The sequence below is a fragment of the Ursus maritimus genome, unplaced genomic scaffold, assembly GCF_017311325.1.
Source record: "Ursus maritimus isolate PB19 unplaced genomic scaffold, ASM1731132v1 scaffold_20, whole genome shotgun sequence".
Classification (NCBI taxonomy): domain Eukaryota; kingdom Metazoa; phylum Chordata; class Mammalia; order Carnivora; family Ursidae; genus Ursus; species Ursus maritimus.
In genome coordinates, this window is record NW_024424453.1 from 13,627,382 (window position 1) to 13,680,166 (window position 52,785).

General features: G+C 44.2%; 1 protein-coding gene across 1 annotated transcript; it reads left to right on the plus strand.

The window, feature by feature from the left end:
* Window positions 1-10,035: 10,035 nt before the first annotated feature.
* CLRN1 (clarin 1) lies at window positions 10,036-43,587 on the plus strand. Its single transcript, XM_008707135.2, has 3 exons — window positions 10,036-10,288; window positions 30,748-30,927; window positions 43,108-43,587. The coding sequence occupies exons 1-3, from the start codon at window positions 10,036-10,038 to the stop codon at window positions 43,371-43,373; spliced, it is 699 nt and encodes a 232-aa protein (XP_008705357.1). The 3' UTR covers window positions 43,374-43,587.
* The last annotated feature ends 9,198 nt before the right edge of the window (window positions 43,588-52,785 follow it).

A 52,785-nucleotide genomic window follows, 5' to 3' on the forward strand; every position in this document is an offset into this window, starting at 1 on the left:
CTTTCCCAAAGCAGCTGTGCCATTTTGCAATCCCACCAACATACATAAGAGTTATAGTTGTTTTGCATTCTTGCCAGGACTTGGTATTGTTAGCTTGTTGTTGTTTTTTAATTTAAATCATCTTAATAAGTAGGTTGTGATATTCTATTGTGGTTTTATTTTGATTAATGATATTGAGCATCTTTTCATGGGATTATTTGTCACCCATATGTCTTCTTTGATAAAGTGTCTCTTAAAATATTTTGTCCACTTTTTAAAAATTGGGGTGTTTGTTTTCTGAGTTTTGAGGTTTTTTGGTATATATTCTGCACACAAGTCCTTTATCAGATATGAATTTTTAATGTATTTTATCCCAGTCTGCGGCTTACTTTTTCATTTTTTATAGTGCCTTTCAAAGAGCAGAAAATTTTATCAATTTGTTAACTTTATTGTTCATACTCTTTTTGTCTAAGAACTCTTACCTAACCCAAGGTCACAAGGATTTTCTCCTATGTTTTCATCTACAGGTTTTATATTTTAGGCTTTATATTTAGATCTATAATAAATTTCTAGGTTTTCAATATACTGTGGTTGTACTTTAATTCTTTTAGATTTATTTATTTATTTTTTTTTGAGAGAGAGAGTGAGTGAATGAGAGCTGGGGGAGGGGGAGAGGGAGAGGAAGAGAGAAAATCCTTAAGCAGACTCCCTGCTGAGCATGGAGTCTGACCCAGGGTTTGATCCGAGGACCCCGAGATCATGACCTGAGCCAAAATCGAGAGCCAGCGGTTTAACAGACTAAGCCACCCAAGCTCCCCTATAGTGTGGTTTTTCTTTTTAAATATCTTTGTTAAAGTAGTCTTTTACATAACGATAAAACATCTCTGTGTCGTTAATAAGAAAAAGTCACTGGCTAGCCTAGGTTTCATTCCAATAGAAGTGAAGGTGCAGAGAGCAGCTTGGTTTTTCTTCTTAAAGAGCCCAGATTCATTTATGAACATCTATTCTCAGCAGTGCCCAAGGCTCAGCGTCCAGGCATTTCCCATCATTTAAAGACACAGTACCACATCTGATCTGGCTTGCTGGTGATTTTCAGCGCACGACAAGTCAAAGAGTTTTGGCTCCCAAGTATGGTAAATTCCTCAGGCTATTCTCAGTCCACCTTGGGTTTCCCAGTGCTCACCACCTCCTGACTCACCTGTGGCTGCCCATCTTGGAAAGACTCTTTCTTCCTCCCTCTCTCCCTCCCTCCCTTCTTTCCTCTCTCTCTCTCTCTCTCTCTTTCTTTTCTTGCAAGAAGGGAGGAGCAGAGGGACAGAGGGAGGGAGAGAGAATGGTAAGCAGCTTCCATGCTCAGTGCAGAGCCTGTTGTGGGGCTTGATCTCACAACCCTGAGATCATGACCTGAGCTGAAATCAAGAGTCAGACACTTAACCGAAAAGCCACCCAGAAGCCCCTGGAAAGAGACTTTAAAGATAAGGCATTCATAGCCCTCTAGGTCGCTTTCTCTACAGTTTGCCTTTGTTATTTTTTCAAATAAGGACCATGCACAGAGAATATACACAGAAGAGTCAGAAAATTAATAAAGATCTTATATTCATTTCAATCTGAATTTCCTGGAAAGGAAATTTTAGTATTGAAAATTTGCCTTGCCTTATAAGCACTTAATGAAATGTCTTGGCCACCAGGCTTAAAATGTTTAGTTTTAACACTTCATGCCCTAGCGACTAGCCTGTATTTTACCATCCAAGGGAACAGTATTGTTTTTCTAAGGTGCATAAATATGCACTTCATTCAGGATCTTCTCATGGATGGACGAAATATTTATCTTAGCTAATTACACTGAGGAGGAAAGAGAGAAAGAGAGAGAGAGAATATGAGTAGCTGTGGTAGAAGAAAAGATATTTGAAGGAATAATTCATGTGTGCTCTACCCTAAGTGGGGGCAGAAAGAGCCAGATCTGAGTAGGGCACGCATCCACACTGCTTGCAGATTTGCTGAGGGACACTGTAGTCTGGGCAAGCGAAGACGGGGGGACACAATACTCAGGAGAGGCTGTCCTGGGACATCCGCTGGAACTAGGGCCCAGAATGGAAGTCAAGTCCCATAATCCCACTGTTACGCAGTCCTTCTCATGGCGGCTAATGAGGCCCCCACAGGACAGCAGCCAGCACGTTGCCATCAGCAGAGACACGGGATCTTGCCTGTCTGTGCTCCAGAACTCTGTTCAGCCACCCTCCCCCCCACTCCTGTTCCTCTCCTTGAGGTCAATCCCAGGAAGTTCAGTGATCCAGATTCTTGGGACTGCTCTAGGATTGGAGGGTGAGGCCTCGGGCACCTGTGAGGCAGTGACCACAAGAAAGGGGAGTGCCCATCCCTGACGGATGGAGTGGAGTGACGGACGGAGTGAAGGCTCCCCGGGGAGCTAGTGCAGTGGTGGACACAGAGGCCCCAAGCCTGGGCACAAGTGGCACTAACACACGTGCTCGCACACCACACGTGGGGTCTGAGGCAGCCACCACACGTCGGGTGACTGGCCAGCCGGTTTCACCTGGGGCACTGCACCCACTACCAGCTGGCAGGAAGCACAGAAGTCAGTGCTTCCCAGGAGCTTTCTCCAGAAAGCAGACAGGTAAGAGAGTAAGAACGCTTTGAAAGCAGAGCCCTACGTTTGACTTCTAGGAAGGAGAAGGGTGACGGCTGATAGCAAAAGCGAGCAGGCAGCGTGGGAAGAGAGGACAATTCTAGGCCCTCTTTCTGGGAAGAGACGCTGCTTCCTTCCCTCTGCAGACTGGCCCCCGTGCTTTGACTTCGCGTCTCTCAGCACCACTTCTCAGCCTTCAGGAGCTGGATTCTGACTGGCCCAGACATCTATTCCTAACCAGAGCAGGCCCAAAAACCTGAGTTACAGTGCGCAGGCGGCTGCCACAGAGTTTGTATCTGAGGGTATTAAAGGAATTTCACCAAGAAAGGACCCAGGGCTGGGCAATCACCCCAAAGGCAGATGTCTCCCCCTAGTAACACTTGGCAATTGTCACTTCACACTGCTGGCTCCTGTCGAGCTCATTGTCTAGCTAATTGTCTTCTCACAGGAAGGCCTGCCAACCCAGATTCCCCCAGGCAATTGCATTTTTAAACCTGAAGACATCTTGTTGCTTTGATCCTTGGGAACATTAAGATCATCTTGAATATCCTTTTGGTCATCAATTATTTTTAGCTGTCTCTGCCCATGGTCAGGGCTCAAATAAAGATTTGATAGGAAGCTAAATTTATGGATGAGATACAGTCTCTGTTTTTATGCGAGTCACTGATAATAATGTATGCATGAATCAGTCTAAAGATCTCTCTAGCTAGCATGGCTCCATAAGTCAACACTCCTCGTTTTCAGAGATTTGATAAGATACAAATCTGCCTAATGTGCTATTATTCAGTTCTTCATCAGAAGAATATTTTAAGAGATTTTGTAATCTGTCTGACGAAAAATTAAGCTATCCTACTGCCTGGCACATCTTAACGGAGAAGGGGCAGGAAACCTAATAATTGCCCCACTGTGTCTGAAAAGAAATGAGTTGATACATGGAAAGCACACAGGATAGAGTAAATCCTGATAGGTATTATGTTTTTGTTAATATTGCTACTATTATTTTGATGTAAGTCATCGAGGAAATTATCAGTATTTTAAGCGTCACACACCCACACAAAAGAAAACATTTATATAATGATAGTAACGACAGAATCAAACTGCTCCAAAGTTAACCATTGCGACGCATCTCCCCCACGTGATACCAATAAGGAAAATTATTGTCAATTTCCCTGTTCTAGGAAGCTGGTCCGTCTATTATTGTTAAAGGAGGCGTCTCAAATTGTGCCCTCCTTCTCTACTTCTTCAGGTAACTTTCCCCTCCTTCCTGTAATACAGGATTCTGGTAAATTGAGGTTTAGGCATCAGCATAGCCTCCGTCTGAGAAATCAACTAGAAACCTAGAAAAATCAGAGTGTGTCACACGTCTTCTTTGACAGGGATGACAACTTTCTTCCACCTCGGCTCTCTCTGTGGCTGTTCTGTCATGGAAGCCCAGCTCTTGCACTTACTTTAAATGTCCTCACAATCATCACCAACCCTGAAAACCCTGCACTGAATTCACCCTCTCAGTCCAAATCCACTGTGGCTTCATCTGTATTCCAAAAGAACTTTGTTTTCTTTTTCTTCCCTTCCCTCAACCCTTTTAATCCTCTAGTTCAAGCAATTAGCTCTACAAATATTAGCTGCAATCAAGGTCTAGCACATGTGGTAATTTTCCCCCTAATAAATCAATCAATTCTTTCTGTGGAGTGTTTTTTTTTTTTTTTTTTTTTTTTTTTTTTTTTTTACCCCTTACAGTCATTAGAGAATTACAATGCTACTTGAGGATCACCAGCAACTTGAATTAGTCAAGAAACGTCAATCAAATTTGCCAGATTTTGCTTTAAAGATGAGAAAAATGGGATAGATTCACAAAGGCCTCTTGTCTTAGAATAGGAAGCCTGATAAACCCTTGTTGAATCCCTCTTAGAGAGGCCTTGGAGTATAATGATCCATTTGGAAGAAAATCAAAATCAGTATTACCAGTGACAAATTGGACAAAACCCCAGAAACTCTCATTAAAAAATCTAAAAATTGATAATTGGAATAATCAACCATCTAGTGTCTCTAAGCAATACAATATTCTATAATAGTTCACAGGTTAGTATAGCAAAGAAAAAGAAATAATCTAGCAAATGGACGAATTTGAATCCTATAACTTGCAAAAAGATTTTTAGTTAAAGGATCACGTCCTTTAACTGAGACTGTGCATCTCAGAGCTGACTTTAGGGTCGCAAGTGGGGGCTTTTCAGGAAAAAGGAGTGAGGGGAGCCCACGGCAGAGTTCCTCAATCCCCACTCCTTCCACTACAGAGCTCAATTTTTATCTCTTATTCCACCCAAAAGTTCAGTTGAGGAAATGTTTTCTCTGGTTAAAAATAATTTAAGAATCACCTAGGAAGCCAGGACCTCTCTTTTCATAAATGAGTGAAATGAATGCCAGAGAAATTAGGGAATTCTTAATTTAGCGTTGGATCTGAAACCAGACCCTGGATCACATCTTTCTCCCCAGTGCTCTTTCCTCATGGCACCATGCTCTTACTATTAGGGAGCAAATCAGGTGAGAATTCCCACAACTCTGGATTTGGACTGTTATTTTGTATTTTTGTTTTTGTTTTTTCTTTTGTTTTTGAACAACCATAAGGGAAAAAACCAAGGAAGCCAAATTAGTATGAGAAGAGGCATAAATGCTATGTTGAGAGTAAAAGCATAGTCTGCAATTGTATTCCTTTGTCTATATTGTTTCCAGTCACACTGAAGAATTATATCATCAGCCAGCACCTGAAAGGGGTCATGAGGGAGGGTAGAAAGGCCTAGTTCCATTTTCTTATGTCACCAAATGTATTCCTATTAAGATTGAGAGAAGTAAAGATTTCAGTAGGATACTTGGTGAAAACTTGCTGACATTAATGACTCAAATTCTCAGAGTGACTGCAAGGAAAATGGTGTCATCACTGTCATTCAAGACATTTAAGATGAAATTTCAAAAGGAGGCTGTCAAGCATAATGACTGCCAGTTCTATTATACCATTCTCAGAGGGTGGGTCACACACACTACTATGCAGCCTGCGGGTGGCTGATATTGAAGTTTGAAAGGAAGCTGCAGAGAGGAGGTGGGGTGGGCGTAGGACCCAAGAGGCGCTGCTTCACAAGCAGGACACGTCACCGTTGACATTCCCATGGTGACTTGGGGTAAATCTATGATCCAGGGCCTAGTCTTTAGTCTTAGATATGCTGAAACCTGACCCATCAGGACATTTTGATAAGATCGTGCTCTTGGTGCTGAACAAAATTCAGGAAAGTTGAGCTATAAATGGTAGCACCCGTTTATTAATTTACAATAAGAATATTCTTCTCTAGTGACTGCGTGTTCATGGTTGCACGCACTCCAGCACCGAGCTACCTACAAAGCCTAGTCATTAGAAGGCAGCTGTGTGAGAAGAGCCCCAGTTTTCAACCTTGACTGTCCACTGCAATCACCTAACGTGCTTTAACACGAAGGCCGTACTCCAAAATCAAATAAATCTGAATCTCGAGGATTATGATGCAGACAGTAGTATTTTTAAAATCTCCTCAAGTGATTCCGATGAACACCCAAGGCTGGGAGCTACTGGGTTAGAGTAGAAGCCATCCACCCAGTTGCCATGAGCCTGAGGACTCATCCTTTCCACACAGGGGTCCATGCTTTTGTGTATCCTAGACCAGTGGGTTGGTTGGTCGTTCAAACTTGGAACAGATAGAGGTTTGCCAATTTTTTAATTTGCCAAGTAAGGATATTAAAAATTCAACCATCATCATTTCATTAAAGAAAGAAAATTTTAAGAACAAAAATTAAGGCCACAATTTTACAACAAAAGAACACACTACGTTGTATTTCTTTTTCTCATGTTTCTCCAGACCAGGGAAAACTTCACTGTAGACGGACGCACATGTAAGAACTGGTGTGATCTAACCGCTCTCTATGTCCAGAGTCAGGACTTTTCCTCTTGGACCACTTTCCATACACATGGCTGGGTTTGGTTCATTAAACCACTGTCCAATGCCAACTACTCCTCCTTACCATAGCCTTTCTGTAGATGTATTAATAGTATTGATTAAGGTAGGTAATTTCTGCTCTCAGGCTTGAAAATGTTCTGTCTCTTCCAATTACAGAATATGTTGATTTAATTAGCATAGCTCTTCTTAGACATCTTTTTTTTTTTAATGCAAAAAGGTGGTTTTAATAAAAGCATGGGGACAGGACCTGTGGGCAGAAAGAGCTGCCAGCTCTTCTTAGACATCATAAACTAGGGTTTCTGGAGTGGGTGCAGCATGTGTACCCCCAGATAACCACTTACTGGGGCCATTGCTGCTGCCTTGTTTTGCTAGTGGACGATGATGGCGATTATTCTAAATCCAGTGGAGACTTCATTGGGAGGGCAAATAACCTATGGTGAGTTGCTTATTGTATGTGTCAAGTTACATGAAATAAAAAAAAACTTACCTATTTGTAAACCTAATTTTGAGTTCCTCTGGGGAATCTAGGGTGTGTCCTGTTCTTCTGTGGTCATGGTTTATGTTGCCCCCTTCCTCCCTTGAAGGGACATAGGCATTTTGGGATCAGTTCTATACTTAGTTATCAATCTTTAACAAGACAGCCTCTGGCAGCTACTAAGAGAGCACAGCTGTGCCAGGAAGTCCAAGACTGTAACTCAAAGTCCCCCTCAAAGTGCATATAACCTAGCAACTCATTTATGCTGACAAAGGCATAAAATACATCTTCCTTTATTAATTTCTCTTAAGCTGACATGCTTAAAGGGAGATCAAGAGAATAGAAACTAGCATAAATATGGGCTTTTGACCAGCTGGGAAAGTATTGTTTGCAGATGTCTGTGTTCTCCAAGCACCCAAGATATGCAATGAATAATGAGCTCCTCTGCCCTTATTGCTTCCAGCCCAACACAACCCAAAATGAAGAGCTTGTCTTCTCTTCAAGGACAAGCGCTTTGCTTAGGATAGCATATAAACCTCAAAATTAGAAGACCCAGATTTGAGGGGCTCCTGGGTTTCTCAGTCAGCTAAGCCTCACCTCTTGGTTTCAGCTCAGGTCATGATCTCAGGGTTGTGAGAGTGAGCCCTGCATCAGGCTTCCTGCTCAGCTCAGCACACAGTCTGAGATTCTTCCCCTCCCTCTTTCTCCTCCTCTGTCCTCGTGCTATCTCTCTCACTCTCTCAAATAAATAAAATCTTAAAAAAAAAAAAAAAAAGACCTGGATTTGAATCCCAGCTCCACTACTCTCTTGGGCAAATTGCTTGATCTCCCTGAGCCTCAGTTTTCTCATCTATAAAATGGAAAGATCATTTCCGTCACCTTCTTCATCATCACTAAATAAAATAATTTAGGTAAAATACTTAACAATGTACCATACATACTAAGTTCTCGCTAAAAGTTAACTTTGTAGGTCAGAACCTAGCATAATAATGTGGCATACGATAGATATTCAGCAAAACTTAACACACACACAGACACACACACACACACTCACAACATGTATCTGTTTGCAGAAGGAAAAATCTCTTTGGGAGTGCGGAGTTAAAAAGCTGTTACGGGGGGAGGGGGTGCGCCTGGGTGGCTCGGTCAGTTAGGCATCTGCCTTTGGCTCAGGTTGTAATCTCGGGATCCTGGGATAGAGCCCCACATCTGGCTCCCCACTCAGCAGGGAGTCTGCTTCTTCCTCTCCCTCTGCCTCTCCTCCCACCCCGCTTGTGCTCTCACTCACTCTCTCTGTTTCTCTCAAATAAATAAAATTCAGAGGAAAAAAAAATGCTGTTACGGGCACCTGGGTGGCTCAGTTGGTTGAGCATTGACTCCTGATTTCACTCAGGTCATGATCTGAGAGTCGGGAGACTGAGCCACGTGTAGGGCTCCATGCTCAGTGGGGAGTCTACTTGAGACCCTCCCGCCACCTCTAAGTAAGTAAATAAAATCTTTTAAAAAAAAAAAAAAGTTGTAGGGGTACCTGGGTGGTTCAGTCGGTTAATCGGCTGCCTTTGGCTCAGGTCATGATCTCAGGGTCCTGGGATCAAGCCCCACATTGGGCTCCTTGCTCAGCAGGAGCCTGCTTCTCCTTCTCCCTCTGCCTGCCATTCCCCCTGCCTGCTCTCTCTCTCTCTCTCTCTGTCAAATAAATTAAAAAAAAAAAAAAAACTTAAAAAAAAAGCTGTTACCAAATTCTGAACTTTAGTTTTTCAGATCTTGACAATGTAACTGGACTCATTTTGCTATTTAATCTTGCTCATGACTTTGTCTCTTGTTTCCCTAACTGACGACTTCTGCTGCACCCTTGCTTTTCTGTGGTGAGTTCATAGAGCTGGCTATCTGAGCACAATCTCTTCTTTCCACGACAATGCTCTTGTCTTCTTTATAGATTCTGATACTTCTCAGACCCAAACCTCATTTCCTTGCTATAGTCCTGAAGCAGCCAAGCATTTTGAAGGAAAGCTTTTAGAAATCTCGATATTTGCATCTGTGTGCCAGTAAAAACTGGAATCCACTTCTCAATTGACACACTGATTCTAAATCATGGATCTGGGAAAAAAGAAGTTAGGATGACAAGCCCTGATGGTTGGTCTAGGGCACCCAACTCAGTTCAATATTTTATGCTGTTACGATTAATATTTTTTTAAAGATTTTAATTAATTAATTAATTTGACCGAGAAAGAGAGTGCGTGAAAGACAGAGAGCATGAGAGAAAGAGAGAGAGCACAAGCAGGGGTTAGCAGTAGAGAGAGAAGCAGACTTCCCGGCGAGCAGGGAGCCCAATATGGGACCCTGGTATCATGACTTGAGCCAAAGGCAGATGCTTAACTGACTGAGCCACCCAGGTGCCCCTGATTAACATTTTTCAAAATCAATTAATTACCAATAAATATACATATGTTCTTCTTCTGTCCAAACTCCTCTTCAACCCCCACCCAAAACAAAAACACAACAATCAATGAGCTTCTCAAGTTGCTGAATATTTACCATAGGAGCCAAGCCTGTTTCTGAAAGTTTCAACTCACCCAATCAGACAAAAGGCTGGGGGAAAGGGGAGGCATTTATCAAGTTACACAGAGGACTCCATCTGTTATCTTAGACCTTTGTTACCAAGGGACACAAGAGGAGATACTCGAAGGCAGTATGAAAGAGTTTCATTTTACAGATTCTTAGTCCAAAGATTTCAAATTTGAGAGGAACAGCAGCAGAAAGGGAGAAAAGTCAGGTAGGTGTGATGAAGAAGGTTCCATCCTGGCATTCTACTGACAGGAACCACCGTCAAGGGTGAAGGTGCCTATCTGGCTGGGAACTGTCCGTTCAGCCACTATAATAAATGCAGCCAAAGGGGCAGTCACTTCTCGTCAGTCGCAAAGGTCTCGTTTTTGAACCTCCCCCTCACAAAGCCATTCCTCATCATGCCAAACCAACAAAAGAAAGTCATTTTTTGCATGGCTGGGGTGTTAAGCTTCGTGTGCGCCCTTGGAGTTGTAACAGCCCTGGGGACACCATTGTGGATCAAAGCCACCTTCCTCTGCAAAACGGGAGCTTTGCTCGTCAATGCCTCTGGGCAGGAGCTGGACAAGTTCATGGGCGAAATGCAGTACGGGCTTTTCCATGGAGAGGGCGTGAGGCAGTGCGGGCTGGGAGCGAGGCCCTTTCGGTTCTCACGTAAGTAACAATTGCATTTGAATTATTTAATACTTTATGCATACACTTGCAACTGTTGGAAGGGATTATTTTTAAGAGCCTTGAACTATTACGGGACTTTTAAAACAAATGTGAACCTTTTGAAATACGTCGGTCTCTTCCGAGCAATTTCCTCTTCCTAGTTTTTATTATTTTGTTTTTATTAATTATTTCATTCTGCTTTTATTATGACAACATATAGTTAATGAGCTACTATGGAATTAAGCTTTGAACGGATAAGCAATTAAATTCTTAAATACTAATATTTATGCTAGAAATTTTGGTATCTTTTTAAAAGGGGAGGGGCGACCTGGAGAAATAGAAAGCTGTAAGAGAGGATCTTCATTTTGTTCTTTAAAAAAAAAAAAAAAAAAAAAGGATCAGTGTCATGGGCTCCTTAACCAACTCTAGCTGCTTTTCCACCTTGCTCATGACCTGTACCCTGTCTACCCCCGTATTATCCCTCTAGGACCTTTCCTGCTGCTAATATTCTTTTTTTTTTCTTTTTTAACCAATTTGAATCACTTGACTATAGAAATTTTAAATGATCTGCGATGCTAACTGGGCGAGAAATAGATGCCTATTTAGTATAGAAAATTTGCAACTGATTGACCTTCAAATCATGTAGAGAATATGAGACAGATTTTCCTGTTCAGTTTTTGTGAAATGGAAGTGTTACCCACAGTATTTATAACCTGTTTATCTTAAGAAGAGAATTTTTAAAAAATTACCATGTGAATAGGCAACTCATTAAATGAAAATTAATAAGAAGTCATTTGTTATATCTCTCACAACACACATTCAGAAATTATTATTATTTCAAAAGGGCTGGTTTGGAACAATCTTATGAAGAAACAGCCAGTAAATTACTGCATAAATCACTCTTCAGGAAAGGAGGTTACCAATTGAGGCATTTAAAATGAATTATTATTTTGCCTGGGTATTTTTTTTTCTCTAGCATAGGTGGAAAGTTAAATTAATTGAATTTATTATTAACCTATGCAGTGTCTAATTAAATTTCAGTGCTGGCCTATTTATGTTTCTGCAACATTCCTTATATCTTCTTAGCAGTCATTGGACACCAACCTTCACTCACATAGGTTATTAGGTGATATGAATTGTCACAGGGCTCCAAAAAATCCCCAAGAATTAGTCTTTAGCTTTTCAAAAAATTATCATCACTAGATTTGATGAAGTGAATACCAACTCTTTTCACTGAATGGCTTTAGTTCATTAAGGTAATGGGGCTGTTAGAGTCGCTTAGCTTTCCTCAGGGGGGAGAGAGAACAAAGCAGCATATCACATGATTTGCAACTGTATTAAAAAATAAAAAAGGAAAAAAGATGAGTGAAATGATTTAACCATGAGTCAGTGGCAGCTAAAGCGTGAGTAAAGCTTCCCACAAACGAATTTAGACAAAAGCCGGGAACATACAGTGAACTTTCTGGAGCCTTTGCATTTTGTAAAGTGAAATAGAGATAAACTTTACTCATACCACAGGACAGGTTTCAAAACAATATGTTCTCTGAACACTTACTAGACGCTAAGCATATTTTGTCTTATTGAATCCTCACACAGCTACATTCCTCGGTGGTTCAATGCATAGTTTTTTTTATGGTTAAGTTCTCTGCTGGCCCCTTCTGTGGTTGTTCTAATCATCTGCCCCACCCTTTGCTTTTGTGAGGACTCAGAGTCCGTGGGGTTTAAACCATACTTTCACCTGTCACAGAACTGCATTTGTCCCCATGATATTCTGAACGTTTCCCCCAGCCTTGTGAAGAAAATCTGATGTTTGTTTGTTCTGGGGTGACCTCTCTATTGAACCTCTCTAGATGCTAGAGCTGTTAAAACCTCATTAATTTCCATGAGACCCAGCAAAGTAGACTTACGGTATCGCTTTTTCTGCCTAAGCATGTAAGTATCTCTTTCAATGGAACATGAGAGAAAGTTGGGGAAACTGAATTCATCCAGTGAATTCCCTAAAAAGCATAGTGCTGTTTAAATAAACAGTTCTTTTGGTGATAAAAGCTTCCTAACCAACGTGCCTTTAGAACACACCGTACCCTCTAAGTTTACATTCCTGTTGCAAGACAGCTTCATGGTCCATATCTTCCCATTTGAAATGCCATCACCCTGCCAGTGATGTTCTGACAGCATATTCTTGAAGGAAGAGAGCCCTCTGATATTCTTCCTAAGAGAAGAGTATAGCCCCATTAATGTAAGAGAATGAGAGGCTTAATTAATCCTGTCTTCTCAATAATGGCAAACTTTGAGCAAAATCCAGAGCCCCCAAAGAGCTCAAGGTAGATGATTTTCCGTTTCTTCCAGAGCCCAACTTATGTTTAGGGTACAACTCCTTTCCCAGAACTTCCTTTCTCATTTCCCTTTAGAAAGTTATTAAGCAAACATTTGGATTTTAAGAAACTTTCCACCGTAGGAGGAATGGAAATGGCAACTTATCACAGTATCTGTCAGTTCTTGACCAGTTTTCTTCACGTTGTCGTGTTACCATCAGTTAATATGAGTTTACATTTCAGTTCTATGGGATTGCTAAATGCTTCTTTGCTTGCCAGACTTTTCATTTAGATCAGTGTTGGTCAACAGAAACACAATGTGGGCCATAAATGCAAGCCACATATGAAACTTTAAATGTTCTAGGAGCCATATTAGAAAAAAAGGGTAAAGGAACCAAGTGAAGTGAACTTTAAGGAGACTTTTCTTTAACCCAAGATATCCTGAATACTGTCATTTTAACATGTAGTCTATATAAGATAGGAGATATTTTACTTTTTCCCTCCCAGTGCTTAATCTTTGAAATCCAGTGTGTATTTCACACTTACAGCCCGTCTCAACCCAAACTAGCCACGTTTCAAACGCTCACTCGCCATTTCAGTGTGGCTAACAGCTATCACAATGGGACAGTGCCGATTTAGCTAGAGATTTACTCTGAGTAAATTGGGCATTGACAGTGTCCCTATCCATATTCTAAATGATTTTTTGCTTGGTTCTGCTGTACAAGTTCATGTGTTATTTTTATGGGCAATACATGTGTCGTTTTTAAAACCCAGACACATAGTATAACATGAGGATAAAGAATGGACCAGAAAAATATTAAGCAGCATTGTCATGTTTGTTCCTATTAAATGTTCCCTGTTGACCACTCTATCTCTTTTAATTATAACAAGAATCTTGCCTGCCAGCATGCATGGTTATGCTGGGAAAACTTCTGCCTCGTTTACTCTGGCTGATTCTCATCCATTTATGGGTCAGTGCTTAATTTTCGAGAGGTCACTAGCATTCATACCTAGCGCACAATTTCATTCATTATAATGAAGGACTGTTTTCCTTTCAAGGAAAAACAACTGGTGGGCTTAATTTTTCCTGATATGTCACCTGTAAAATTTTAATGATGCTGTTTAAACTCTAACTGTAGCCATCAAGAGAAAAACTGCCAGTTTTGAGCTTAGTATGTGTGGGTGGGTTTCCGTGTTGGTGGTTTGAAACACTGCAGAACATCATCAAATATGATACCCAAGAATCATATGGTATCAATCATTCCTAGATATGCTGATCTATTTATTGCCAAGATAGTTCAATGAGCTGGTAAAAACATATGGAGGGGTTTTTTTTGAAATGTGAAAAATAATATCTAACCAATCATGTATCACAGCTTGCAACTTCAGTCATATTTTTAAAGCATTTTAATTGAGACCTTATGATTGAAAATTTGTTAAAAAGCTTAACAGAGATTTAGCCTACTTCATATTTTTAAAAAGCAGACTTTCTCTACCAGATGAGGTACATGACCCAGATTACAGAGGCGATGCTGAGACTACTTGTGTCAGCAAGCAGGTGGCTTCTCAAACGTATTTTGGAGTACAGCAGTTGGGACTTGGTCTCAGCCGCCATTACTGAGAGTGGGCACAGTCCCTCCACGGTCTCCTGCAAGCAGGACTCCCCCACCTGCCCCAGGTGCTCTACTATTCACCACCCTGCACACCCTGCTTCTCTCCTATCACCCCGCCGGCCCGTGGCAGAGCTGCAAAGGTGATTACGTAGCCTTCGGGAACACTGCCTGTCCCTCCTCCCTTCCTTAATGGACTGTGGGAGGGAAACCTAAGGAGTTCACCAGGGAACACTCCCTGGAGGGAGGAAAGGGGGAAGACAGTCGTGCCATTTCACCCTGCTTGTGTGGGCCCTCCTGCCTTTTAGCTCAGGACCCTCTTGTCTGGTCTCACTCACCTATTCGAACAGTCCAGTAAATAGAGATTTTTGTTTTCCACCCATTGGGGGAAAAAAAAGCGTGGGATAGAAGATAGTAATGGTTGAGAAGCACCAGTGTGAAGGGAAAATCTTCAGCTTCTCTTGACTAAATAATTGTTTCCTGCTTTGTCCTTCCCAAACCTTGATGTTCACTCTATCATTTCAAATCATCTTGGATTATAAGTATTTGAGATCCTGAGCCCTCGGAGGGTAGGGGCTGGGTATTCTCCATCCCCGAACTCCCTCAGGCAGGACCTAGAGTGGTACAGGTCACAAAGAGGGGCTTGCTAAATGTTTGGTAACCAGACATGCTTGAGATTAAGTCACCTGGGTTTGAGGCAGGTCTGTGTCACTGGGGATTAGATTTGGAGCAAATCACATTTCATTGGTTTTCAGTTCTTGCATCTGTAAAATGGGAGATGAAACTGGGTGATTTCTAACATCTTTTCTAGTTCAGACGCTTTTTGATCTAAATAATGAGGGGCTGGCTGTCCTAGACAAGGTCCTTCCAGCTTTAAAATTGCTTGACCCTTCTACTCTGCCGCTTGAAGCCTCCACTGACAGTTTCCAGCCACTATCGTCAGAAGTGAGTTTCGTGCGCCTTTACTCTTTGGTCCTCAAAGCTCATGATTTTTAAAGTATTCTGAAATATCTACGGTTTATTAGGACCCAAATGAATTTTGTTATCAAAGTGAATGCTTCTCTTCCTTCCTGTCAAAACCTTTTACTGTTTGTGTGGGAAACCACAGGTTAAAGGAGGAGACAATGAAGAATGGAATGTTTTAGGATTCTGGGGAGGTGGGTGAGCAGGTTGCAGAGAGCAGGAGCAGCCGGAAACACCCACATGGTCTAACGGCATTACCGAGAGAGCCAAAAGGAAGGTCAAAATACAGTGAGAGGCTGACCTCCTACTTCCTCCAATTTTTCCTGGAAACTTCTCTTCCATCCTCACTGGAAAGACGCCTGTTTCCTGCATTTGATTTCACAAACTGGTAATGGCAAGAAATTAGGACTCAGCAGTATGTTTAACACCCTCAGAGTTTTCTTTACCCAAAGGAGGAACTGAGCAGACATCGTCCTCAAATTCTTGAGAAATATTGGGAAAAAGCCATTGAGGAAAGGAACTTCTGGTTCTCCTTGCCTCAACCAGGAAAAGACATTTCTCCTTCCTCCCTAACAACTACTTCCAGTACCCTTACCAGGAAGAATCCCTCAGAGAAGCAGCCTCTCTCGACGATTATAGCTTTGCACATGTGTGTGCTCACACACACATGCACGTGCACACGCACACCTTCCTTGCTTTGAAATCACTCTCCACCCTAGCAGCCAGTAAAGTCACTGACCTGGTCTCACCTAAGGCATGAAGCTTGAGGCTTCTGGAACTTAACCCTGGTGTATGTGAACTTCAGCTGTTGGAGGAGGACTCCAAATCATTCTCACAATTCACTGCTGTGCTTTCTCTTCTAATCTCTGAGGGTAACTTATCTTCCCCAAGGATGTTCAGACACCTCCAAAGAAAATATACTTCAGCTGCCCATTTCCTGGGTGCCTCAGAGGTGCCAGGCATGGTGCAGAGATCATCTCCAGCCCTTACACGGGAGGTGTTGTGCTGCCATTCCTCTTGAACCAAAATGGAAACCATAAACTCAGAGAGGTCACAAATTTCCCAAAGTCACAGATCGAGTAAGCAGCCGACCGGAGACTGAAATTCAGAAGCGTAGGATATTTGCCACCTCTGTCTCCTCACCATATGCAACAAGGACACAAAGAAATGAAGAAAATATAAGAGTACACTTCAGTTTCACCAGCCAGTTAAACGATGTCAGTGCTTCACAACAGCTGGGTCTCGTCTATCCATGTGATAGGCACTTGGCCTTACGACTTACATTCATTCACTGCCTCTTTATCTCATATTTTGGTGGCCCTCATGTCTAAGCCCTAATCTTTGACCTTTGGGAGGTAAAATTGTCAAGTCAAGGCTGTTTAATAATCTAGGCTGAAAAAAAAAATCTAGGTTGAGCAGGTCACATGCTTAGGGCTAACCTTTGGGTTATGTCATCATATAACCTTGATGTTGATAATTTATGTTGAAAGAGGAGATACCTGCTTGCACATGTGGCTAGCTGATGGGAGCTCACTGCCAATGAAAATCTCCATGGTACGATCTTCAAAGTTAGCGACTTGCACTGCAACCATTATTCCGCCGCACCAATGACCAAAAAATGGCAGCCTCTTTCCTGTGGTGTCATGAACGGTTTCAAAACAGGCAAGGACAAAAAGAAAAGCAAGTACACAGCATTTGCTTCACGTCAAAGTCTGGTGTTTTATGAGGAGCCAATGGGTTAGAATTAGAGCGTAAATTAAAATCTCATTTAAAAAAATGAAAGATAAAGCTCATTTTTATCTCTGATCTAGATCAGAGGTTTCATCAAGACTTTTAAAACAAAACAAAACAAAACGTCTATAATTAAACAATGACAAATTAGCCTTTCAATCCAGTCATGCACCTAAACACCCAGACTGGTTGGGAGAAGATCCCCTTTTATTACAGGTATGATAGAGCTGACTAATAGCAAACTGTACCTGGCAGAGTAATTTATGCAGGATTCGTATTTCGCTCCCTCTCAGCATGTTATAACTGTAGCAAAGCCATTCTCGGGAGTTATTACCCCAACATAATCATACCCTGTGGATTTGGAGCAGTTAAATGTGTTCTGTTATCAGAGACACATATGCGCCAAAGCAGCTGTCGTCCCTCAGCCACCATGGGTGATTAAGACTCACTGGTGGGGCTGCCTCTGAATTGGGTTGAGTCAGGTAGATACACTTCAGCTGAGAGAAATTCAGGCAAGGTATTGGAAAATGGCATTTTAAACGGTTCCATCTTACCGTCAGGTCTCCTCCTCTGAACTGCTGGGGTCATGGGTTTCACTCTCCCCGACCATGCAGCCGTCAGAAGGAAGCCTGGCTCAAAACCTGGGTGGGGGAGGATGGGGACTAGTAAGGGAGGCGAATGCACTGAGCTTATGTGAGGGAATGGCTGTCACTGGATTTTCATAATGACTGGCTGCGGACGGGCTGAGGGCAAAGTCAGATCAAGAGCGTTTCTGTAAGAAAAAAGAAATCTTCCCTCTTTTTCCCTTTCAAGAAAAATGAATAGCTGAGCACCAAGGGGCCAAACACAACTTCTCTTTTTACACACCTTTTATGTGGACAAGGACAAGTTGAGAAGGAAAACAGGACCTCGGAAGCTACCCAATGGCTTTAATCTAGGAAGAAGTTGCTGCACCAGGGCTGACATCAGTATGAGAGGCCGCCTTCATTCGGAGAGCTTCGCAGATGCTGTTACCTGCATCTTACATCTGGCCAGATGAAGGCGGAAAGGGCTCATGAAACCTACACCATTAGGGCAGTGGTCCGTCACCCTGGCTGCACTTTAGAATCAATCACCTGGAGAGTCTTTAAAACTACGGATGCCAAGCCTCCATCCCAGGCCAGTCGAACCAGGATCTCTGGAGGTGGGGCCTGAGGACTGGAATGGTGTACAAGCTCCCTGGAAGATTCTAAGGTGTGTCCAAGGCCGAGAACTACTGAGGTGGATGGTGGCCAAGACAGGTGGGAGCAGGTGAGGAGTCCGGAGGCCCCCACGTTAGGGAAGGGCAGACAACCAGAAGGAGGGCAGGGAGGAGCAGCGGTGGGAGGTTTGGGGATCTTTAGCTTTTACTCCTTTATCTGCATCTTTCCATGAAGGGTCTCACACTTTCCCTACACCCTCCTGGCCTCAGAAGGAATGAGAGACCGGATCGAGGAATTTGAGTAAGAAACAGCATACTTGGCTGTCAGCCCTAGAGACTTCCCCTCTTTCCAAGTCTGCCCACCGGGTATAAGAGCCTGCTCTCTACCTGGTCAGGATAAGGGAGCCAGCTCTGCCCCGGACTGGGAGACTGTCAGCTGTCCAGCCCCACCTGTGACCAGCTGGGTGAGGCTGCCTAATCCAACAGAACTTGGTGGAAGATCTAAGCCACGTACTCTAGCATTTTATCAGAAATAAAACATTTTGACCTTCACCTGCCTGTCTCCTGTGGAAGGGTTCTGCTCCTTCCAAAGAGACTATCAGGGGTCCTCTTTAGCAGTGTGCCATCAGCCTAAAAATCATTTCAGATAAGCATTATATAGAGAATGTCCAAGAAATCGCACAAGGGAAATAGAAATGAGAATGAGAACAATATATCAGATGCTGAGGAAAGTGTGTGACAGGTACCAAATAAGTAATTAGCTATAAATCTAAAGTTCCTAGATTATTTACAGGAATGGTCACCCACCTGGTCAGGGTGGGAATAAAGCAAAAACTTGAGCTACAAGAGAGACAGTTTGCCTGAATTCCATGTATCTAGGGACTCCTATGGGGGATCTTTGGTCTCAATGTACAGATCAGTGATCTGACCTCCTGTGAGCCAAACAGCTCCCTCCCACCCTCAATGACTGATCATGAGATTTGAAAATGCAGACACTCTTATGCACTGGGTTCTTCTATCTCCCACTCCTCTTGGTGGAAATACAACTCCCCTGCCATTCTCATCATGTTAAAATAATATTTAAGCAATTACTTACAATTTACATAGCATCCACAGAAATGATTTCGCTTGTGTCTCTTGAAAGTTCAGCGACTTATTTCTGTCACTACTCACATTCTCACATTTACACATAAGAGAGTTGAGGTATACAGAGGCCCACATGAGCAGTAAATGGCAAAACCAGATTAATCCCAAACTTCCCTAATTGCAAAAGCTATGCTTTTTTCAACCTGCCATGCTGCCTTTCAGTTAAGGCCTGGCTATTAGTCTCTCTTCCCACCAGCTCCTCCGTCCTTCTTGTTTTGGTGTTGCATGATATTCTCACGACCTAATACTCTTGGCCGATGCCTCAATACAGGTTTAGGTTGGATTTACTAAATTCCTGCTTAAGAACTGTAGGATAAAAGATAGGACTGTTAGACTGGAATCAGTAATGGCTAAAAAGGAGAACAAAGTTTCAGGATAAAATATAACAGAGGAACCCAGCAGATAGAAATAAATTGAAAGGCAACTGAAATGAAAGTCATACATTTAGAGATATCAAATAAAACATGGATTAATGGCAAGTAATAAAGGAATATACTTAGCAGTTTGTAAAAACAAATGGTTTTTTATCTTATTCTTATTACTCTCCAATGATCTATTGAAAACAGCATGACTTTACATGTAAGACACAAATTCTTTGTAAGTTAGAGTGTATGTGCCCTCACACCCCCAGGGGGGAGAATCGCTGGGGCCTATTATGTGCCTAAGCATTCTAGACTCTGCAGATATGTAGATACGAAAGGAATGAGAGAGAGTGCTTATTCACAAACAATGAGGCATCTGGCAAAAGTGTTTTTAACTAATTGACAACTTGTAAAAGCCACACAGGCACATCAGTCAAGACAGACTGTGTTACGTGGTAATGAAAGTAAATTCAAACCTCACAGGTCAATCAGCGAAGACGGATCTCTTGCTCACAGTAGGTCAGATCAGCTGGAGGTTCATTCCAGGATGCAGCCACCATCTGGAAGGTCGCCAGTTGTTAGAACAGAGGGCAAGAATTGTGGAGGCTCTCACTTTGGCAGCTAAATCCTCTGACCCGGAGCGGACACGTGCCACTTTCACTTATTCGTCACTGGGAAAGGCAGCTGCGCGGCCGCATCTAACTTCAAAGGGGCCAGGACGTGCAATCTTATCACGAGCCCAGAAGGGGGAAGAACCAGAATTGTAGATGGTTGAAGAACACGAATCACTATCACAATTATTATTTTATCCAGAAAGCTCCAACAAGGAGAATTGTTCTTTCTCAGGGCAAGGTACAGGGGAATCGGAAGAAAGTTCTTAAGAATCAGAGTTCGATTTCACTGGATGACATTGAAGAAGCCATTCTGAGCAAAGGAACAGCATGAGCAAAGTTATGAAGAGCCGATTGTGGCCAGAGTACAGAGGATGTCAGAGGAGGGAGCAGAACGGTGAGGCTAGGGAAGAAGACAGGGACCAGAACAGGAGAGACTTTGCTGTCCTGAGACAATGAACTTGATCTTGTAGGCCATGGGGAGCCACCTGAGAGTGGTAAGCGGGTATGTGACAAGGCAGAAGATGGACTGGAAGAAGACCAAAAGAGAGGTGAAGAGGCCAGTCAAGAGGCGCCTCCATCCAGTGTTTGGTGGCCCAAACCAGAGCATTGCCAGAGGGCTGCAAAGGAGGGGAAATATTTCTAAAATAATCAGGTGCAAAAAAATCAACAGAACTTAGTGACGTGAGGTGAACCCCAGGTTTCTCCAGGACAGAGAGCTGCAGCAATTCACTGGGATAAATACAGAAGGAGAAAGTTTAGAGGGAAGATAAAATTCTTTTTGGTCATGTTTAGTGAGGTCTACTTATAGGCCAGCAACAAGTGATGTCTATCAGTCATGCGGATTTGGAGGTCATGGGAGCGGCTTGGAGTAGAGGTAGAGAAGAGGGAGTCAGCACATTAGAGGTGGTAGTGGGAGCTACAATGGAAGGAGAGGTTTCCCAGGAAGGGCGATCAGATGAGAAGGTGAACCAGAGTGGGTTCTAGAAAACACCAATACTTATGTGTTGAGGAGGAGGGACCAGCAAAGCAGGCTGAGCAGGGAGGGTCAGTGAGCTGCAGGGCAACCAGCAGAGAGGAAACCAAGGGAGGAGAAACTTTCAAAAGGAAGTAATGGTCAGCAGTCCCAAACACCACAGAGGTGTCAAATAAGAGAAAGTGAAAATAGTCCCTTGAATTTTAACACCACGAGGTCACAGGGGACCTTTTCTAAAGCAGTCCTGATAGAGTGCTGGGGAAGAGAGGTCCTTGTAGGAGCAGAGGAGGGACTGGAAGGCCAGGACTCAGAACAAGGCTATGGCAGGCCCCTAGAGGAGCCCCATGGCCAGGCATATATGCGTGCATGCCTGTGTGTGGGTGTGGGTGCGCTTGTGCATCCGTGTGCATCCGCGTGTGCGTTCACAATGGGAGGGTCTGGAGTGTGATTCTATACTGAGGGGATAAAGCAGTAGGGAGGAAAATGCTGAAGACAGACCAAAGAGGGAGGTAATGGATTGAGAAGGGACCCTGTGAGGTAGAAAAGGATGAGTCTGACAGCACAGGGAAGAAGGCCAGACCATGGACAGGAAGGAAAAAATTTCACTAAGAATAGAGGGAAGGTTGGACACAAACCAAAGCAAGCATGGCAACGGGAAGTGCAAGGTGAGGGAATTCCCTTGATGGCCTCTGTTCGCTCTTTGAAATCGAAGAGTTCCATTCACTGGGTGTTTTCAGGCTTTCTGTAAACCAGGCACACAAATTGAGGGAAATGCAGGCAGGGGTGTGATAGGTGCTTAAGAATGGGGGAGGACGAGAGTATCTGATAAGGGGCAGAAGAGGGAAAGACTGGAGAAGACTTTGCAGAATGGCTGGGGGTTGCAGTAGACCACAGATCAGACGCCCAAGTTGGAATGGGGGCACAGAGGCAAGGGACACAGCCCCAAAGAATAGAACCCCCCACCAAATGATTGAGACAGGGTAAATTTCCTATGGAGAGCTCCCTGGGACTTCATTCTCACTCCAAGCCATTTGCTCATGTCTTACTCAGCTCGGTTTTGTAATAGCAAACTTTAGTAATGAGGGTATGACGGGCTTTCTCTGTACACTGGGCTAGTTATGCAATGTGAATTTCCTGCCCCCCCCCCACCTCCTGTGACAGGTGCCTTCTATTCTATTAGGAGAGTGACCTCAATGACTAGTTTCTTCTAGTTTTCTGTTTCTGATTAGATATCTTGTCAGAAATCTCTGCTTGCAGACTGCAGGGAAGAGAAATTGAGCTTTGAACCAATAGTTTAATATGTATGTTACAAAATACAACTCGCCTTCTTTAGGTTACATTGTATCAATACATGTACAGCGCTCTTTCAGAAAGCACACTGATCTAAGTAACTCCTTTCCTGGACATGCATCCAGAGAAGTTAGTCCTGCTCATCATCCACCCCCATAATAAGAAAGAAGGAATGTGCTTGAAGATGTCCATTACAGCATTAGCCAGAATACTGAAACAGTGGAAGATAACCGGACAGACAGCCGTGCATCAGTTTGATAAAAAATCCATACTGTTATCTACATGAGTTATGAAGGCAACATGTAGGACATGGAAAATGTTTATATTCTAAATGAGAAGTACAAAATATAATGTCAAAGCTGCATTATTATAATATAGAAAATAAATATTAAGATGGCAAAGATTTGAAAGAAATAAAGGAAAATCTTGCTTTTTATATTGGTAGGATTGTGGGTGAAATTTTTATCTTAATTTCCATTTCATTGTTATAACGTTGTTCATTTATTTTTAAGAATTCCTTTATGAACAGTTGGACATTTGAACAGAAATACAGTGAGGAACAAGTCCATCTTCTCCTAATCCTCCTGCCCTGCTAACAAAAATAAGCTTTGTCATGTTCAGGGTTGAGATGAATTCTTTTACAAATCCCAAACTTTAAACCCTATTATTAAACAGCCATCAGTTTCCATGTAACAGGTTGACAATCCCCCAAATATGTTGGATTAAAATTTTTCTTTTAATAAAGAGATTTGAAATCCTATTCTGGTTACCAACCAGGTCTTTCAGTTTCTTTAAAAAAAAAAAAAAAGGTTCCTATTATCCCTCTGGTGACTATTTTATTTCCATTGCCCCAGATTCTCTCCAAAAACCCCCTCTCAATCCAGTTTCTACTACCATCAGCAGCTTACGTCAAGGTCAACAGGGACTGCTCGATTCTATGGAATTCAGATTCTTAACCCAAAGTTCCCATCACACTTAAAGATGCTAGCACCCTCTCTTCTTCTCCTCTGGTCCTGGGGTCACCAAGTAGACTGTCCACTCCTCTTTCTTCCCTTTTTGCCTTTGTGGCACTACTTCCCCTAGTAAAAACCACTAACTTCTACCAAGAGAGCCTAGACCTGCTGACCACATCAGACTCCATCCCCACATCCTACTCCAAGCAAAATGTATCCATCCAACATTTATGTGTCCCACAGCTACATCATGCATTCTCAATGGCTGCCATAATCCCCCTAAGAGGGGAGGATTGGTTCTTGGGGGAGAAAGAACCCCCTTATTCTTTAAGAAGTGTGTATCTGTCTAAAGCACAGATATAAATACAATACAGAAATCAATACACAATATAAATATAGTATTAAAATTTCATTGGGAAAGGGGGATTAGGAGAAAGGTCTGAAAAGACTCCTGGGGGTGAGGAACAATAATGAAAAAAAAAAGTTGAGAAATACTGATCTACACTGTGCCAGGCATTCTTAGGTGCTAGTAATATAGCAGTGAATAAAACTGACCAACAAACGAGTCATGAGAGAAACAAGTAAAAATACAGACTTGGTCAGGTTGCAATAATTGCTAAGGAGAAAAGTAAAAGCAAGGAAAGGGGTTGGAGAGTCGGAAGGGGAGGTGACTGTGTAGGGGGTGACAACTTTAAATAAGGTGGTTAAAGAAGCCCCCCCCCCCGCCCCCGACAAAGTGGTATTTAAGTCAAGCCATGGAGGTGAGGGAGCAACCTGTGAGGATATCAGGGGAATATCCAGGGGAGGGAACAGTATGTGCAAAGGCCCTGAGGTAGAAATGCTCCAGGCATGATTGAACTACAATAAGGAGGCCAATGGCTAGAGCACATTGCTCAAGGAAATGGGTAGCAGATGAAATCAGAGGACTGGCAAGGAGTCCAACCATGTAGGTCCATTGCAATGAGTTGGTTTATAAGCTGAGTGAGCATAGAAGCCACTGGAAGAGTTTAAGCAGGGGATTGACATAAACCAGTTCATTTATTAAAGATCCCTCTGGCTGCTGGGCTGAAAGTAGATTGTAAGAAGGAAGGGTGGAAACCCTTGCTATCATCCGAGTGAGAGATGGTGGTGGCTTAGACTGGGATAGAGCAGTGGAGACAGAGAGAAGTGGTCAGATTCTGAAGGTAGTGCCAACAGGTTTTCCTGATGGAGTAACATGAAATATAAGACTAAGAATCAAGGATGATGCCAAGGAAGAATGGAGCTGTGAGCAACTGAGGCAAAGAAGGCTGAAGGAAGCAAATGTGAGGAAGGGAAGACTATGGGGGCGGTTTGGGACACAACGAGATGCCTATTTAATATCCCGGTCAAGATGTTCAGTAGGAAGTTGAGGACTTACAAGTGTGCGATTCAAGGGGAAATCCAGGCTGGAGATATTGCTTTGTAAGTGTTTCTAGTAAAAAGCCGTGCTACTGGCTAGAGCACCAAGGAAGCGAGTGAAGAGGGAGAAGAGAAGAGGTACAAGAACAGAGAACTCCAGAGAGGAGGTGAACCAACAAAGCAGATGGAGATAGCAGCCAGTGAGGTAGCGGAACCCGGAGAGTGCCATGTCGGGGAGCTGAGGGAAGCATTTCCAGGAGGAGGCAGTGAGTCATTGTAGCAAATGTAGACCAGGTAAGATGGGGACAAAGATTGACTGTTGGGTTTGGCAGCTTGAAGCTCTTTGGTGCCTTGGGAAATGTAGTTATCGGTGCAAGCGTGTTCAAGAGAGAAAGTGGAGAGAGGGAGGAGACGCTGGGAATACAGCCAGCTCCCCGTAGGGGTTTGCTCTAAGGGAAACAGATAAAAGGAGTAATAGCTGGAGGCCTTAAGGGAGATTTTTTTTTTTAAGATTTTATTTATTTATTTAATGTTTGGGGGGGGGGAGCAGAGGGAGAGGGACAAGCAGACTCTGTGCTGAGCGGGGAGCTGGATGGAGGGCTTGATCTCACACCCTGAGATCATGACCTGAGCCGAAACCAACAGTCGGATACTTAACTGACTGAGCCACCCCAGCTCCCCGATATATACGTATACATATATATATATATATTTTTTTTTTTTTAAGATGAGAAAATGACAGCATGTTACTTGTGTGCTGATGGGACTGAGCCGAAGAGAGGGAAATGGACATGGCAGAGAGAGAACTCCTCAGCAGTGTCTCTGAGGAGGCGAGAAGGGACAGCCATGAACGTGGTGGAGCTGGCCGTGGAAGGGGCACCCCCTAGACTTCTACTGAGCACCTACCCTGTGCTAAGTAGTCCATACGCTGAGGTCACAGAGTCCTCACACATTTGAGAGAAAGGCAGAATTTCCTTTTCAGGCAAGGAAATCAAGGTTCAGGGAGTTCACCAACTTAAAAAAGGAGCTGAAGTCTGAATTTCCTCTGATTTCAAAAGCCTGGTGCCTTCCGAGGCTGCCCCAAGGAACACCTTCATTTTACAGAAACAGGGACCCTTGGACCTGCTCCAGGTCACACAGTAGACTACAGCCTGGTGCTTGGCTCTTGACCCTGTGCTCCGTTTCCCCTCTCTTACTGAGCTCGTCCTCCTCCATGCCGAATGGTCACCTTGGCTGAAGCTCTTGCTCACGTCTGGAAGAGCCTCCTCAGTCCAGACCTTATCCTCCCACTCTTTTGGTTTTAGTCAGGTTTACTGAGGTATAATTCACACGTAAAATTCACCCTTTTTAGGTGTACAGCTCTATAAATTTTGACTAATACATAAAGGCATGTAAATACCACCACAATCAAGATATAGAACACTTCCATCACCCTCGAAATTTCCCCTATGCCCCTTTTGTGGTCAATCTCCTTCCTCACTGCCAACCTTGGGCAAAAACTGATCTCTTTTCTGTCCTTATTATTTTGTCCTTTCCAGAATGCCATATGTATGGAATCCTACAACATGCAACCTTTTGGGCGTAGTTCATTTCTGTTAGCATAATGCATTTCAGATCCATCCATGTTATGGTATGTACCAGTGGTCTGTTCCTTTTTATTACTGAGAAGTATGTTATCTTATGGACAGACCAAAGCTTGTTTATCCATTCACCAGCTGATGGATATTCAAGATGTCTCCAATTTTTGGCAAATACGAATAAAGCCACTGCAAACATTTGCATACAGATTTTTGTGGACATATGTTTTTAATTCTCTTAGATAAATATCTAGAAATGGAGTTGCTGGGTCATATGTCAAGTCTATGTTCAGTTTTTTAAACACCAAAGCAATTGGATATCCACAAGCAAAACAAAAAATTAGCCTTGGCCATATACAAAAAATAACCCAAAGTGGATCATGGACTTAAATGTGAACCTAAAACTAAAAAATGTCTAGAAGAAAAACATAGGCAAAAATATCTGTGACCTTGCATGAGGCAGAGACTTCTTAGATTTGACATCCATAATACGATCCATAAAAGAAAAATAATTGATAAACTAGAATTCATAAAAAGAGGAACTGCTTTTCAAAAGGCACTGATAAGAAAATGGACAAGCCACATACTTGGAGAAAATATTTGTGAATTACTTATCTGATAAAGGGCTCATATCCAGCATGCATAAAGAATTCTCAGAACTCAATAATAAGAAACAATCCAATAAAAAATGCACAAAAGATATCAATACACTTCACCAAAAAAGATATATAGAAAGCAAATAAAGTGAGCCGGTGAGCCTGCTTCTTCCTCTCCCTCTCCCCTTGCTTGTGTTCCCTCTCTTGCTGGCTGTCTCTTTCTGTCAACTAAATAAATAAATCTTTAAAAAAAAAACCAAACAAATCAACAGCTGATGGAGCGAAGAATAGCAGGTGGGATCGATGGTATGGTCTCAGCAGTTGGAAACTCAGGAGGGCAGGGCATGGAGGAATAAGACTACCTGCTTCACTTTGTGCCCCCAGAACACAGGGGGGGCAGAGGCTTAGCACCCACAAACTCGAACATCCATATTGCCACTCTGCCTTTCCTCCAAGCAGCTGGGGAATTTCCTTATGTTATCTACCAATCTACCCATCCACATCATTTCTAATTGAGAAGGACTTTTAAAAGTACATCCGCAAAAAAGAAATAAGATTACAACCACAATACCATTCACATAACGAACTAAACCAGTAACAGTTATGTAATATCATCTAATACCCAGTCCATGTTCAATTTTCTCTGGTTATCTCAGAAACGACTTTTATAAAGCATTTGTTCAAATCACAAACAGTATCCATACGTTGCATCTAGTAATAAGTCTCCTGAAGCCTCCTTTAATCTAGAAGTCACAGGAGTTTTCGGTCTTCATTTATCCATTTATTATTATTGTTTTTAAGGTATTTATGTATTCATTGAAGAGAGAATACTTCCAAGGTGGTAAAGAAAAAAAAAATTCCAAAAGATACATAATGAAATATCCCTCAGTCTCCTTCTCCAGAAGCACTGTTACAAGTCTTGTGTGTAGGCTTCTAGAAATGGTGTCTGTATGGATGAGTATGCCCATTTCTGAGGCTACTGTAGCATGGTGGTTAAGAGTAAGGACAGGAGTTCAGATCTTCACCACTTACTAAGTACAAATCTTGGGATGTTACCTCACCCCTGAGCCCTAGTTTTTCCTGTAGTAGGTGGGTTGTTGAGAGAATGAAATCAGGTAAGTACTTAAATATTTGTTATTATATACATTCCCCTTTGGTTTTTCCCCAAATGCACATTTCTATTTGTTTGGGTTTCGGTTGTTTTTTTTTTTTTTAACCTAACATATTTTAATGATCATTTCATACCTGGTCTTATAGATTCACATCATTGTTCGGAACATTTTCTTCCCTTGGCTTCTTTGCTATCCCATCCATGGATTTGTTCCTAACTCACAAGCTCTCTTTCGTAGGCTCCTTGGCTGGTTTCTCTTCTCTCCTGTGCAAGTCAACGTGGGGGAGCCACAGGCTCCTTCTCTCCTCTAGCTACAGTTTCTCCACAGGTGATAGCCATTCCTCAGGCTTTACATACCAAGATGAGGTCATGGAGGCCCTTAGGTCATAAAATTTAAGGAGACATTCACTCTTGAGCACGTGCAAGAGGGGGTTGACCCTGGAGAGTGATTGTCCCTTTAAATTGTATGCCTTAGGTATCTTGCTTGCCTCACCCTTGTCCCTAAATACCTCTAAATACCTCCACCTTCTCCCTGGACCTCCAGACACATAAATCCTATTTGGCACCTCTACTTGCATATCTTAGACATAACTCAAACTTCCAATATCTAAAACAGAACTCCTGCCTCACTTCCCACTCCCCACGGAGTGGGGTCCCCAGACCCACACCTTCTACTTGTCTATGTCAGTTAATAGCATTACCATTTATTCGGTTGCTTATCCTTGATTCCTTTCTTTCAACAAGTCCTATCTTCTATCTCCAAGATCGATTCCAAACCTGATAACCGCCCACCATCTCTACTGCTGCACCTTAGGTCAGGCCCCCGTCTCTTGCCACTGTGAATACTCCCTGCCTCTGGGGCTCCCTGCTTCCACGCCTGCCCTCCTCCTTACCCTCACCCCCTTATTCACGCTAATCAGCAGCCAGACTGATTTTTCACAACATGAAGGAGATGATGTCCCTCTCTTACTTAAAACTCCCCAGTGGCTTCCCAGTGAATTTAGAGATAAAAGCCAACTCCTTACTGTGGTCAGTTGACCAGGACCCAGCGGGTGCAACAGTCTGATCCCAGCCTCAGGATCCCACTTCCACCTCCTCTCACTCACCAGGCTCACCGGCTCAGCTCGCTGCTGCCCCAGCTGTGTTCCTTTCCCTGGGACTGCTCTTCCCCAGATATTTATACAGCCACCTCCTTCCCGGCATTCAGGTACCGGCTCAGGTGTAACTCTGCTCACCACCCACATCCACTCACTCACTCAAAATTCCATTACCCTGTTTCGTTTCTCCATAGTAGCAGTGCTCTGTCAAAGTGTCTTACTGTTACCATTGCATAGTCGCCCCCCAAACCTTGGGGACTTACAACAAAAATTTATTAGTTCAACTGCCTAGGTCCTGATTGGGTTGCAGTTAAGCAGCAGCTGGGGTTGGAGTCACCCAGAGGCTTTTCTGGGCTGGACCCCAATACTCTTCCCTCCCATGCCTGGTACTCCTCTGGGTGGCCTTTCTTTCCAGCAGAGTAACTTGGACTTCCTGAATGGCAGCTCAAGCCTCCCAGAGAAAAGTCGTAGGAACGGCTGATCTTCTTAGGGGCTAGCCTAGGATTGGCACGCTCTAGTTCTGCTGCCGTATTCGGGTGGCCAAAGCAGCCACAAACCAGCCCAGGTTCAAGGGGATTGAGAAATAAATTCCTCTAAAAGAGAAGTGCCATGTGTGTAATAGGAGGGAAGGAATTGGTGGTGGCCATCTTTGGGGATTAGCTATGAAATTTATTGGTTGTCTGTTTATTCCCATTAGGTTATAATCTCCACGAAACAACAGGGACCTTATCTATCTTGTTTTATGGCTCTATTTCCAGCACCTAGAACAATGCCTGGCACATACCAGGTGCTCAGTAAATAAGTTAAGAAACATTTGATAAATGTTTGGGAAACGAAATGGACTGAACTTCCCCAGATTGGTCTTGCCAGGTTTGCTGATGTTAAGCATACTGATGCCTCACCAGATATGAGAGACCCTACATTTATAAAGTATTTCATTTCCTCTGCAAACAAGAAAAACTTGCCCTGAACACAAAATCTAGAAATAGATTTGGCATGTTTTCTAAATGGAAAATATTTCTTGTATCACCAGAAATTTTTTCCCACAGCTTGTGCGACATCAAAATATTGAAGTTGACTGAAAATACCCCATTTTTTAATCTTGGTGTGGACTAGAAACCATTTTTTTTCTTTTTTGGAGCAAAGGAAACAGAAATACTTCCTGATGTTTGGACTCCTCCAAATATCCTCAAACTGAAAATGTCCTTTCAAGACAGATTTTTTTTAAAAAAAAGACTACTGAGAAATGTCATTAGAAGTTTGGTCATCAACATGCACAGGGTTTGGTTATAACACCAGCACTTGTTTATTTAAGTGATTACATATGACCAAGGGCAGAAACGATTCCCTCAAATCCCTTCTTTGTTGGTCTTTACTGGTGAGTTCTATAAAATAATCCTGTGTTTAAACCTTCCTCTAAATCCCCCGTAAATTAGTAAGTGAGAATGTATTCATCTGAAGGATTTTAGTGATTTTTGAAGTTACAAAGAAGGATTTAATTTTTGAAATTACATTCACCGACTACCACTAACACAACGTCTTCTAATCTTGGTGTCCTCTTTAGTTTTCCCAGATTTGCTCCAAGTGATCCCCGCGAGTATCCACATCAACGTCATCCTCTTCTGCACAGTCCTGGTCATTCTAACCATGCTGGGAACAGCCCTCTTCACGTACAACGCTTTCGGCAAGCCCTTTGAAACCCTGCATGGTCCACTGGGGTTGTATCTTTCGAGCTTCATTTCAGGTGAGTACAAAATTCTACTTCTACTTCGAAGCACTTCTATCTGACACAAAGACAAACGTGCCTCCCGAGGTGTCAAAAGACAGGTCTACCTGAATGTAAGTGACAGTTCATAGACATGGATGTCCATCGTAGCGTTAGGTATGATTGCCAAAGTGGGGAAAAACGTAATTATCCAACAAGAGGGAATTTGGGATCTACATTGTGATGGTCTATATGGATAAACGCTGGCATTAAATTATATCTTTGAAGATGTAATCAAAAGGATGTATGCTTGGATCAAAAAATTAAGTGAATAAAACTGTGTAACATTTTATAAATATAAGATTTATAATAATAAGATTTTATGAACCGAATTGGAGTATATATAGACAGCATATATATTTATATTGTACATGTATTCTTTCTAGCTTCCCTATAGATACACAGAGAGAGAGAGAGAGAGCTCATCTGTTCTGTTCATAGTAGTTACCTCTGAGCAGTGAAATTATGGGTGATTTTTACTTTTTCTTATACTTTTTAGTATTTCCAAATGTTCAGTAATGTGCATGTATTTATTCACGATCAGGAAAATAAATAAAAATCATCCCAAAAAAGTAAAACACCAGTGTTCTGCCCACATAAGTTGTCATATTCAGGCTTATAGGTACTTTGTGTAGCGTAATGATAGGTGTGTCTGGGAAAGAATAAACTCTAAACTCAGAAATCAGTCCATCAATAAACACGTCCTACTCAATAACTAAGGCTGATGGAAGAGCATAGAAACTCCAGATAGTGCCGCAAGGCGCTTAGGATACATTTACCAGGAGAAGAGAAACATGAGAAAATCAAAACTGTACGCGTAACTTGCATGTAGCCCTTCTTCTATCAGAGGTCTCTGATTTCACCCCACTTCAGACTTGCAAAAGGACTTAGTACTCTGTCAGATTCCCAGGAAGCACCTGCAGTTCTCTTAAGGATTCCACGGGGAAGACAAGAGAGGTCACAACTCACACCAACAAACAGTAGATTGAAAATCTCGATGAGTCCGTTTCCTTCTCCTCTGACGTTACCCTTTGGCTGCCCCTGGGCCCCAGGCCCTTCTCTCTCTGGCCACTGCTCCCTTCCCCTAGCACAATCGAGGCCAGCCACAAGCTTGCAGAGCCCCCTCTCTAGAAAACAGAGCCTTGGGTCAACGGGCTCCCTCACTCGCAGGGCGGTACACTCTTTACCCACTCAGAACTGAGCGCGCATCTTGGAGCCTTACCTCATCCGCTTCTTGCTGATCAAATAATTTGCTTCCCCAAAGCAGTTCTCTCTCCAGTGGGGGTTCTGCTACTATTTCCCCCATGTCTCTCACCAGCAGATAACAGTGTTCAATCGGGCGGAAACGGAGACCCTAGGAGGGCAGAGTCTAAGTCTTTCTCATCTGTGTATCTCCAGCAAGAGCATTCAGCATGAGGCTCTGCACGCAGTAAACAACTCGACACATGTTTGCGGACTTGAGAAAGCAAACCCGGAAGGAGATGTGCGCCTGGGCACTTAGTACAGTTTAGAGAAATCAGAATTCCAGTGGGATGGGATTAGCAGAGCAGGCCCACAGAGGTGGCAGGACAGAAGCCAGAGAGGGGCGGGATGAAACCTGTAAAGGAAGGCTGAGGGCTTCGAGATAAGGGCAGAGGAGCAAAAGCACAGGTACAAGGTGCAGACAGACTGAGACAGTGATTCAATGTCATGGGCAGGTCCAGGTGAGAAGCGGATGTTGGCATTAGCTCCCCTCTCCCCCAATATACCAAACCAAACTGGTAGACCTGGGCGGTGTGCTATGTTAGTGAAGGCCATCAAATCAATCAGAGGCCAACCAGAAAACAGAATACACACTATTTTGACCAAGAGAACACAATGTTCTAAAGTGGTTCTTAATGTGGGGTTCCCAGACCAGCAGCATTTGCCGCACCTGGGAACTTGATAGAAAAGCAAATTCTCCGGCCCCGCCCCAAACCTGCTACTGCTTCAGAAACTGGGGTGGGACGGGGGGTGGGCAGCAATGTGTTCAACAAGCCTTTCAGGTGATTCTGATGCAAGCTCAGGTTTGAGGACCAGGGCTGTCAGGAACTGATGGAACAGGTGTTAGAGGACTGGTGACAGGAAATGGAGACCCCAAGGTGACTCGGAGATGGTAATCTCAGAAAGCATCTGCCATTCCCAGGGCTGAAAGAACCGAGGGAAGAATTTGGAGTTACCAGAACCTAGGTGCTTGAGAGAGGCCGGGGCGCTGGGTGTCAGACCTTTGAGGAGATGACAGTGTCGTGTGACACCAGCGGTGGCGGGGGGGGGGGGGGGGGGGTAGAGAGGGCTTGGGAAGTGCCCCCTCCCCAGCGCTGAGTACTGACAGAGCAGAATGGGAAGCAGCTGAGGAGGCAGACAATGAGTCCAGTCGAGAGAGAGTCGGGGGAGTCTTGACCCAGCATCACAAAGCAGAGCAAAAAAAGCACTGGTTCGAAGCCGAGCTACAACCACTTATTAACTGGCACAACCATCTCGCACTCCAGCTTCTGAATGAAATTCAGAAGAGCAGCCCATTTGGAAGACAAATTATTTGACAGTTCTAACGGATGACCGAACTAACAGTATTTGAAAAGCAAGATGACTCAGAGAATGCAGAATTTAATCCAAGTCCCAGATCTTATCTCGGCCCTCGGCCAAGTCTAATGCAAAGAAAACCTGAGCGCAGAAATATATGCGGGGACACACAGACCCTGGGCTTACATTATATCTTATTTATCTTTGAACTTGCTGCAAAAGCAGGTCCTCAATAAAGGTTTGTGGATGAGAGAAGGAAGGGAAGGGGAGTAGGAAAAGAAGAAGCCAGCTCCAGATCTGTCCTACAGAAGAAAAAGGCCTAGTATTTGCACCTTATCTACTTCTTTAAGCCCCAAATCCTTATTTGTTAAATACGAAAAATTTCAATAACTTTTTAAAAACTGTGCATGAGAAAAAACATGTTTAAGGGTCCAATGGACTGATGGTTGGTGACCTTTGGGGTAAACAGATCACTCTTGAATCACAGACTACCTTCTGCTTCAATCTACATACAGTAACTGGAAACCCCTGGCGTTTTGGAAATGTTTATCTGAAGTTGTAATATTCACGGAGATCCCAGCTCTACACCCTAATTGTGGGAGGATGGGGACTTACAGCCTTATCACAAACACTGTAACTCTGAGCCAACAGAGACACAGAAAGAAGGGAGAGCCTGTATTAGGAAGTCCTTTTGTTCCCGTGTGAGTCATACTCCACTGGAGACCCCCTTATTGGCCCACGGTGGGGATGTGAGCTCTCTTCCACTGAGTCTCCTCCCCTGTTTCTCTACCCAGGTGGCCTTCCTCACCGTCTACAGGGAAAATTCCTTCCTCCTGGGATCTCCTTTCTCTTCTCTCACTCACCCTTGGGTTCCCCAAGATTCCCCCTTTCCTTGTGCTGCTATCATTCGGGCCTACTGTATACCCCCTTGCTGGATGGCGACCCAAGGCTTGGCATCCTGAGGCATGAAGATGGGGGAGAAGGAAAGGGAAGGGGTCTTCCTTCCACACAGCCGGAGTAACAGTGCTCTGAGCATCCCCTTCTGTGTTCCAATGTGCATGCCAGACCCTGGACACAAAGCAGGAAAGGGAATAGACCTGCAGACTAGGCCACCAAATGCTTTATTCACCACAGCTGGCTCATGCTATGGCCTGATAACCTGTTGCCCTCCTGGACCAGATATTGCTTCCACTTCTCCTGGCTTCCGGTTTGGTCCATCACATTCCTCAGCCTTCTTCGTGCTGCATTTCTGTCCACTGTCATTGTTCACGAGACACATGCAACTCAGTCCCTTTGCTCTTTCTCATCTTGTCAATTATAAACTAGATTTGAGAAATCTTTCCCCAAGTTAGGATTTTAGTAATACCTTAATGGTCCCCCTGAATTCATTTTGGGCAGTGATTCTCTTTCTGGACCATGCACTAGAATCCCTTAAAGAATTTCCTAAAAATGTTGACACCAGGCCCCATGCTACACTAATTAAATTGGAGTCTCTGGGGGTGGAGTCTGGGTACAAGCGTGTTTTAAAGCTCCCTCGGTAATGTTAATGTGTGACCAGCATTGAGACCACTGATTGAGGTGCATACATCTCCCTTATTCAACAAACCCTGACTGAGAACCCACTATGTGGCCGCCATTATAATAGGCACTGGTGCTAGATATCACAACCAATCAATCAGGCACACAGGCCTGCCTTCATGGAATCTATAGTCTGGTGAGAGAGTCAAACAAAAGCATACATAAGTAATTAAAGATGACAATCATTCCAATAAGGGTGATAAATGTGCTGTTAGAATAGAGAATGAAGGGAAAGGAGGAATGGGGCTTTGATGCGGTGGTCAGCAACTAGTTCCAAGGACACAAAGGAGCTGAAGACCCCAGAGGCTTTCCTAAGGAGAGGAGAAAGCACACGTGAACACTCTAGAAAAAGAGGTCAGCTTGCCATAGGAACTGCAAGAAGGCCCATGTGCCTGGAGTAGGTAATGAGGGACAAATGGCCCAAAAGAAAAAAAAAATCATCCGCAAGACCTGTTGATGCCAATTAACGTCTGACCTCAAAAGCCATGGTAAATCTTTTACAATTGATTCTCATTGCATTGAGAAGCTTTCAGATTTTAAGAAAATGTCGGATAGCTGATTCACCTTTTAAGAAACGTCTGGTGAAAGACAGGCTATTGCCTTGGACATGGAGAGAGATGAATGGATTCAAAAAAAATTTTGAGACTAAATTCAAAACCTTTTGCAGGTGGCTTAAGCCAAGTAGACAGTGGTGGCATTAACCAAGATGAATAAGACAAGGGGAGGAACAGACTTAGAGTTTCAGGCAAGAAAGAGCTTGAAGGAGGAGCTTAGCACTAGAAATCAATGTTCTATTTGTGGTATGCCGAGTTTAAGACCCTAGGATGTATCCAAGCAGATATGGCAAAAAGCCAGTGGGATATAGGAGTCTGGAGCTCAGAGAAGAGGTCTAGACAAAAGACATAAATTTAGGAGTTGTCAGGATATAGATATTATTTAAAGCAATGGAAATGGATGAGCTCATCTAGAGAGAGAATGTAGATAGAAAAAAACTGGCATGGGACCAATCCCTGAAGAACACGGTCGGTTCGTATTTGCGTTGTGGAGGAAGGAGGGGCCAGCCAAGACACTGACTAGGTGTGTCCAGACAGGAGGAAGGAAAACCAAGAGGCTGTAAGATGGGAATGTTTCAAGAGTATGGCTGAATGGTGAGCGTTTTGAAAGCATAAATGGAAGAGGAAATGGGAGAGGAAGGCAGAATGGGGCAAGCGGTGGAAAACATTTCTCTCAAGGTTTATAATACAGCAGGAGAGACAAAGATGTACACAACTTAACGAAGTAGAGAAAGAGAGAGAGGCAGAGAAGAAGCAGCTGAGCATAGACGTAACTGGATCCATAGTTTCACACTGGAGCACTGATATATGAGTGTCTGCCTTTCTATATTCCATTCTAGAAGTTTCCCAGTTGATGGTGGAGTCCCAGATCTGCAAGGAAAAGAGAGCAGGCTAGGTAGAAGCCTTGCCATGGATCAATCACAGAACATCCTAGATCGTTCGGTGAATACTCTCTGAAAGTAATATGAAAGGTATTGACTCAGGCCTTTTAGAGGTGATGAAAACCTCCAAAATGAGGACTTATTGCAAATTATATTTATTGTGTCTTCTCTTACACAGAGCATCATGTTATGAGTTATACCAAGCAAGGCAAACAAATACGATAACTGCCTTCGTTTAGAAGGGGGATGTTCCTGGGGCTCCTAGGTGGCACAGTCAGTTAAGCATCGACTCTTGATTTTGGCTCAGCTCATGCTCTCAGGGTTGTGAGATTGAGCCCTCCATTAGGCTCCATGCTCAGCGTGAAGTCTGCTTAAGATTCTCTCTCTCCCTTTCCCTCTGCTCCTCCCCCCTGCTCTTTTCTCTCTCTCTCAAATAAATAAATAAATCTTTAAAAAAAATAAATACATAAAAGGGGGATGTTCCTAATACGGGCTTAATTAATTATGATCATTACAACTATGGCATAGAACATAAATAAACACAGTCACGGGGCGCCTGGGTGGCACAGCGGTTGGGCTTCTGCCTTCGGCTCAGGGCGTGATCCCGGCATGGTGGGATCGAGCCCCACATCAGGCTCCTCCACTATGAGCCTGCTTCTTCCTCTCCCAGTCCCCCTGCTTGTGTTCCCTCTCTCGCTGGCTGTCTCTATCTCTGTCAAATAAATAAAAAAAAGACAAAGACAAAAAAACACAGTCACACATGAAACACATAGACAGGAAAATAAAGAGCAGGACAAAAATAGAGGACAGCTTAGATTATATATCAGGATTAGTACTCCTAATATCCCGGCCTCTATACTATGTCTAGGGCATGTTATTCGGCAGCTGGTGGTCACAGACTATCCACTTCCAACCTTATGGAGGAGCTGTCACCCAAAGTCCAAGAAGAAGATACACAGGGATGTCCAGGCATCAGAGCCACCGGACCTGACGGTGGTAGGAAGAGTTGGCAATGAAAACATTCTACTAGTTTCTCGGCATAGACTTTAGAAAGGAGGCCACAGAAGGAGAGAAGTAATATTAGCCAGCCCGTGATGGCAAAGGACCAGGGCTCCTGTTCCGAGGCGCAGGTGGCAGCAGGGTAGCGAGAGGACGGTAGTCCAGGTTCCTCACATTGAAGGAGCCAGAACAGAGCCGTCTAACTCACTGTGCCCCAAACCCGGCCATGACCCTGTGCGAGCAGATGCTCAATCTTGTTCCATCACAATGGCAAACTCCCATCCTATGCAAAACATGCACACGTGTCTCCCTTTCTCTTTGATCTAGAGTCAAAGCCCAAGTCCTTGCTAGGACCTCCAAAGCACCACCTGACGCCTCCCCTGGCCACCCCCTTCCCTGCTTTATTTATTCTCCTTCGTGTATGCCCTTGCTTATCTTGTTATTTATTGACTCTTTTCCACTGTCCCCACCACTGGCAGCTCCCCGAGGACAGGGATTTCTGTGGGTGTATCCAGGGCTGTATCCGTGCGCCCGCAACAGGGCAGTAGGCATGCGATAAATACTTGTTGAATAAAAGACTAAAGTGGAAGGAGCTCTGTGTCTTTCCTGACAACGAAGGGTAGCCTCCTTTTCTGAAAGGCGATTCAAATCAGAAAAAGACTGTGTTTTTAGATCATTTCTTCTTTGCACCACTCTCACTAACGTGACATTTGTAAAAGGTAAGTCAGATGTTGGCTCTTCCACTTTCCAGTCTGGAAGACAAGGAGAAAAAGCTGGACCCAACTGGTGGTGTTCCTCCATCCACACCCGCTCTTCAGAAACACAGGACCAAATTGCTCCCCATCACGACCTCAAAATCTACTCTTAGGTATTAACTTGCTTTACTTGTCCCTCTGCCCCTCTTCTGGATGGCAGCCATTGGTCTCCGTACCCCTGTGGAGTCAGAACTGCTTTCATTTGCAGAAGAAATTATTGCTGGAGACCTCACCTTTGCTAGCTGGCTCTCTACTGAGATTGCACGATTTCACAGAAAATTAGTGCCTACACCTGCAAAGCTGTGGCTTTCCCACCCACATTTATCATCTTTCAAGACTCCTTAAAGAAGGAAATGATCAATTTATCACTCTGTAGAGGAAATGGAATGCCTCTAATATTTGTCATCTATAAGAGAGTTTAAAGATGACGTGCTCGCTTTCTGGAAATGCTGGCCATTACTTTAAATGGAATTGAAATTCTAATTTATTATTTCCCAAAATACAATCTTAGTGATAATAGGAGAATGTATCAGAGCTTTTTTTTTTTTTTTTCACCCTCGAGGACACGTTTGCACTGAAACCCCTGGTCCCCTGGACTCCCACGGATCCTGGCAGGATGTTCCCACCCCTAAAGGCATAGTCAGCTTCAGGGCCAGCCAGGGATGAAGAGGCAGCTTTCTTGTTGGCTGTGACCTTTGTTCCCTATATTGTAAGGGCTGGAGGAGAGAGGCATCCAATTCTGCAGCTCCAGACAGCTGCCAGAGGACAGTCATGAGTGTGCAGTGTCTAGCACATTACAAATGTTTGTTAATTGACTGGTAATTCATTGTGTGACAGTCCTATAACTCAGCTATCCTTTTCAGTCAGGGATTAACTCAGTAATCAGTCATTACAGGGGAAAAAATATTACAGTACCAGCCAGATGGCAGGACAATCAAACACATAAAGGAAAATGGCTGGTCTCTGGGGAAGAAGCAAAGCAGCAAAACCTGGGTCCTGTGCCTGGTTACGTTCCAAATTCTAGCTGGAGCACGTCTTGGCAGGCTTTCCTATGTCTAGTGTACTCTAACCTTTCTTATGAGCCGGAGCAGTGTTGGTCAGATGAACAGGTGAGCCATCTGTCCCAATGGCCCCCGCTGAGTTTGGACTCCTGGTATGCCTGGATCACTGGGAAAAGGAAGAAGGAAGCGTGCAGGCCTGATCCTAGCATTTGTGAGGCCTTGAGCAAGAGTATTAATGAAAGCCCATCTACCCCATGTCCAAACATTTAAAAGTTATGAGCTAATAAACTATTCAATGGGACACGTTTTATCCTTCTGCCTTGACAAACATCTCCCCGTAAGGACCTGGAAGGCCAAATTCACATTTAGAATTCTGGACCCAAATGTGGTGATGGAGGACAGCTGGCCCCTGTCTGTCCATCTCCCTCCCCTTGCTGGCTTCCACCCACACTGTAATGGGCCTCAAGTATACACGTGTGGACACTCGCCTGAGCATGCAAGCTCGGACCATGCCCTTGAAATAGCTGGCCCTGAAGTCTCTGCAGCACCAGCCACAAAGTCTGCCCTTGGGAGGACTGACCCGAGGAAGATTAGCTGCACATGCAGTCCTGGAAATGTGCTCAGAGCTGTGTGGGGAGGGAATTCCCAGGTCCTGGGAGTATGGTCTGGAATGTGGGTCAGGGACTGAAGATGGGCTCATCCCACTGACTTCAAGGATTCCTCCTTGTGGGAAGGGGTCTTTCTAGAAGAGAGAGAGAGCAGCACCCTCCAAATGTGGGAGCCACAGCACAAGCCCCTTGCTGGGGACTAAAGGACATATTAGAAAAGTGCTAAGCCCTATTTCCACCATCACCCCCATCCCTGACACACCTCTCTCTGTGTGCCTAGTAGCCAGGCCACAAAGAGAAGATACATTTCATGTATATCTTTTGGTTCGTAAGTTGTAGTTATCCTTGGTCCCACATCTCTTTTAGAGCCATGGACAGAGAGAAGCAAAGATATCCTAATATCACAGTGAGTGGTTTCCCTTCGCATCTCTTCATAGTCATGAGGGTGGCAGAAACTCAAGCTAGGTCACTATGCTCCGTCTCTGAAACAACAAGGGTGACCTCATGGTCAACTCCAGAATCCAGAGCAGAATCCCAGACCATCCTCTCAACTACTGGACCATGCACTCTGTTTTGGGAGCTCGCACGCTTGGATGATTAGCTATGGTGAAAGGCTGTGAGTCTGAAGATACCCCAAACAACCTTTACTTTGGGAATTTGAAATACAGTCTCACTATGATGCTGTCTCCTTAACAAAGTAGTACCTTTAAAATATTTAACAACTTGAAAAGGAAACCGAGCTCGAATTTTCCTTTCAAGCACTAAGGAAATACAGTGTTTCGCTTCTGTCTGAAATTCACCATCTCCTCAGACAAAGAAGGCTCTTTTGGTAAAAGCAATGGCATTTTCTCCACAATTTTCAAATAAAAGATAAAGAGAAAACAGCATTGCAGCCTTTTTGTTGGATCTAACAAGAAAGGAATAATACGGTTTTGCCAGGGGAGAGCCCTGGTTTTAAGTTCAGAATACAAAAATAGGCTGACAAATTTTACAAAAGAATATTCTCAACGACTGCTCTGAGGCCAGCGAGAAGTGAAGTTTCAAGAAAACTAGATCATTTGATTATTTGGGGGTATATTAGGATGACAATCAGGCTGATGGGTCAATCCTATGAGAAATTCTAAAATAGAAGAAATGTGATTTCTCCTTCCCTGCTCACCCCACCCCTCAGCCCTTACCCTCACACGATCCATTCTCTTCCTCTATCTCAGCCCAAACCTGGCCTTTGGGAAAAGAATGGGGCCATCATTTGCATACAGCTACTCATGTCCAGACCACTCTCCCCACACAGTCCAGCATCCCTTCACTCGGCTGACTTTTCCTACAGCTACTTCCAAAGAACCTTCCATGATGCTATCTATCCTCTCAGTACCAGCCACCTGTACCTCCCTAGCTATTACATAAACTCACTGCAATGGGTTTATAATTGTCTAACCTGTCCGATTATACTGTTAGAGGAGAAACCATATCCATTTCCTATAACGTTTAAATCTCCACCAGTGTGCCCGTGGTTGGCACCTAACAAGTCGAATCCAGTAAATGAATGAGTGAATTAATGAATGGGAACTTAAGCCACTATATTGCTGTTCCCAGGGTGTTTGAATTACAGCAAGGGAAGAGCAAAAAGCACTTACCCCTCCTAAAGGAGTCGTAAGCCTAATGGGAGAGTATTTGGAGGAACAAGGCGCTGTGATGCACTCTGTTTTGGGGGGCCTATCTGATACAGTCAGGTTTTTTTTGGTGTGTGGTGGGGCGGGATAAGGGATTATGGTAAGGACTTGCGAGAGGAAAGGAATACATAAAATTCATAGGAATAGCTACCAATTAGTAAGCATTTATATGTCAATTCTAATAACAATTGCTAATTGGGCATCATCTTTATTATCCACATTTTACAGGTGAGAAAATTGAGACTTGGAGATTAAAATTGCCCAATCTCACAGAGTAAGTGGAAGACTCAGGGTCTGAATCCAAAGCAGTCTGCCCTAAGTCAGAAGACCAGCTCAGCAAGTCTCCTATTAGCTGGAACCCCAGTGTGGTGGCTTGGGATCAACACTAGCTGTAGAAGTCCTTGGATCCTGGCTCTCCACTGTGTTCCCGATCTTGCCGCCTGCTTCGGCCCCCTGTGCCATCCACCCATCTGGGGGTCTCCCATTCTCCATCTGCAGTGAGAGAGGGCCTATCAGAGTTTCCAGGCACCACTCAGTATGGAGTGCCTCTGTCCTGCAGAGAGCTCACCCCAGACCTCAGCTGTACCAGTTAAGTTTAGATTAGGCTACCAATGAGTGGTAAATGAGGGGGAAATAATAATAGTGGACTAAACAAAATAGAGATTTATTTTTCTTTCCCATAAAAGCCTAGAGTTTGAAATCCAGGGTTGGTCTGGTAGTTCCAGGTGTCTGGGATCCAGACTCCTCCTTTCTCGTTTTTCTATAGCACATGGCTTGCATTTCTGAGGCCACCTGCTCCAAAATGCCTGCTGCAGCTCCAACCATTGCATCCATATTTCAACTACACGATGGAGGAAGGGGGGAAAGAAAGGGCAGGGCTCTGATACATGCAGACTTCAAGGAAACGTTCCTGCCCCTACATTCCACTCCTCCTCAAACAATGTAGCCTTTATTCAAGGCAGCCACATGTCTAGGTAAAAATCCCGAGTTCTGTTAGAAACATGGAGAACAAATACTGTTTGCCTCAACACCTTATCTATGGCTCCCTCTGCCCAGGGACTCCTGTGGGCAGCTGTGGCCAGGTGGGAGCTGGAGGAGAGGGGAAGTCAAGTAGCCCTTCCGAAAGAAGCCCTAGGCCCTTCCACAAGGGGGCTGTATGACTGACATTTTTCCTATGTGGCCTATGAAATATAGAGAAATTTGTTCTCTTAAAACCACATCATAGCAGTGGCTGTTTTGTAACCTCATTCCAACACTGTGATCTTAAGGTGTCCAGCAATTCAACCTTCTCATCACACAGAGAGGAACATCTCCCAGTCTTGGTGAGATCAGCTAGATTCTACCCTCCCCACCCCCACCAAGTCTGCTTCACTCAGAGACATAACCCAGGCCCTTCCACCCATCAGTTGGAGAATCAGGCTCATGATTACCAATTTGAAATGATATATTTTCGCAGAAGAATGCAAATGAGGACGATGATAAAAGCTTTCTTCAGTTTGCGCACTGACCCTCTTCCCTGTCCCTTACAATCTGAAAATATTTCTGCCAACACATTGTTTGTTCCTTCTGTTACAGGCTCCTGCGGCTGTCTTGTCATGATATTGTTTGCCTCTGAAGTGAAAATCCACCACCTCTCAGAAAAAATTGCAAATTATAAAGAAGGGACTTATGCCTACAAAACGCAAAGTGAAAAATACACCACGTCGTTCTGGGTTGTTTTCATTTGCTTTTTTGTTCACTTTTTGAATGGGCTCCTAATACGACTTGCTGGATTTCAGTTTCCTTTTGCAAAATCTAAAAACACAGAGACAACTAATGTAGCTGCAGATCTAATGTACTGAAAGGCAAATACTTCTGCAGTCTTCCAAGGAAGGGAGCAGACTTGCTTTGGTCACTTGGAAATGGTTAATTTTGTCCATCCTTTCAGACGCACAAATTAAAGCACCCAAACCCTCCATGACAATGTTTACAAATGATGTGCTAAGGGTACAGGCTGGAAAGGAAGGGGAGCAGAAGGAAGGTTTTGGAAGGTTGTTTTACCTGGTGGGAACTGGGTTCTTTTTTTTTTTTTTTTTAAGATTTTATTTATTTATTTGAGAGAGAGAAAGAGAGAGAGAGTGAGAGCCTGCACAGAAGCATGGGGTGGGGGGCAAAGGGAGAGAGCATCCCAGACTCCCCACTAAGCAAGGAGCCCTACAACAGGGGCTCCATCTCATGACCCTGAGATCAGGACCTGAGCCGGTGTTCAACCTACCGAACCACCAGGTGCCCCTGAGAACTGGGTTGACAAGAATGGACAAACTGTTCCACTCTCTGCATATCAAGTATAAACTGTCTGCTCCATCAGGGAGGAGTCAAAAGGTATGAAGACTATATTTTCATACAAATACTATCTCTGATATATCCACCCATTTGTTGCCAGAGATAGGAAGAAACAGAGCTGGAATCACTTTCCTAAGATGATAGTGCATTAAATGGGCATTGATAAAAAGTACCAACATACTTTTTTTTAAGTTTGTTTAAAGCACAGTCTTATGATCTATTCCTGTTGGTCAAAATTTGCAAACCTCTAAAAGGAAAAAAAAAAAAAAGGAAACGCAGTACTTTCAAAGACATAATTGCCGGGACCACTGAGGAATCATGAAAAATGTTTCTTCCTAGTAAACTTAATGCAAAATGACTCATTGGGGCTGTTGTTTCTAACTTTAGTGTCTTTAAGCACTAACTCTCAATTATGAAAATTACATTACATTCTGGGATTATGATGGTATCATTGCATCTTGGGTTTTGGTCTGGCTGTCACAAAGCATGACCCAAGTCCATTTTCTTTTTCCTGAATTATCCATGAAATTCATCTGTAGCTGACCAAAGTCCACAACTGAGCCTGGAATGGACTCTTCTTCTATCCCGTACCTGTTACCCTCAAGAAAGTACTCAGGAAGAAGCAAGGAGGGACAGAACATACCACCAGGCCCCTCACCACAGCTGCTGGGTACTTAGGCCCCATACAAGAGGTCCTGAAAGTGCTCATTAAAAAAAAAAAAAACCTTTTTCCCTTTCAAAACAATTTATAAGAAGCAAATGACTATTTGTATCCCTGGTAAGTAACTTGCTCTGATGGTGATCTGTGGTCCACAGTTTCCAGATGCCTGTCCCCACGCCTTCATTCAGGAAATATACCTGGAGAATTTTTTTTAAACATTTATTTATTTATTTATTTATTTATTTTTAGCGGTGGGAGGGGCAGAAGGAGAGGGAGAGACAGAATCTCATGCAGACTCCACACTCAGTGCAGAGCCCGATGCAGAGCTCCATCTCAAGACCCTGACATCATGACCCGAGATGAAACCAAGAGTGAGACATATAACCAACTGAGCCACATTGCGCCCCATACCTGGAGAATTTCTAGAAGACCACAAGCCAGTCTAGTGATGAAGGGGATGTTTATTTCAGCACAGGCCAGTGGAGCCGGTGCTGGAAATCTTCATGCAACCGTTAAACACAGAAGCGTTGGTAGCTGGGAGCGGGCAGGAAGGCACAAGGACCTTCCCCGCCGTGGGTAATTGGCCTGAGATCCCGGAAGGCCAGGTCCCCACATTCTCATTTGACCTCCCTCTCTTCTCAGAGGTTTGAAAAACTTCTAACACCAAGCTTTCTTCTTTAGAAAACAAGTCCCTGGTTGTTCTCTATTCTGTACAAAGAGAAAACTCGGAGCAGCAGCTGAAAATCTAATGAGAACCTAATAGGCAAACTAACAATAGTCCCTGGATGGGAAGTAGAGGCAGGGCTGCTGGTCCCTGCAAATTGTGCCGCACACAAAAATAAAACAGGATTCAATCTGGGTCCTTGGAAGAGTGCACTCATGTTGTCTCCCTCTCGTTTCTCAGATGAAATGTGTGGTCACAGTGGCCTGAGTAACCTTTAGAAGAGGGATCTGGACAGGACTTCTCTGTGGCTCTATGAGGATCAAAGGCGCCAGGGAATGGCACTCATTATGCGGTGTCCGACCTCCCTCCCCAGGTGGCAGCCAGCAGTCTCACATTCTCCCGGGGACGCGGGGCCCCCTGCTGGCTCCGGGGCTGCAAACACATCTCCACAGTGGGTCTGTCGGGGCTCCTTTCCACGTGTGGGCAGACGCCCTCAGCTCAGAGAATATCAGTGCTCACCACGCTGGGGGAAAGGATGGGAAGGAGCTAGGAAAGCCGTCCCAAGTCCTTCGGGGTACACCCTGCACTGAACATGCAAGACATGTTCACTGCTGTGGAAGGAAGCTTCTGGACTAAGTGCAGCTTGGGTGGGCTACAAGGAGGAGGAGGGCACCTCACCTCTCTCGCTTTGCAGTCCATCAGAGGTCTTTTGCTCTCATTGGTCCCATCTGCTCCTTCAGAGCAGCTGCTCTCAAGTCACTTTGCAAGCATTCAAGGCTGATCAGTCTGGCTGGTGGCTTACACATTACACAATCTTAGGACAACTGTTCCCCTCCCCCTCTGCCGATTTTCCGGGACAGGCTTGGGCGGGGGTCATGCCCCCTCCCAACTCTGGTGGAGGGAGGCTGGGTTTGCCCTGGCAGGAGTGGGGTGCACCAGCTTCGAAGCAAGCATGACTTGCCATTAAGGTGTCCGGACCATTTACTGATGGAAACCTGAACAAGAGGTACGAGAGATGCTCTGGGAGGTAGGGGGCAGGGAGCTTTAACCTCTCTCTCGGTTGTCCTCAACCTCTCCCCTTCCAGTAAGATCCAGTACAGGTAAAACTGTGGTTTTACCAAACAAACAAAACAAACAAAAATGTTTGTTCCAGACCAGTCCCAAGCCATCTGCCCTGTTTTTCTAACTGCTTTGCTGTCCCTGGTCCCTTCTATTTAGATGTTTAGAGCCTGCACCGTCTGCGTGCTCAGTGTTTGAACTGGTGGCACGCCAGTTCTGAAGCCCGTTCAACGTGGCAGTCATTCCTGGCTCAGGGCTGATGGCTGGTTCGGCAGATAAGTCCCCTTCTCCAAGTGACAAGGGACAAAGCAACGTGGGTCAGTTTCGAGAAACAGACACCTGCTCCTTAAAACTAGAGAGAGAAAGGCTGGGCAGGCATGGGGCCCTGGATTCTGGGATGAAATTCCCCCTCAGGAAACACCCTGAGATAAAATGCTCCTAAAAATGTTACTGTAAATTTAATAAATGTATACTCTGATTTATAGACATTATGACCACTCCCCCACAACTCCCCCTGAGATAACCAGATACACCTGCAGTGTCACACCCAGAGCTGGGACTTACTGGCCCTATTGGGAAAGTCTGAATGAGTCTGAGGCTGAGTGGGGGACGACCCAAGTCAGAAATCTCCAGAGTGTTTCCTGCAGAGCCTAAAGGACAGTATTAGACAATGGTTGTAGAGACCCTGTGGGAATAGCTGTGCTGTGAAAACCAGCCAACAAATAAAAGGCAAGTGTCTTAAAGGATTATGTTTCTTTGCTAAAATCTTGATGTGAGGGGTTTTGATCTGCTCTCAGAGTGAACAGAATGGTAGATGTGTCCTCCCCCGTGAGCCGTGAATCTAATTCTGGAGGGAGTGAGACCTGGGGCTCCCACTAGCCTCTGTCACCTCTGTCCTCCAATAGGCTTTGTAAGCAGGTGCACAAAGTGGTGGCCTAGGTCTCTCAAGTATCTGAGCGCATGCCCTACGGAAACACGCAGTCTCCGTGCTCACAAGCAGCTCACCAGCACCCCCCGCCCTAGCCCCAACACCTGCCTTCTCCTCCGGTTCGGATTTGCCAGGGACTGTCCCTATCCAAAAAAGTGTATTGTATCTAATTCACAGGCATGGATTCCAGGATGCCACAACTCACCAATTTGCACTTAAATGGCTACCCTTCCATTTAGCCAAGTGTAACGAAGGATGGTGTGTGCTGCACATCCCAGGCCAGAAACCCCAAGAGAAGCTGGCGTGCACACTTACTTCCTGCCACGTAGGTGCCCTCTTTGCCCTCTGCTCCTCTGCTGTCACCCTCTCCCCCTGACTCTCTGTAGCAGACAAATGCTATGAGTTCTCCACCACATTCTTCTTAGGCACACAGCCGAGCCATGTTTCCCAGCCTCCTTTGCAGCTGGGGTCACGGGAGAGTGTCTGGACGGATGGGACACAGGCTGACGTGACTCATGCCACTCGCAATCCTGGCCCTGCAGAACCTTCTATACAGTCTCCAGATCCGTCCTCACCTGCTCCTGCAGCTTCGGAGCTCAAGGGGTCCGGATGGCGAGCCTACAGCCCAGAGGCAGGCCTCGTGACCTGCACTGCAGTGTGCCCAGAGTGGTAACGAAACTTTCTGGCAAGCCGCTGAGTTTGGTTATTTGTTGCTGCAGCTTAGCTTAACTTAGCCTGGCCAACAGGGCCCTCCTTCTAGCAAAGCTCTTCTCCCTCATGCCAAGAAAACACTTCTCTAGGCCTCTTGAGTGGTAGCCTAAGGCCAGGAGCTCCCTCCACCACCACCACCACCACTGAGCTCTTCTGGGTGTCACTGTCCCTCAAGAAGCTGTGGCCGGTGGCCCCATGACCCACCACCCACTGAAATAAAGACCAGAGAGTGAATCTTCTGCATAAATATCTAAAGAGGAAATGAACACTTCGCTTATGCTGATAGCCTTCAGGATTCTTTCCAAATGACAATTAATAAACCCTTTTTCATCCATTCAAAACCATTTTATCTTGCATCTACAATGGATCTCGCTGTGTATAAGGCACTGAGGATTGTGGGGGAGGAAAAGTAAAAAGAATGAGAAAAAAAATTTGAAAAAATCTTTTGTTGAGAGCAGAGAAGAATATCCTTCAAGACTCTCCATCCTTATTTTATTTTTAAGGTTTTAATTTATTATTAAAGACAGAGTTTTTAAGTTTGCCAACAAAAAACCCCAAACTAATCCAGTGACATTCCTTGACTACGTTAATTTCCAAAAAAAAAAAAAAAATCAACAATTATTCTAGAGTTTCAATTTTCACAATACGGTGAAGAACTGTCTACCTAATTAAAGAATACCAAATAAAGTTCTTTAACGTGTCTGTAAGAGCGGGGAGGGCGGTTCCATCACCATGTAGGTTTGGAGGTATCACCTGGGTGGCACTTAGTCAGGCAGCCATTTCCCCCACACACACCACTAGTTCCCCTCACTCTCTCCCTCCTGAGGGGTCAGGGTATTTGGAGGAGGGATATTCTACAGTACTGGGTCAGACAAAGCCTTAGTGAAGTCTTGGGGCCCAGAATAGCGTCCCTCCTACAGGTCTCTTGGTGGGCGACCTGCTCCCTGCTGCCATCTTGGGCTTCCCCTAGACAGCAATGAGGATGAGAACTGCACACTAACTCAGTTTCCCCAGTGTTCTCTGGCACTGGAAGAAGACGGTACCTGCCCCAGCACAGATTCCAGGTTTAATCTAGGAGTACCTCCTCTCCTCCTCCCACCCATCCCCAACCCTAGGAATTTTCTAGCTAGTTTGGAGAAAAAAGCAAACATATTCTACAGGAATATCTCAGACTCTGTTTCACACCTAAACTAGTGACTATTGAACTTAACACCACTTTTTAAGTTCACCATAGCCACCCCCTTTCCCCAAAGCTGATGTGTTGGACCGGGCAGAGGTCTCTGGAGTACAGGTAAAGAAATGAAGTGAGCATGGGGGAGCATAAAAACACGGCAGACAGAAACAGTGAAAAATATCCATCCACACACATCGGCACTAAACTAGAAGCTCTTTGCTTCAGATTTTTTTTTTTTTTTTACTTCTTACTGCACTTCATAGCTGTTCCCCCCCAATATGCTTGCTATTTTCTTTTTCAAATACATAATATAAAATCTATTTATTCCATATCAACTAATCCTCTCTTCTTTACATCAAAGGAGAGAAAATCTTCCTATTTTACTTAGTATCTTGATCAGGGAGCATTTAATAAGAGAAACAAAAACCCACTTAAAACATCTTCAGCAAGAAGCAGGAAAGTGAGAGCAAGAGTGCATGGGGGCGGGGAGAGAATGAGAGTCAGAACGTGCAGTCCAGTCCCTCAGGATCCACTCCCTCGAGCAGACGCCCACCTGCGCTCCACACAGCTGAGGTGAGGGAGGGATGAGTCACAGCTGCAGGGAGGGCAGGGCATGGGGGGTGCACGCATGTGTGTGTGTGCACGTGCGTGTGTCAGGGGAGTTCTAGCAGAAGAGCTTGTGAGTTTGAGAGGTACCCCAAAACTACCCACCATGGCTGGTTATGTGTTTCTGCATCTTACATATTAATCTTTACTCCTAGGAGTCTTTTTGTCTAGTTTCTTGCTTTATGACTGACCATCAATCCTAACCCATTTCCCTGTTTTCTAAAATCAGAGAGAAGACAGAGACACATTGAGAGAAAGGCCTGGAGACACAGCCTAACTTTTCTCTGTGTATCTCATTCACAGATATCCCAGTTGACTGAACAGTACTTCCTTTGAAAAAAAAAGAAAAAAGCACTTGATTTTTACTGACTAGGCAAAGCAGTTTCATTTCTAGATTTCTTCATGCTACTCAAACATGACAGAATGTTTTCATCCTCCTCTGGTGTTCCCTCACTTCACAGACCCCTCTGGCCAAACCTGCATGTACACAAGAAGCTGGGTGAGCAAAATGGCCTGAGCTGAGAGTGTTCTGATTAAGTTTACAAACACACATTTCTCTGCAAGAAGCTAACGTCAAGCCTTCTTATCTCCCTCCTGCCTTGCTTCCAGCTCTTCTGTGAGTCACATTAAAGTTCTTTATCTCATGAAACACAGGCGAGATCGATAGCCACAGCTTTCCTGTGTGTTTACTGTCTGCTGCATAAAGCTGCAGGGCCTGACTTACCATGGGCATCCTCGCCCCGAGCTATGGCAGACAGATGTAGTATGAACTGACGAAGACTCACCATTCCCTTCAGGGTGACAGCTCTCCTGGCCTCGTCGTGGGGCATTTTGCTTGTTAAAGTAATCCCACCGCTCAGCCACAGAGTATCCTGTTTTGGGGAGATTCTTCGAGAAATGTCCTTCTGGTCTTAGTATTAGGATTCATTGTGCTTGTTCTAAAGAGCCGTGGTTGTTTATTTGTTTCAATGGTATCATCACCCACTGTAGGTTAGTCACTGAAAAGCCAAGGCCGCATCTGTGGCTCACTCGTTGCTGTGTCTAGGATTGCAAGGGTGCATGTTGTATCCTCATAACTAGCCTTATTACTGCTGGGTTTTGGGTTCCAATGCTTTTTAAAATTGTCTAAAGTTCCTTTTACTTCTTCTACTTCCATTTTAATCTTGATGAATTAATTGTATACTACTTTATAAGTTGCTTTAAGTTTTTTAGAACAAAGTGGCATATAAATTTTACAAATCCAAGACTGTTCATCATCTTAGGACTAGAAGGCCATTAAGGAGAAATGTAAATAAAACATAACCCCATCCTTAGGGCACCTGGGTGCCTCAGTTGGTTGAGGGTCCAACTCTTGATTTTGGCTCAGGTCATGATCTCAAGGTCATGAGACTGAGCCCCTGGTCAGGCTCTGTTCTAGGTGTGGAGCCTGCTTGGGATTCTCTCTCTCCTCTCCCTCTTCTCCTCTGCCAACCCACATGCTCATGTTTATCCACACACACTCTCTCCCTCTCTCTCTCTTTCAAAAAAAAATAATATATATATATATGTGATATATATATATATGTTGTCCACTGCTGAATCCCTGGTCCCTAAAACAACAATCCCTGATGTGTATTAAACACTAGATAGATATTTGTTGAATGACTATTTTCAACCCTTCTTTCTGTTCCAGAAAGGTGACTGCTTCTTCTTCTTCTTCTTTTTTTTTTTTAAGATTTTATTTATTTGAGAGAGAGAGAGAGGCGGGGAGGGGCAGAGGGAGAGGGGGAGAGAGAGTCCCAAGCAGACTCCACACTCAGCGCAGAGCCCGATGCAAGGCTCTATCTCATGACCCTGAGATCATGACCTGAGCGGAAACCAAGAGTCCAATGCTTAATTGATTGTGTCACCCAGGCGCCCCAAGCTGACTGCTTCTAATCTGTGTTGGAGTCCCTAAACCGAGTCCCCTCCCTACCATCTTGCATGTGCCCCTTCTCGGTCTCCATCTAACCATAAATCTTCCAGGGCCTTCAGGCCCTCATGTTGAAGGGAGTGATGCTTTTGAGACATACGGTCTATTATACTGCCACATCTCCCCAATCCTTTGCCAGCAACTGCCCACAACACACAAGAGAAGATGCTGTTGTCCGCTCTAAGGAATGAGTCAGATGATTCATGCGATGATGATTAAGCGTTAGCCATGTGCCCTAATGGAAAGAGAAGCACAGGACATGGTCCCTGTTCTTAGAATTTAAGTCAGTTTTCAAAAATCACAGAAACAATGCTGCTGCTTAGATACAGACCATTTCCTCAATAAGCGAACTCAAGTTGAGCCAGCTTGTTGAAGGTGGGGAGAGACTTGGTTCAAGGCCAAACTCCTGCTCTCCCCAGTTCCCCAGCGCTGGAGAACACCTAACTTTTCCTGACATTTGTGTGCTTATCTGAAACTAATCTACATGTCTGCAGACTTCCCCAATCGATGAACATAAATATAATCACACAGTATTTAATTTCCAAATTTTGATGGCTCTTAATACTTAGCCCCCTGCCAAATAAAGAACCAAGGCATTGCTCCCTGCCCTCTCTCCCACGGCCCTCCCATTTCATTCTGGGAGTGTCTAAGTTCTGTTTCCTCAGGAACAAGTCTGTTCACACCAAGGCAGCTCACAGCCTACCTGCCTCCCAGGCCTCTGTGAGGAGACCGTTTTCCCAAAACAAAGGGATTGTTCCACGAAGGATACTCTGCAACCCTAAGGATCCAGAATGCACTGAGGTCTGTGACAGAGTGGGGGCAGGGGCGGAGAAGAGCCCCTCCTCCACTCTGTTACACACCTTGTCACCTGTTTTCCCAACTAGCCTTGTTTGTGTCTGGGATGTCACATATCTTCCAAGAAATCTCAAAAACAGACCCACAGGCTGAGCATGACACAAAGGCTTGCCTGCTCTCCTGTCACAAGACCCTTCTCTCTCCTCTCCAGATACCCAGCTACAAAATTCTCTTCTCCACCCCAAAAGAAGAAGCCTCATGCATATCAGCTCTTGTCAATGTCATATCAATGCATCCAGAAGGGTCCCCAACTCACGTTCTGTAGCGTCAGGATTCAGTCCACAGCCGGATTATTCACAACATGAAAGATGATCTCTAGGAT

Bases quoted from the DNA above. Each gene is read 5' to 3' on its own strand.
- CLRN1 (XM_008707135.2), top strand. From the start codon at position 10,036: ATGCCAAACCAACAAAAGAAAGTCATTTTTTGCATGGCTGGGGTGTTA. The intron at 10,289-30,747 runs GTAAGTAACAAT...TGTCCTCTTTAG, and splicing joins GAGGCCCTTTCGGTTCTCAC to TTTTCCCAGATTTGCTCCAA. The intron at 30,928-43,107 runs GTGAGTACAAAA...CTTCTGTTACAG, and splicing joins TCTTTCGAGCTTCATTTCAG to GCTCCTGCGGCTGTCTTGTC.